This window comes from Lethenteron reissneri, chromosome 24, assembly GCF_015708825.2.
Source record: "Lethenteron reissneri isolate LAM-NWPU_2019-01 chromosome 24, ASM1570882v1, whole genome shotgun sequence".
In the NCBI taxonomy this organism is placed as follows: Eukaryota; Metazoa; Chordata; class Hyperoartia; order Petromyzontiformes; family Petromyzontidae; genus Lethenteron; species Lethenteron reissneri.
The window spans coordinates 18,784,977-18,856,047 of NC_083802.1; the positions used below are offsets into that span (position 1 = coordinate 18,784,977).

The 71,071-nt window shown below is 50.2% G+C and overlaps 2 protein-coding genes and 1 non-coding gene across 7 annotated transcripts; all 3 read left to right on the top strand.

Moving 5' to 3' along the window:
• Positions 1–896: 896 nt before the first annotated feature.
• LOC133346735 (casein kinase I-like) lies at positions 897–45,919 on the top strand. Of its 5 annotated transcripts, none has more exons than XM_061558569.1 (13): positions 897–1,030; positions 7,342–7,895; positions 11,433–11,473; positions 12,038–12,107; positions 29,019–29,167; positions 31,284–31,518; positions 34,465–34,550; positions 35,718–35,802; positions 36,794–36,942; positions 37,594–37,674; positions 38,962–39,066; positions 41,812–41,918; positions 42,970–45,919. In XM_061558569.1, the coding sequence occupies exons 2-13, from the start codon at positions 7,700–7,702 to the stop codon at positions 43,022–43,024; spliced, it is 1,359 nt and encodes a 452-aa protein (XP_061414553.1). In that variant the 5' UTR covers positions 897–1,030; positions 7,342–7,699; the 3' UTR covers positions 43,025–45,919. The 5 variants fall into 5 exon arrangements, with proteins under 5 accessions (XP_061414553.1, XP_061414552.1, XP_061414556.1 ...); XM_061558568.1 differs by having other exon boundaries at positions 909–1,105; XM_061558570.1 differs by lacking the exon at positions 897–1,030 and adding an exon at positions 1,099–1,232.
• Positions 45,920–48,977: 3,058 nt separating this feature from the next.
• On the top strand, positions 48,978–70,683 carry TRIP4 (thyroid hormone receptor interactor 4). The gene is made up of 13 exons (XM_061558557.1): positions 48,978–49,201; positions 51,218–51,393; positions 55,774–55,916; positions 58,495–58,728; positions 59,833–59,911; positions 60,698–60,800; positions 61,180–61,392; positions 64,221–64,350; positions 65,071–65,288; positions 66,146–66,267; positions 67,335–67,432; positions 68,564–68,660; positions 69,937–70,683. Exons 1-13 carry the CDS (start codon positions 49,122–49,124, stop codon positions 70,005–70,007), a joined length of 1,764 nt encoding a protein of 587 aa, XP_061414541.1. The 5' UTR covers positions 48,978–49,121; the 3' UTR covers positions 70,008–70,683.
• Positions 56,780–56,851, top strand: TRNAQ-UUG (transfer RNA glutamine (anticodon UUG)). Its single transcript has one exon. It is a non-coding gene; the product is annotated as a tRNA-Gln (tRNA).
• Positions 70,684–71,071: the final 388 nt, after the last annotated feature.

A 71,071-nucleotide genomic window follows, 5' to 3' on the forward strand; every position in this document is an offset into this window, starting at 1 on the left:
CTTCACGTGGCCTTAACCTGAAAGTGCACCGAGCCTGGCACAAGCGCCGTGGTGACGTCACCGCCACTTAGTGGCGAATGGCGCTTGCTGTTGTTGCTAGGTGGGTGGCATCTCCACGTGTTTTCGTCAATAGCAGGCAGGGTTTCTCACCGCCAACAGCAGCCTCCGACTCAACGTCTAACCCAACAATCCTTCCCCTATCAATAAACAGCATTTTTGTTTTATTATCCCCAACTATCGTGAATCCATCACGTCACTGAACAGCCTCCTCTCCACCAACACAGCCGTCCTTTCATTCAACAACAGCAGCAGCAGCACCATTTCCAGCAGCCAACAGCGTTCATTCTACCAACAGCCTTCCATTCAACTGACCTTTGCCCCCCCCCTCCTCTAACCAATAGCCCCTTTCATCTCCTCAACAACCTTGATCCTACCCACATCCTTCCTTACAATCAACAGCCTTCTTCCTTGGCTAAGAGCCACCCTCCTTGGCAACAACAACAACATCAACAGCAGCCTTCTTGCTAAATAACTACAGCCGGCCCTGCTGCCTCTCCCCCACTCTCTCTCTCCCCCTCGGCAACAGCCCCCCCATTCGCCCCGCCCCTGGGCGAGACGTCATCACGCACCACAGGGAAAAACCCTCCCGGTGTGACGTCAGCACGCATCACAGGGCCCTTCCCGGGAGCGACGTCATCACGCAGATCGCGCCACTCCCCGACAACCGCACCTCCGGCTAATACGTCATCACGCAATACAAATCGCCCCCCCCCCTTCTCTCCTTGCAAGTCCCCCCCCCCCACCGCACCTTCCACACCCCCGGACGTGACGTCAACCCGCAACGGTGGCGCGAGCGGCGGGCGGGGGGGGGGCCTCTCAAACTGGGCCACACCCCCGGATGTGATGTCAGATCTGCCCATTTGACGTCACGCCACTTCCTGGTGCCGCGCGCTGCTTCCGTTCGCAGCCGCTGAGCGGGGCGGCTCCGCGTTCGCTCGTCCGAGGCGATTATCGCGATAATTCGTGCCCCGTAATTGCGGCGGTTAAATTCCTCTCGCCGTTTCCCCGACGTCTCTTGTTGTTTCGTGTCGCCGGCCGCGCCAAGGTAAAAGCGGCGGTTGTGTTTTGGTTTCTTTTTGAGGGGGCCGCCGCCGTGTCCGCGTCTTGTGTTTTGTTGGCGACGTGAGGGGGGGGGGGGGGAGCCGTGCAATACCCGCGGGAGGCGGGTGGAGGTAGGAGCCTCGTGTACTGCTGGGAAGGAGGGAAGGCCGCGGTCCTCATCATCATCAGCAGCAGCACATCACCATCAGAATATCGTTGGCGAAACGTCAGCACTCCAGCATCAACGTCAGCACATGGTCATCGCAAGCATCTTCTTCCTATACACTTCGCTAACCCTCTCGCCAAGCGCTAAACATCAGCATCGACATCACCCAGCTCGCTTCATGCTCCCACCTCATCATCACCACATCATCTTCCCGTCGTCATACCGACCCATCCCCTCAGGTTAGTCGTCAACAGCATCGCCACCTCATGCTGTTACTCCATCGGTACGTCGCCTCATCAGCTCCTCGGTCGCATCATCAGCAACCAACATCGTCATGTTCACACTCCCTCCTTTGCTCACCTCTCACATCATCCGTGCCCATCCTCGGCCTTCCTCTTCCCCCTCTTGTTCTTGTCGTCCGCATCGCAGCCTCGTCGCTTCTTCCCCCCCCCCCCCACCCTGAGCGGTCGTTCTTGCCGTTAGACGGCGTCTCACGCCCACGCTAGAGCACTGGCATCCCCCATGGGCAACATCGCCGTCAATACCATCACCGTTATCTCAATGCCGACCATCGCCACGAACACTAATACCATTATCACCGCTTTCACCATCAACCCCATGACCACGGCAATTTCCAATCGTCAGCAATCACCACATCGCCATCGTGACAGTCATCGTCACCTTCACAATCACCGACCATCGCCACCATCACTGTCAACATTGTCGATAGTATAAAATCGTAACCATTATGATTACCATCAACGCTATCATTGTTACTGTACCATCGCCATTGTCGGCACCATCACCACCATTACCCAAAAGTAACTTTACAGTTATCACCACTACTGTGGTTAAATGAAACAATGGTAACAATAAATAACATAATTACCACCATTATTGGTATTATTATCATCATCATCATCAATGTCTTCAACAATATCACTACCACTGTTTATTACACGAACATACCCCATGTTAACCCTTAAACACTACCACTTCTACATCATCATTACAACTACCACCGTCTTCCACTACAGTACTGTACCATAGTCTTCATTATAAACGTCACCACCACCACCGCCTTCATTCCAGAGTAATCACCATCAACTAGTCCATCACAACCACCATCAACCAGCATCGTCGCCATCACCACCACCGCCACCTATAAACCACCACGGTATTTCCGCGAGAGATTCGCTGCCTGTGATGGCGATGAGATGAGGGGGAGAGATGCGGGCGGACGTGGGTTTACAAAGGGAATGGTTGTGGTGGTGGTGCTACTGTTGTTGGTGGTTTTCGTACTTGGGTTTTTTTTCTATAAGTGGTTGCTACTGGTGTGTTTGGTGGTGGTGGGTCTGACATGCGTTGTGTGTGTGTAGAGACGGGGAGTATGGTAATTGTGGCGGTGGTTGTGTTAATAAGGTTGAGTGAATGTGGAGCATGCTGGGAATGGTGGTTGCACAAATACGCGGTGGTGGTTGTGGTGTTATTGCGGTGGTTTCTCGTGTCGTGGCGGACGTGTTGAATGCATTTGTGAGTGCGATTAATTCAGGTAACGTGGCGATGGTGATTCACGCACCGTCAGTTGGAGTCGTGGGAATTCTTTGTTGGTGGTCGTGTTTTGTTTTAGTGTATCAAGGTTTTGTCGTTCTCGTATTATATCGTAATGGGTGGTTTGTGGCGGATATGCTATGCGTGTAGAAGTGGCTGCAACGGTGTTGTGTGCGTGGTGGGTCTTGATGTGTTTGTGTTGGGCGTAAGGCGATTGTAATGGTGGGTGGTTGTGTTATCGAGTTTATTGAGGTGGTGGTGGAGGAGGCTGTGTGGTGCGGTAGTTGTGTTTGTTAAGTGTGTGGTATTTGTAATTGTGGTGTTGTTTAGTGTGGTGATTGAGCCGTGTAATGTGCTTGTCGTAGTTCCGTAGTTGTGTGAGTTGTGGTGGTTGCGGTGTTCAACCGTGAATGGTTGTCTTGTTAGGGGAGTGGAGTGGTGGTTGTGTTTGTTGGGTGTCTCGAGGTGATGATTATTCCACTGCTGTTGTTGGGTGGTGGTGCAAGCTTTGTTTGGACCTAGCCTGGTGGCGGTGGGCATTGTGCGTGGTTGTTGACTGGAATTATTGGCGAGTGTGCGTTGGTGATTGTGTTGCTTGTTGTTGCCTTTAGGTTTTAGGTGTGGTCATACTGGGGCTGTAGTAGGCATAGCAGTTGTTGTGGATGTTGCAGTGGAGATTGTAGGAGGTGAAGTTGTGATTGTTGTGCGCTTGGCTGCGTTTGAGGTGGCGGGTGAGCGTGCTGCTTGTTGCTGTACTGGGTGCGGTTGTGATTCTTGAGTTAATGTTGAGGCTGTTTTGTAGACGTTGTCACAGTGGTTCTTGGTGTGTCTGAGCTCTGGCTGTTGTAGCAAGAGTACACTAGTTGCGCCGGTTATGGTAGTGATTGTGGGTGTTAGAATGTTGTTACAGCCGTTGTGCCGCGTGTGGTTGTTGCGTTATTGTGTGTTTGAGATTGTGGTTGTTGCAGTATTTGTTGTATGTATGTTGAACTTCATTCGCACCGTACGTAGACAACCGTGCTAATCGAAGGAACTTTGTGTTTTGTAGGTACACTGTATTGTCGTAGTCGTTGCGTTTGTGGTTTGTATTGAATGTTGAGACTGCTCTGGTGGTAGTAGTAGTGGTATAGTGGTCGGAGCCTGGTGAAATAATGTCGAGGCTAGTACATCTTCTTGGTTCTTTCGGTAAAGTCACGTAGAAGGGAAGTAATACAATAATAAAAATAAAACATAATAAAATTATTCTCACGACGTTTCGGCCACAACGCAAGCAGCCGTCCCCAGGTGTCCCCAGGTGAAAACCAGGTCCGTCGAGGCGACAGACTCTGTCGCCTCGACGGACCTGGTTTTCACCTGGGGATGGCTGCTTGCGTTGTGGCCGAAACGTCGTGAGAATAATTTTATTATGTTTTATTTTTATTATTTTATTACTTCCCTTCTACGTGACTTTACCGAAAGAACCAAGAAGATGAATCCCTGCAGTCACGAAAGCTTTAAATCGGAGGCTAGTGCAGTGGTAGTTGTTCTTGCTGTCATTTGATGTTGTGGCTATTCTAGTCGTGGCACTTGTACTCGGTATTTTTGTAGTTGATGCTGTTCATGGTGGTTGTGGCTTATGTTGTGTCGTGGTTACGTTTTGCGTTAACTTTGGTTTGGCTTTTGTGTTTTGGCAGGAGAGGCTCTGGCCGTGGTAGATTTAACAGTTGAGTGTTGTGGTTGTTTTAGTTGCGACTCTTAATGTATTTAGGTTTGGTTGTACCTGCTGGTGGTGTGGCAGTATGCCTTGTAGGCAGGTAACTGTGCCTCAACTCATCAATTAAAACGTATTCTTGCACACGCGACGCATGCATAGGATTTGTTCATGCAAGTATCGATTATTTACCAGTTTATGCAGATTATATACAAATGTAACGTTAAGGCTAATGGAGAGGAAAACAAAGTTCACAAATGACCTTAACCAGAAGTCATACAACCAAGATGGCAAACAGACAAACATAATATATACTTTAATCGAATCGCTGGACAGTGACTCGTTACATAACTGATCCTACCGCCTGTGGTTTTGTCTTAGGTAGTGCTAATGCTGTGGGTTGCAGTCGCCGTTTCTTATGGCCACCGGGTCGGCAAGCTTCCACCGCTGCTCATTGTTTCTGCCCAAAGAACTTTAACTTGTGACTGCCACATTCCCAAGGGGGCCGAGTTGAAAACTCTCGCCAATGGGTTGCCAGTCTGCCCCAGTAACCCCCGGCATGCCATCTAGAGATGCCATATGGCCGTTAATCACTGCAGAAGCTGCACTTTTAACGCAGCGCAATAATGACGGATTTCAGCGAATGAAATCCCGTGGTCTGCACGCTAGTTTTTGGAACAAATCGTTACAATAAGCGCCACACCAAATCCAGCATGACCATCTACCACATTTCACTTTGATAGGTTCGAGGTTGGGGGGCGGCAAGGGGCTGGCTTCACCCCCCCCCCCCCCAGTATAAATAAAGATTGCGATTCTCAACATCCGAGTTGACGTTTCCCCGAATGAAAGTTCACCTTGGGGAATTTTGTCAGGATCCGTGTAAAGAGAAGACCCTGCTTGCACCCGTGCAGCTGTCGTGAGCCCGCGCCATCGCGACTGCCAGATTTTCTCGCATCGATGCAGTCTGCGGAGGTCACCTTAGGGCATGCCCTACGTGCTCCGGGTTATATCTCGAGCCCGATGCTGTGCTGTTGCTGCTGCAGCGTACCTTGAGAGCTGATGTGTCATGGGCTCGGTGTTGGCGAGAAAGCCACGTTTTAACAACGTGACTTCATGAAAATCGTTGTATCAGCTGTCTATGTTGTCCTCGTTAGGTGGTGGGGGGGGGGGGGATTCTCACCTGGATTAGAATAAGGATGTGATTTATTGGAGCGTCGTTCCGGTGTACGGCACATCAAGTCCCGCCCCCCCCGCAGCGGTAAATGAATAAGTGCAATCATTAAAAATAATTGCCTTATCATTTTAATAAAGGGTGCTCCTTGCAAAAGAACCTTTGTACTGTAGAGCAAAGGTTCCGTTTGCAAGGTATCATACACTGTACCCCTGTGGAGTCCCGTCAGCAACCGAGAATAGATTACTGAACTCTACGTGCTTTGTTTGCACCTCATGTCTCACTTGCAAAATAATCTTTGTCTCAATGGGCTGTCACCTGGTTGCCAACGATCCCTGTGTTGTATTATGTAGATTTGTTTTGGAAAAAACAACTGCCATGTGAACGTCAGATAGCTGTGAACCACGGCCAAGAGGAAACCTTCACTGGGCCGTAGTCAAAGCCCATTATGTGTGTGACGATGCGTCAATTAAAATAGATTCTTACGCTCGCAACAATTGAGTCGAATCGTACTTTCTGACATTAATTACTTAGGCTTTATATAATTGGATAATGTGACTCCTGAAGCCAACAGAGGTTCTGTAATAAATTAATTCTCAAATCGAATCGCGAATGAAATTGTGACGGTCCGTTAAATTGTGACAGATGTTAATTAGTTCAAGGCCTGGACTCTTAGCCTGCCCGAACCTCCTTCCACCTTTGTCCACTCGGGCTCCTGATACGTATTGAACTCGGGGAAAACCCATCGGGAATCATTCCCCCAGCACAGCAGGGCCTGTTGTGCGGTCCATGATGCGCGCATTGATTTGCATTGAATGTAAGCGATAGTTTCGTTTGTGTGCCGACTGTATTTTTTACCTCATTGGCTCAAGTGGTATAGGACCTCGTCAGTAGTGTTTGGTTTTGGCCCTTTTCAATGGGCAGGCTGTTTATGCTTGAAATGTTCGCATTGCATCGCGGTGGGGTTTCAGTTGCATCGCAGGAAATGCAACCAAAACAGCTCTTAAACCGAATACCGTATCATAGTTTGAGACACGCATCAGTTCAGTGGTGTAGGTATCAACTTTTGTCTGTATTATTTACTCTCAGCTCTTATCTTGTAAATATGTACGTAAGCTTTGTGTCCCAGGCTGTCTGATGCATGTCTACATTTTGGGTGATGAATAAAGACTTTGCAGTGAATGTAAGGTGCCCTGCCACAGTGCTTTAGTGATGTCACTGCAGCCATCTGCTAGAATGTATGGCAATAGCACCGTAATGATGTCACGAGCTCACTGCAGCTGTGTGGCTGAAAGTCACTTGAAAGGCTTTTTGTCTCATTAACAAAACCTCACTTGTGTCCAACAGCCCGCGTTTGAGCGTAGGTACGTAGCTACAAGATAAGGGCTCCTTGGTTTTTAGTTGCATCTCTTCCTTTCTATTCAGCGATATTTCTGACTTTAATAACCACTCTTGAGACAATGACTGAATATTTGGGGAGACCTTCATCTAGCAGTGGATTGACAAAGCGTTGCTAATTGCATATTTTTTATTTTTGAACATTTGTTGCGATATTGCGCTGCCCGCGTCGCTCGCAAATATTCATCGCGGATGACTATGACACATGCAGTGTGATGCTGAGATTAGTGATGTTTGTTTTCTCGCTTATTTCTCTGCATGCAGAGTCCCGTCACGTCGTCACAGCCCAGCGCGCCGCACTCAAGGATGCCTCTCGAGTCTCTAGCGCTCAACGAGAGAGGCCAGCGATGACTCACGTGGCACGCCGGTGAGCGAGAGGGCTTCCGCTCACGCCACCTCCCCTTTCCCGCCGGCTCGAGGAGGAGGAGGAGGGACGAGCGAGGAGGAGGGACGAGGAGGGTCGTGACGAAAGGGGCAAGGGGGGCCTGACCCCCCCCCCCCGCCCCGGCACCGGCTACCCTCGCTCACAGAGGCCAAACGGCAGCGACGACGACGACGGAGGAAACGGTCAAACGGAGCTCCGTCGCGTTCTCCGAGGGGGAGTGCCGGGGGCGCCGCTCGGATGGATGTTAGCCGGCCGAGCGGCGAGGAGAAGAAGGTGGTGGAAGAGGGGAAGAGAATGTCGCGGACGAGCGTGAGCCGCGGCGGGCCGAGCTCACGGGGTAGCGGCGCGCCCAGCTCCGGCGTGCTCATGGTGGGGCCCAACTTCCGTGTGGGCAAGAAGATCGGATGCGGCAACTTTGGCGAGCTGCGGCTCGGTGAGTGTGGGTGGAGTTGCGCGACGGGAGGACGGGGAGGGCCGTTTTGTTTCATATGTTAATGGCTTCGTGTGATAGCGAGATGTTAACTACCTCGCCTGGTATACAGGAGGTTGTGGCTTTGGTCCCGACCCTGATGCCTGTAGGTTTGGAGTTTGCGTGTTCTCCCCGTGGTCATGTGGATTTTTCTCCGGGTTCTCGGTTTTTTCCCTCCACATTAAAAAAAAACATGTGTTGCGAGCATTTGATCACTATAAATTTAGACCTGATAAGCCACTTATTTGGGCTATCATTTGTGATAACCAGGTCGCTTCTGAAAAAGAGATTTATTAGCTCAGTGGGACTTATCTGGTAAAAAAGAAGTTAAGAAAACATTTTGGTGGTGAGCATTGGTGGATCTTACACAGATTAGTGAGAGGTGGCCAGGAGACTAAAATATGTCTAGTGAGTTTATGAACCCCTCGATTAACCTGAACTCCACCCTCATGGATGTGGGTTTTCTTAAGGTGCTCCAATATTTATCCCATGCACGGGATTGAAGTGTCACCATGGCCACAGCCGTTGATGTCACACAATACTTATTGTAACTGAATTGGTTATACTTCCCATTGCAGAAAGCCCCGTAAAAAAACCTTGAGATGCAAAGAGGATCTTATAGATAAATAATATATTGTTATCATTGACTACAATGATATTTTTTTACACAGGTAATCATCATGGAGGCTTCAGACTTTTTTTACATGCATTGGTCAAACACCAATGCATGTTTGATTATAAACTCCACTGATGAATGAGGTCAACACGCTTCTTATGCACAGAAATATTCACGGGCTTATAGTTGTAGATTGCACTTTAACAGTGACTTCCTGAGAACACTGGCAAATGTGAAGAAAGCCGAATTGTAAGCCATTATCAAAATGCACCCTCCACAATTCCCCAAATTGTCGGCACATTTCTCCATTTCAGTCGGTGCGTGAACTACATTTAGAAATGTGGTGTAAATTAATATTTAAAAAAACATCAGATATAGAAATATTTTGCTAGATTTTTCAGACACAATGAGTGGGCAGTGCACTTGGTTTGTTTTTCTTTTTCCCTGCCGCGCACGTACACGCACGGACAAACGCGTGCCGTTCTGAAGCTTCACACGGCTCAGCTGTATTTGACGCCGGGAGGAGATAAACGTGGGGCTGGTGGATAAGTAACTATCGTACGCATTACCATTAGCTCCCTGTAATTCCACAGAGCTTTCCTGGGTGCCAGCGAGATTTTGTTGCTGCTTTGGCCTGAAAATTTTTGTTAAGTTGCCTTTGAAGTCACAACCCCTGCTGGTCTCGTCTATTTGCTCTTTAATTCGTTATACAGTGGGACAGATGTTGGCCTGATACTGAATTGATTTGATGTGGCTCAAAAGGCAGTAGTACGAGTATAGTTGAGTGAGTGCAGCCACACATGGGTCACGTGGCAGGGTGGAGATCCACACATGTAAAGCTCTTTTGTCAATCCACTCCTGGACAAGGGCCTCCGCACGCCGTGCAGATCGTCGAGGTCGTCACGAGCATAGTCCACCACGCTGCTCGGTCGCGGGTTGGTGAGGGCAAGGAACAGGCGTACGAGTCGAGAAGTTCAGCACAACAATGCCCTCTTACCCAACATCTAGCCCCACGGCATGTGTTTGGTGGTTGCCCATCCAAGCACCGTCTAGACTAAAAACCTCCTTAGTTTATTATAATTGCCATAATAAGGTACATTCCGAGCAACGTGGTCATCGGCACAGACCTGTACAGGGCACTCTTAATCAGTCCCTGTGCATATGTTATATTTGTGTTTTCTAGTGTACCAATGTTTTATCACAGGCTGGGTTACCAGTTTCGGTGACTTTTGCCCACCGGTTGTTCAATTTTAGCACCAGTCAGGCATGGTGACTCACGCCTGTGATCTGGCACGTTGGAGACGATGGTTAGTGGTTCAAACTCTGATAACCGCTAGTTTGCAAGATGGCTAATAGATAGCAGTACACTAAGTTGGTATGTGCGTCCTTTTAGTGTTAGTTGTGTTTTTTTCCTTGGGGCATTTTGGTTTCCTCCATCGGACAAAGAGCCTCGGGGTTTTCCTAGAAAAATAAATTCCATAATATTAAATTCTCATAATTATTTTAATTACACCCTGAATCCAAGAAAACTCCACCAAGTCGCAAGGCTATCCCTTGGAGGGGTGCCTTGTGAAAAATGTTTAGTCAGTTCCTTATTTAGTGTGGATGTGTGGGAGAAAACTGGAGTTAGTGCCTGGAGAAATCGAGAGGCCTTAAAATCAGACGGTGGACAGAGAGAAGGATTCACAGTGACCCATTTTGATTTAACTGTGACACGAGATGCCATGGAAGCGCTTGTCTTGCGAGATAACTTAAGGTCTCCCTCCCCTGCGAGAGACACTTTCCACCTCGGCAGGCTCCAGGCTGGTTATAAATAAAGGATTTAATTGATTACGGTAATTAGAATCCGTCCCCGTCGCGGGCAGTGCCTTGAGCTTAACGTGGCCTCGAGCAGACAGGACTGAGATGGAGTTCCCCTTTGATGGGAGCTCAAACCCTCCAAGGCTCTGTCTGCCGCCGCCAGTCTTCCTCAATACTAACAATACGGTAGACTGTAATACAATTTGGTTTTATATAGCGTCTAAATGCGACCGAATCTCAAGGCACTGTGTGGAAATAGTGAGCATATTTATTTCGTAGAGAAAGGCAGTCAGTCATCGGTCTCTTTGTGTGAATCTTTGGAAGAGGGAGCGAGGCAGTCAGTCATAGGCAGAGGGAGAAGAGGAGGATATTGAGGGGAGGTATTTCCAGAATGGGGGCAGCAGAGGAGAATGAGCGACCTCCAGGTGAGCGAAGGTTGGCTGGAGGCTTCAGAAGGAATGTTCATGGTGTCCTCAAAATACCTTTTGCGAATGAGCAAAAATGTTAAAGTTATTATTGCTGTGGTAAGAGGATTCTACGTGTCTCAAAAGTCACAAGTTCACGTTTGGGTCAATTGTTGAATCGGCATCATCATCCTTCTGGGTTCAATAAAACAATTACCGCTTTGTAGAGGTTGTTGGCAGCGGTCGTCCCATGGAGAGGCCAACCTCCGTCATCGACAGATCCCACCACCATCCCAAGGCCTGCCCACAGAGATGAGCACCACCCTTTCCCTTGTTCGAGACACTTTGAGAGGTTTCATTATTGAACGAGGCAAGAAATTGTACCACAACACATTTTACGCGTGGGCGTTTCCACAAGCAGGAAAAGTATTTTGTGCCAGCGTTCGTTCTATTGATGGGGACTGTGGATTCCAACCTGTCTGTTGGTTGTCGCTTCTCAATGGGCCACGTGTTATTCAGCTCTTCTCTACTCACGTAGTCAAAAAGGGAATTCGCCCGTGTCTTGGAGCAGCCCAGCATGTTCTACTGCCCAATCTCGACCGTTGTTTCCCTTAGCCAGTGATCTTGACTGTTCTTTTCTGACTGGAATGTCGCGTGTGTTTTTTTGTCCGTTTCCTGCAGGAAAAAATCTGTATACAAATGAATACGTGGCAATTAAGTTGGTAAGTGTGTTTTTATCATCATTTTCAGTAAAATTGTTGTTTATGCACGTCATAATGTCATGGTAATAAATTCTGGCATACAGTGTGAGTAAAGCATTTGCGGAGAGGTGCACATTCTGACGGATTATGCTATAGATGATTCTCAGTCATTTATTAGTAATTGCAGCAACATTTGGATGTATCATCTTCAGCCATGCTTTATCCTGTGCTGGATGAAGACCTTCTCAATTTGTTGCCATGCTTCATCGGATCGTCAACCTATGGGTCTCTCCGGACCATTCTCCCTGCAGCATTTTTTTAAGCTGCTAACACTTGGCTGCAGTCTGCTGATGCCTCGGAAAGTTAAGATGAGTCGAGAGGTTGGCTGTTTAAACAAACGATGCATGTTGTCGAGGTGTGATGTCACAGAGGCTGCATCTGAACAATGCTCAAAACTTCGCACTTGCGTCTCTCCCTTGTAGCTAGGCATTCAGGCCGAGAGTGCGCCTCAACTCAGCCATAGCGTCCGTAACGCGAGTGGCCATTTCATCGTTGTGATTCATTTCCATGCGTTTCTATCAACAGGAACCCATGAAGTCCAGAGCGCCTCAGCTGCACTTGGAGTATAGATTTTACAAGCAACTCGGCAATGCAGGTATCACTTTATTGATTCCCCCCCTACACCTGTTCTGCTGTTTTCAGGAGAAAAAAAGAATCCGTTAAGTAAATAACGCACGTCGAACGCATCAACGTGTGCGCCTGTCTGAAGAGTATTTGAGTGGAGTGAGAATTCTGCGCCGCCATCGGTGAAGGTGTCTTTGTTTTATTTTGCTGTAGCGTACGGCGTTTATCTCCCCGTGAAATCCGCCAGCGCCCCGTTGAGGAAGCCGGTTGTTATTTTAACGTCTTCGTACTGCCGCCACGGTAGGACATCTCGATCTGCAGCGGTTGCGTAAAAAGTAAGCAACGGGGAGTTATCGACAATTGATTTAAAAAAATATAATTCCTGCTCGTTCAATGAAGCGTTGTTCTTGGTCTGATTTAAGCTTCCTCGAAATGTGCGTGCGGGCGCATACGCGTTGTTAAAAAGTTTGTCTGAAAAGCAGCAAGCGAAATAATATATATCGGAGCGAGCAAAGACGAAGAGTAACGTCTTGGGCGTGGTGTGAACAACTGCGAATAGGGGGTGAGCAGTGCACGTGGACGGTGGAAGCGAGTCCCAGTCAAAAGGGAAGTATATGAGAAGAGCACGACCTCCCATTGCCATTGAAGTGAGCGGTGTTGGGATAAGCCTCTGTGTACGGGTGCTTGAATCGTCGTCCTGATGGGGTGTCCACTGCGCCAACGCGTAGAGTTAATGATTTGAGCTTTTATCGTTTTACTCTGCGCATTGTGGGGCATCTTCAGCCCCCTCACCGTGTGTGCATTTCCCATTTTACAGGCACGCAAATGTGCCGAGGCAGGGGGGGGTGGTGGAGCGACATACGCGAGTTTGAGACTTTGCACTTCCTGTTTGAGCACTGTACGACGTGAACTGGCCTGGACTGCAGCTCACAGGGTGTTTTGAATCCCCTTGTTTTTTCACCGACTGGGCATTAGTTTTGTCGTGGCCATGCCATGTACACCTACCCAGCTCTCTGTAGCGTTGTTCGTTTTATACATATTCGGGAGGGGGTGTCATTGCTAATTACGATACAGTCTGGAATTATAGAGCATTTACATGCAACTGCATTTCAAGAGTCTGTACAGAGCGGTGAGAATATTTTATTTTGTAGAGAAGAGATGCTCCGCCATCGGCAAAGGTAAATAAGGTCTTGAGGCTGGAGTTGAATAGGGCAGGGAGTCAACAGCGCACACATGTCAGGGGGGGGGAAAGACCGTTCCAGACTAAGGGCAGCATAGGATGTTAAAGGCCTTGTTGGTGGAACAGAGACTGCATGGAGGGGAATAGTTAGGTGCGCTCACGATTCAGGGTCACTTGAAAGCAAGCTTTGATTATATTTTTACAATGTGGTGACTGCAGCAGCTACTTGTGCATACAAATCTAAAAACAGCCATTCTTACAGTGGCAATTCATTGCCTTTATCGCGAGTTTATTTATTGCGATTAACCGATGCATCAAAGCTTCGTTTCACGTACGCGTCTGCAATATGACCATTGGTAGTGTCCTCCTGCAAATGCTGTACCTTGCACTTCTCCAAGGGGTCTGCCTTTAAATAGACAATTTCCGTCTGCACGGTTCCCCTCGTTATAAATCAAGACTGCGAGCGAGTACGTCAATGGTTGATAAAAAAACAATGCAAGTCCCCCTGGGTTTTTTTTGGTTCGTGAATATTCACACGCAACTTAAAACATCTTTGATAACAGAAGTCACAGGTAGCCACTGGCTGACCGCTCAGCGGAGAGCGCTGGGGAGTGCGGCTGAGCACCCGAGTGTCTTCCAACGCTAACATCGACATCTGTGGCTTCCATTGAGTGTTTAGCTACAAACCAATAAGTTATGAACACTGAATGCTAATATTTGGATGCGGATATTCACAGCACATTGCGATTTGGTAGTGACTGTGGAGAATTAGGATAGCGTGTGTTGAGATTTGGATAATGCATTTTATTCCACGTTAAGACAGGTAAGGATAGAAACAGTTGCCCACAAGAACTTCAACAAATGATAAACTCGGTTCGTAGTAGCAGTAACGAAAACTCGACTTGTGATATCGGAACTCGTTGGTTGGTTCAAACAATTCCTCATTGGGGGGCAGTCATTGCAACTGGAGTGGTTTTGGTGAATGTGTACGGCTGATTTCCTTCAGGTCGCACATTTTACTGGAACAGCTCCGCGGACCTCACTCCGCCGTTCGCACACTCCCACGCCCCACGTTCCTAAAATTAAATGAGCAGCGGTCATGCAGTGTTGACCCGGGTGACGTTCATGCTCGTGGTTTTTGCGTGGAGCAAGTGTTTTTTTGGTTTAATTTCGTGAGAGCTCTGTATTTTTGACATCCAAGCTTTACCTCCGACACGGAGGGGATTTTTTTTTTATCGTTCGGGGAAATGTAAGGGTAGGAAACGTTACACCAGGTTCCCTTTTTTGGCCTTAAATTAATTGTCAAATCAGTTTTCTTAGAGTTCTTTTCGTAATGGAAAGACTGAAAATGCATGTTTTCTGGGCTACAGGAGTATGTCATTGTTCTGCTTTAGTCTCTTTAAATTCCCTTGGAAAGTGTAGATGTTTTTGTTGACGCCTACAAGTACGTCTGTTCGTATAACAAATTATTCTGACCGAACTTCTCGCAAGCCCATTATTGCCAGCCGGTAGGTGCACGCATGGTGTTGTCCTCCCCCCTCCCGCACGGTGTTGGCTACGTATGGTAGGGAAGGAAGTTCTACATACATACATACATAGGTAGTGGCGTGATTTGCATCCGAGTGGATGACAAGAAAGATATTCACGGAGAGTTCTGCGCCACTGGGAGTCGTCCGGACTGGAATTTGGGAATCACTTATCCAGGCTTCACGTCCCCTTTCTAAAATGTCTCCCAACTTCGTTTCTTTCAAAGTAATTAAGCTTAATGTTGAAGATAAACTGTATTTTTTGCTCGCACATTGAGCTCCCTTAATCTTGGTGTAGTAATTCACCCACTGACCCCCCCCCCCCCACACACAATTTGGGTAATTGTCACAATTTCATTCACACGTTGATTGTGATGTTGCATTGGCAGTGGGCACATAGGAAGAAATAACAATATACTTAATACATTCATCAATTACACTGCTTTAAATAGACAGATACACACACATTATTGGCCTATATTTCTGTACATATTTGTATATTTTTAGGGCGATTATTAACTCGTATATTCGTATATTACGCTTTTGGCTTTTTTGTGCACGTGCATTTAGACTTTATTTGGCATGAATTAAGTTATTGTATCGTATATTAAGTTGAATATACCATATAAATCGCTTGATTCTTAGTCATAGGCGCTTGTATTTTGAGCATACCAATCTTTGTTTTTTTAAATCTATGAATCTTTACTACTCTTAATTGTCATCACCGGGACGCTCTTCTAAATGAGGCTATACCAGCCTCTTGGGTTCTCACCTCGTTAAGTCAAATAAATTTGGATTACTTATGATCGTGTCAAATCCCTGATGTAGGGGTTTTTCTGAGCCCCTGATCTGGCAACTTTATCTCCCGTGCCAGCCGACGTGTGCGAGATGCCAGACGGTCCTCTTCTCGCCGCTGCCGTTGCCCCAGAGTTCTTGAATGAGGGGTTTTGCTACCTCCTCGCGGTTGAGGTCATGGAATTTTAGCGTCCAGAAGTTCACGTTGAAGGGAGGCGGGAGGGCTGGTGGGGGGTGCTTTTTGGTGTTGAACTTCAGTTTTAGATGTTTTTAAATTAATGTTTACCAACTCAGCCGGTGGTGAATGCTGCAACAATGCCTTGTTTGTCGGTGAATTTGATTATAAGGAAGCATTGTTTATGATTTCTAAAGAATTTTATTAAATTAGAAGTGTCTTTTCCACAACATTTAGATATTTTGTATAACTTTGTCGGTTATTTTTTCCTCTGATTTTCTAGACACTTACATTCTCCAAATTTGGTTGCATTGCGAGCTGCAGGTCATAATTTCAATAATTATGTAGTTTGTTTGTCTGAAGAATTCTCAGGAAGCCTTTTGAAAATAGCCGTGGGTGAACATGATGGTCCAGTTGCTTTTTATTGAGTGGTGTTCACGTGGGAGGAAGCCGGATCACCTGGGAAAGATCCCACGTGCATAGGGGGGTTAAACACCCAGAGGGTTCGTACAGACAGGTTCACGAAGCCCACTCGCTGCGCTGCCATCCCGTGGCCACCTCCCAATCCAGCAAAGGTTTTCAGAGCCTCACAAACGTATGCGATCCACGACAAACACCCCCTCCCCCCCCCTTGTCTCGCCAGGCAATTTCTAGACTGCAAGGCGTGCACCGGCGGCGATGCTCAGTAATTTTTGTTTTATCTGTTGCCTGGGCTTTGGGAATGGATGTTCTCGCAAAAGAGCGAGTGCCTGAGTCGTGTCCGCGTGATGACGTCGGCTTAACGAGCGCCTGCCCGGCGACGTCCGGCGTCTGAATGTCGACTCTAGCGCCACGCGGTCCGGGCGAATGATGGAGCAATTTGTGCTCGAGACCCTGCTGAATGCGAGGCTTCGTGCCGCTGTTAAATAATGCATGGAGGCTCTGCTGGAAATACATATAGTGATGTATTTGTTCCCAGAAGAGAGAGTGACGTGTTCCTTATAAAGACCACCCATGGTGACAACGGCGAACGGAGATCCACAGCTCGCTCTATTGGAATAGATGCCGTTACAATCTCGCGTAGGTTTTGTAGCTCGTGCGTGCGTGCGTACGTACGTTCAGAGCCGCTTGATAAAAAAAAGTTTCAAGAGTTATTTTTTGTTGTTGTTGCAAAACGTCAAACGGTCAGCGGCAAATCCTAAATTTATCCCTATAGTCTTCATTTTGAAACTCCCCCCTTTTTGTAATTGAAGGTGTCATGGTGCAGTTCCCGCGCAGCGCTTGTCTCTGGGGAGATGCCATTGAGGACGAGAAGGAGGAGTTGTTAGTGCCGCAACTGCCCTCATCCTGGGAAGGGGAAGGAGGGGGGACGGAAGTGGAAGAGGGGGAGTTGGGGGGGATTGAGCGGTGGTTGAAGGCAGTAAAACACACGGGGAGTCGCCCTTATAGTCCCGGGCAACCAGTCACTGCTTAAATCATTCATGCGACCTCGATCTTAAAGGAGGGCTAAGGTGAAACCGCATGGTGTCTTTGCTTAGATCTGATGCCGCACAGAGAATCAAGGCACGTCCTCACATTTTAACGCCGGTTAAATCCTCCGATTGAAGTAGTACATTAAAATTTAGTGTCACCTTCCCAGAAGGCCACTTGGTGTTTCAGTGGGTGTCACCTGATTGTCACGTCCGTGGGAACACAGAGGCTCTGCTTAGTGCTGTTCCTGCAAGGGCCTTCCTCTGTAAAGTTCAATTTATACACAAGGCCTACTTATAACCTGTACGCAAGACCTTCCTATGTAACCTCTACCAAAGACACTCCTACGTAGTAACATCGAGTCTTCCACGCCATGTCACGTGTACCCAAGACGTCCCGAAAACGTGCGCACAAAACCGTCCTTTGTGTAACGTGTGCGCGGGTACTTCCAATCTAACGTGTATACTCAGCCCTTTTTATGATGTGTAACACAAGATACGGATACGACACCTCCCCAGTAACGCGTACACAAAACCCTGCTACGTAACATGCACGCAATACCTTCCTACATGCTCGATAACATTTATTTGCAAACGTGGACCCCTGGACCTTTCCGTCAAGGACCTCCCCTCCTCGTATCATGTACACCACACAAGGCCTTTGCGTGTAGGGCGTACCCAGTCTCCCCTCCGGCTCGTGTACACCGTTCCGTCACCGCAGCGTGCACACGCTCGGTATCCCCCGTCGCGCATTCCCACGGCGGCCCCACCGCACTGGAAAAATCGATGCACGTGTGTGCGCGCTCGCCTGCCGAGGGAGGAGATGGGGGGGGGCAGCGTCCGTCGTGGTCGTGAATGGTGGCGTTGTTTGGGCAGCGTAATTTGGGAGTGCAACACGGCAGTGTAAACACAGAAGAGGCGTGCGGGGTCCCGGTCAGGCCGAGATTGTATCTGTATGCGCCTTTTGTCTTGCACTACCGCCGCCGTGCCGGAGGAGGGAAGGAGAAGGCGTTTCTTGTTGCGCATGGCGATTTTTGTTTTTGTTTCTCTTTCAAAGTGGAATTTTGTTTGAACAAAACTTGCCACACTCTTTGCCCGCCACCGCAGTTGATTCGGCGAGTGGACTTTTTTTTTTTTTACAAAGACAAATGCTTGGATGTTATTTTTGACGAGCGTTTTCGCCCTTGGGAAGTAACTGGAGTACGCGAATGAAACCGTGCATATGACAGGTAGTGCTCAAGGCACTGGGCAAATGTAGTCAAGAATCTGTTTGCTGTACTGATATCGGCTGGCCACCATGCTGCAGCCCAGCAAGTTTGGGAGTCTTACAAATCATCATTTATCGTTCCTTGGGGATCAATAAAATTACGACAACTTTGTGGGGAGATCCACGGCATCTGTCATGAAGCTAGACTGGCCCTCGACCATGGTAATGTGGAAATTATAGCGTCCTCCTCAACACTAGAGCAGCGCAGCCCCTGTCCTTGTTTGAGCACGAAGATTCATTCGCTTGTTCGTTTGAGCAGAGATGAGCCGAGTGACCTGTAGGTCATCGTGAACGGCAAACAAAACCTCCGCGCGGCACGACACGCATGCATGAGCACAGCAGTAGGTTTCTGTTCTTCCGGCGTCGCCCTCTTGCCGCCGTCGTCGTTGGGTGCGGGTTTACAAAAAAAATCATGTCTAGGTCAAGATCGCCTCTCGAGTTGGGCGCACGGCCGTTGTCTCGTCTCCAGCCGCGCTTTATTCCAATTCTGTCTCTCTGGAGACTCGAGAGGAGCATTCTCCCCCCCCACCCAGCTGCTAGCCCGGGGAAGAGCGTCTCCGGGGCGTAGGCGTGAGAATGCAGGAGTTCGTTGCCGAGCGCTTTGTGAGGGCAGGAATGAGATGCCGCTAGCCCGAGAACCCCCCCCTCTCCACTCCCGTAGGCCGCCCCTCACCCTGCTACTCCCCGCCTGGGTGCGTTACTGTCATTGGGATATCGTTACGGCTTAATTTTACCCAAGGTCTCCCTTGTGAAATAGACTTGTTGTATCAGTGGGCACTTACCTGATTGTATATTTTCGAATGACTGTCCCGGACATTGCGTGTGGTTGAATGCTTGAATGGGAGAGCGGTGGTGTAGCGGTTAGCGCGCTGGGCTACGAACCCAGGGGCACGGGGTCTATTCCCGCTCACGGCCAACACCACTGACGATTATCTGAACCGGTCCTGGGCCCCCCTCCCCTAGGTCGTTTCGGCCTCTGAGTACTCGGTGCGGTGTGTTAACATCGCCACTAGGGAGACAAAGGTGGCCGGTAGTAGTACTGGCCACCCACCCCCTCGTATGCCATGCCGGCCTTCATAGGTACTCTTTAACAGCACTTGCTCCTACAGTCTGTTAAGGCGAAACGGCGGGGGGGGGGGGGTCTTTGTCTTTGAATGGGGTCAGAACCCCAAGTCTGCCGTCGCTGAGATCCTGGATGTGAATCCGGGTTTCGGCTGCCCCGGCATTAAGCCGGATTCTCAACTCCAGTGAGTTCATGGTTTCAACCCTATTCACCGGTGACCGCACAGAACAAAAAAAGCACGTTCACTTGTTTTTAATTAAACTGGCTACATTCCATCTCCCGATGCTTAAAAATTTAATTTTTGGCTCCCGTGTTACAAACCCCCATTTCTGTAGCGGGGGCACCTGGGAAAGTGCAGCAACCACTTGGCATGTGGATATAGGGGTTGCCCGCCATATGCCGGGCCTTTTACCTGACACGATGTCAAGCTGCCCGCCGTTAGAGCGCCCGATGTAAATGTATTCCTCTCACGACGTGATGCCGAGAGTGGAACATTTAAATATACAGTAGTCGGGGAGAAGGGTTAGAGTGAATCATTGATCAAAGGCGATTGCGCTTGCAACACGTGCACCAAATTGTGTGCCTAAGAATCAGATATTTTGCGAGCTACCCTAGCTTGCCTTTTGTTTATATTTTATATTCTTAATCTACGATAAAATACATAGCACAAAATAGTCTACTGGGAGTGCATAATGTCAACAGAATTGGTTGAACACAAGCAAACTCTGGACCAGTTTTGACGTACATTGTCTCGTCAACAGTCAGGCTTGCTTGAACCATTGCGGATGAACTGCCGGATGTTTTTAAGCAAGGACTTTCTCGGTTAGATATTGGACAATATAATATAACCTGTCGTTAAACCACGATCTCTGTTCCCTTATAAATTCATGCTAAGCATGCAATTATTTATCACCACACCCCCACTTCCTTGGCGATTTGATGAGATATCTTTATATTTCTTCTTGTTTGTACTGTCCGTCCCAGTAAGTTCCATCGTATTTGCTCGATTAGCCTAAACACACATTAGCATGCGGTTCACATGGATGATATTGGTCGCGAAAGCCTACGTGTTAAACTGGTTCGCATATTATTTGCATCATAAAGAATCGCCGCTTACATCCACACAATTATGTGCATGTGTAGTGAGCATAGGTCTCTGGGTAACCTTTACACGCCTAGATCGTACTGACACATGACAAAACCACCCAGAATGCACCTTATCTCGTCAGGTCTTGTGAGCCAAGTCGGGTGACCACTATGCATAACAGGTTGTTATTGGCAGCTGCAAGGAGACGTGGTGGGCAACAGAAGAAAAATCAGCAAAAGCCATTGTGCTTTGTGCTTCAACAACCCGCACTGACCAACGTGGGGAGGCCTACATCCATCGGTGGATTAACACAGATTAACACAGAACTACACCTGTACACGTGTACAAAATATTGTATTGATTTCAGAATCAAACTGTGACCCTCTAATCGTGGCAAGTCATTGAATCATGGCGGTGTGCTGGTGGCGGATGTAAATCGTTACATTGCGAATCGCAGATTAAAGACTAAAAGATATATTTATAATCCGGCGGTTGACGCCATGGGGGGAGAGCCAGCAGGGTAACCCGACTGGCGCAGCGCTGCCTTTACCGCAACCGCCCTTGTCCCGAAACGGCACGCCGCAGGAAGTGCAAAGCAAACGCTTCTCCCGGTTTTACGCTGCCAGCTGACGGCGCGAAACGCGAGAAGCACCTCTCTCTCAGCCACCCGGCTTCTCATTGTGACACCGAACCCGGTTCGCAAAAGTTATCTGCGGACACCGAGACTATTACGATGACTCCTCCTCTTCCTCACGGCAGCCTACTGCTCCCTAGCCAGCTAGTCTGTCGGAGCAGGAATGGGGGCGGTTTTGGCGTTTTCATGTTTCCCCCCCTCCCCTCTTGTTGTTGCTCTGCAGTTTGCGCAGCAGTGTGATGTTAAGACGGTCAGAAAGTATAAAAACACGCCGAGCTCGTAAGATGCACACCTGGGATTTGTGTCCTGACGTTGGGTTTTTGAGGCTCCAATAATGACTTGGAAGTGACTTTCAGGAGTACCTCTACATCTACAACGCTTTGGACCTCGATGGGGTGACTGCTGATTAAAAAGTATGGTAGTGACACTGCAATTACGTCACGGGAATGCTTCCGACTGAATTACATTTATTTTATTTTAACGAAGGCTCAAACGCGCTTTTCGTGGCCAGGACAAATGTCCAGGATGGTTACTTTTCCGCAAAGCTAGTGCCGTTTCTTTGAGGTTGCCACTGCCTTTTTTTAAGTTGGTGACTTTGAGAGCAGCGCCGGCAGCGGCATTGGTGGCGGCGGCGGCGTGCGCTGTCGTTAGTCGCATGAAACATTGAGGCAGTGTTGACAGCCTCGCCTTGTCTCCCTGTGCAAGGTTTAATTTTCAAGTCAAAGCTGCAGAGAGAAGCAGGAAGGGAGAGGAGAGTGAAAAAAAGGCAATTCTCCCCCCCCGCCCCCTGGATCTGGTGCTCCAGTAATTACTTGGGGCGGTACCACGGCCCGGCGGATGGTTGCAGAGGTTTGCGGTTGGAATAAGACAGGACACCCTGGTTATCGCTGCAGGTGTGCTAGCCATACGAGTACGTATGGTTAACCTATCCGCAGTGGGTCTTAAATGTCTCCTGACGTCATTCGCAAATGAGCAAGCTGTTGTGTGCGTTGGTGTCTCGGTCAAAATTTGCCCCCCCAAAAAATACAAAGCATCGCAGCTCCCAACTTACAGACTCTATTCCATTAGCGAAACATAAGCGTCTCCGTGGCAGCCCTGAGCTTTGACAATGGTGTGAACACCAAATGTCCTTGATGATTATTTATGATTATGTTAAAGACCCACTGAAGATGGTGGATGCTTATTTTTACTCTGACAGAGATGGACGGAAGCAGGCGATGGGAGAGGGGTCTCTGAGGAAGTGGGGAGGTGAATGCGGCCAGGTTGCTCTCCGCAAGAGCGTGTCCGCGCACCCTTTATCGAGTGCGCGTGGGTGTGAGAGCTCGCGTGTGTGTGCGCGCGCGCGCACGTGCGTGTGTCTGTGTGTACGACGGTGGGTGGGCGGGTGCGAGAGAAGAACATGCGTGGGCGGGTGCGAGATCGTGTGTGTGTGAGAGCGCGCGTGCGTTGAAGATCGCGCGTGTGCGTGCGCGATTGAGAATTTGCATGCTTGATTGTGAGCCTATGTCAGTGTACTTGTGTGTGTGCGCATAACCTTGGAGCGACTGTGTGCATTTGCATGTTGGTGCAAGAGCGCGTGCGCAGCCGTGTGAGCATGCTCGCGTGGATGTGGTGCATGCGTGTGAGTTTGCATGCGCCCCAAGAGCATTTACGTTTCTGCAAATATTGGTGTGTGTGCATCGACATTGTGACGTACTTTACTTGTGAGGCTGCATGGGTGTGTGGACGCGTGTTTTTTTAACAAACTGCACTTTCCACCATTAACTCCACTACCGCCACCACCACCACCAAAAACCAACACTCAGAACTGCTACCACCAATGCCGCCACGAATACCGCCACCACTGGTGTCACCGCCCCCACCGCCATCAAGTACCAACACCAACAACCACCTGCCCTCTGCCACAACCAACCACCACTACCTCCCAACAGCCAGCATGTGTTGCGATCAGTGGCGGTATTAACGTGGCCCGAGTGGTGGGCGTGGTGACCTTGTGGTGCTGAACGGTGCGTTATTGATGCTCCGGGCCCCATCTGCTTCGTGCTCGCTCGCTCACTCGCGCGCATGCGTCAGCGTCTACGTGCGTACAGTGTGTACTGGGGAGTCTCGGTCAGTCACCGGGGAGAGCGTGTGGCACAGCGGTGACGTCTCCGTTAAATAACGAAGCGCGGGGGCAGTGCTCATCCTCGTTTAATCGCGCTACTCGTCTGCACGGTCCCCCTGATGATATTTGTGGAGCTTGGCAGAATATGTTCGGTGAACGGTGCTGGTGTGATGGAGAGAGACTGGCCCGTGTCTTGAGGATGTGCAATTTCCATCAGCGACATGGAGAGCCTTCAGCCAACCGCATTACTTGATTGAACAGGGATAACACTTTGGCTTCCTGTGACCAAGTCGACCGGAATGCACCCGATCTCGGATAATAAACAGGATTGAGTCTTATGGTCCTTGGATAGGCGACCACCCTGAACAACAGGTTGTTATAAGCTATGGGACTTGGTGGGCAGCAGAGGGTAGGACAGCAATATCCATCACCATCCCCGCACATCCCAGCAGTGGAATAACAAGTGGCGTGCAGTACAGTGTAATCTTGGACTTGGCACGACTCGAAAGACAAATGACCAGCCGTACGATTTAGATGAGGATTTATTTTGGGGTTTGATAAATAATTCTTAACGCATTTTTGGTGTTTTATTTTAGAGCCAGAAGCACAGTTATGCAGTGGAATGTTGTCCTTAAACCGGTTGATAAGTGGTGGGAGAAAATTTGATGAAGGTATTCTCATGGGAAGTTAATCAGCGTACCGAATGCACGCAAGTGTGTTATCAAAGTGCCTCTGACGGTCCAGCGTTGGTGTGTGGCTGGCACGACCGCGACTATTCCGGGCCAGGCTGCAGGTTTTCCAGGATCTGCGGTGTTGTTTTTCACGCGCAGTGCCCACACGGGCAGCGGTGGCAGTGGCCTGCGTGACGTTTACAGCGTCGTCGCGACTCCAGGCGAAAAAAAAAACATGTTGCGGTTGTATAAAAATAATAACAACGATGAATAAGTAAAGAGACGCGTCTCTTTTTTTTCATCCTCTACTGACAATAAAACAATGACACTTTCGTTGTGGTGATACACCGACCCCGTTGCATGTTTCCTTACTTAACCAATTGACCTTTTCCCGTTCCTAAATTTCTGCAATTTGCGGGGTGGGGGTCCCATCCACCGCCGAATCTCGGGGCGCGCGAGCGGTTTAGTTGCGTTAACTCTATTCACGGATGCATAGCGCGCCGCACGCCCTCACGCATGGCCTTTTTTCTTGCGTGGACGTCATCGGAACGGAATCGGAAGAAAAACTGATGCGCATGTGCGTGGCACAGTAGTGATGTGTGTACGCCATAGGAATGGGAAAGGGTTAATAAAAAACAATTTGCTATTGCCCATCATCTGCAGTGACAGCGGATGATACATTTTGTGCAGTACGAATGATTTTCCAAGTAAGGGCAACGTTCCCGAGCGCACGTGCACTGTGGAGATCGAGCGATGAAATGAGCACGCGCGCAGTTGCTAAATTCTTCTATTGTTGCATCACAGATTTGTCGGACATGGAGACTGATTGTTGAGGCCTTCATCCAGCAGTGGCTTGATAATGGTTAATGATAAACGATCGTCATGGCTTATGATGATGATGTGATGATGATAAATGAGAGTCCTTTGTCAAAGAAAGCATGGAGTGAGTCTCAAGTTGTTTGTTTCAGAAGGTGTGTTTGCTGGGGATGTTTACAATTCTTTACAGTGTATTTTCGGTTGGTATGGGGGGAAAACTGGTTTGCCCATGCTCATAACAACATCTGTACAAGTAGGCCAGTAGCCTCAGTAATTTAGCACATCTAAAATTTTACTCCCCATCAATCTGAACGAACTCACTCATTCCGGTCTGAAAATGCATCTTCATATCGGTTACTTTACATCTTTATATTGGTTACATTTATCCATGAGCATCGTAGGTAGAATCTGATATCTTTATTACCCGGAAAGAGCTTTTGGGTATACACAAGGATAACCGGATGACACGTAAGTACATTATAAATGGAAGGGAAAAAGAGCGTAATAAAAAAATAGATGAAAAGAAAACACTGCAGTGATGTTGGGAGGAGGTGGCAGAGCTTATTCAGGTGCCCCAGTGTGAGTGGAGAGGGCGCTTTCATGTCTATGTGCCATGCGGAGTCTATCTGTGTGTCTGTCTGTGTGTCTGTCTGTGTGTGTATGTCTGTGTGCCCCTGTGGGGAGTGGTAGTGTAGTGGTTAGCGCGCTGCGCTATGAACCCGGCGATCTGGTTTCAATTCCCGCTCACGGCCAACACCGGTGACGATTATCTGAGCCGGTCCTGGGCCTCTCCTAGGTCGACTCAGCCTCAAATGAGTACCTGGTGCGGTGTGCAAACATCACCACTGGGGAGACAAAGGCGGTCGGGCATGGTGCTGGCCACCCACCCCCTCGTGTACCGTTCCGGCCTTCATAGGTGCTCGCTAACAGCACTTGCCCCTACAGTCTGTCAAGGCTATACGGGGGATCTTTGTCTTTGTGTGCCCCTGTGGGGAGCGGTAGTGTATCAGTTAGCGCGCTGCACTATGAACCCGGCAACCCGAGTTAGAATCCCGCTCACGGCCACTAGTCACCAGTGACGATTATCTGAACCGGTCCTGGGCCTCCCCTAGGTCGACTCGGCCTCAAATAGGTACCTAGCGCAGTTTGTAAATATCGCCACTAGAGAGAAAAGGTCGGGCGTGGTGCTGGCCACCCACCCCCTCGCGCGCCGTGCCAGCCTTCATAGGTGCTCGCTAACAGCACTTGCACCAACAGTCTTTTGAGGCTATATGAGGGGTCTTTGTATGTGCCTCTGCTTGCCTCTCAATTTATAGATGGAAAATGATTCACCCTGCCTGCACCTTCACTCCCCCCCCCCCCCCAGTGATTTGATAAATGTTGTCACGATTCTGGGTTACAGTTCAATTCCTTTTGCATCTCATGTTTATCATCTCGTTTGTGTTTTCCCCCCAATTCATTTTCTACCACGTACTATATTGTTTGGGCCATTCCCCTAAAATGTAACACTTGTACGTAATTTCTCCTTTACAAGTCATCATCATCATCAGACATGATCCATTCCGCTGCTGGATTGATCATGACCTTCCAAAGCCGTTGTCATCTCTCACGGTCCGGCTAATATAACAATTTGTGCAGATGAGTAAATAACGGATTCCCGCCCGCGCAATTCAATGTGCGAGTCGTGAGCACAATAATCGATCGTAGTCGATGGATCAAAGCGTTGTCGCACGGTTATCAAATGTCGTCCTGGGAAGTCTTTTGTGGGCATCGGAGAGCGCGACAGCCTCGCCAGGTGAAAGGTTTTCCCTCCGTACCGAGCGTTTTGTGTTTCAGAGAAATTTAGCGTTGGCAAGTTCGTGGTCTTTCATCTTCTTCAACGATTGCAAGTGTACAAACTGTACACTTCAGCGAAGGTTGCCGAAGCGTAATGTAAACTTTTTATTTTTCGAAACACTAAAGCATTGGGCATATAAACGCCCCGATGGACTTAATAATTTGTAGCAGTGGTGAAAAATAGCACACTTTGTTTTTAATATAAAAATACATTGCCAAGATCTTTGTGAGCAGTGAACTTTCGATTTAAATGGGCTTTTCTATCTCATGGTTTTTACCCAGCTGGAAATATAGATATCAACAATACTGCTTGGTTTGCCGGGCTGGCTGATTAGGAGATCATTGTCTTTGAATTGTGTGTGTGTGGAAATCTATGAGTTTATTGTGATAAAGCTAGATATTTGTGGCCATTCGAGGGTATGTTATTACACTCCAGGTGTTACTGTGTCAGAGTGGTCCACTCGCGATCAGAAGGTTAATTCCCCAGTCGGAGGTCGACTTAGCTAATTTGTGAAACTCAAACCAACTTGACTGCAAGTAGATGACGGTACAAGCAATGGATTATCGAGTCCATCTGTGCTGAGCTCTGAGTGGTTATCCCTCTTATGTGTCTGTTTTCTCCCCGTACGCTGATTTCATGGCACGTCAACCCCTAGTTAATGGAATTAGTCGAATCTTCCAACGGTGAAAAATATGCGAGGCTCATACACACTGCATGTGTGTGTGTGTATATATAAAGGGCACTGTTATTTTCATTATCCCTCTGGGGTGGATATAATCGGCTGTTGGGGAGCAGCAGTCGTTGGAGGGCCAGGGTCGTCATCAACAGAGGTTGAATGCTGCACCATTATTCACTTGAGCAGGGGAACAGTGACTGGGTTTCCATCTTACTACTGGACATCTGTGAAAAAGAGCTTCATAGCTCACCGGATTCCTCCAGTATGAATCAATATTCTGATCCTGATCTTGCTTTTCTCGTAAAAAAAGTTGTCGACACTGACTTGCCAACACCGAACCATTTTTCGCCTACTCCGTCCAGATTGAACCCTCCTCTCGCTAGGCCCTCCCAACAAAACCCGATTTCAGCATAATTTCTTTTTTGTGTGTTGGTCCCGTCTGTTGACCCGGTGCTCTGTTTTTGTTTGTTTGCACGCCGGCCCATTGCTTGGGAGGACTCTCGAAGGGCAACCCAGCCACTTTGGGACAACCCCCAGTGCTGCGCGTGTGTGCCTGTCCATCTGTGTGAACCCCGGCTGTGTTTGCGTGCCTTGTCTGCCTCCTTGTTTTGACCTCCCAAGCGCCGCTTCCTCCTGACCGCAAGCGAAAGTGAAGTCTTGACGAGCAAACAAACAGAAATCCCAGGCAGCTGCTGTGGCCATTCCAAAGAGGCTGACCTCTGTTGGGAGGCCCCCGACCCCTTGCTTCCATGCACGCCTGCTTGTGGTCCCGCTGACCCCAGGGTGTGTGGTGTGTGGACTGAGTGCGTTGCTGTTTGCGGGGAGTGGGTGGTGTAATGGTTTAGCGCGCTGTGCTGCGAACCTGGCCAATTCCTGATCACAGCTAATATCGAATGGTAATGGTATGTATACTGGCCTTGGCCTTTCCCCGAGGCTGACTTGCCTTTTATATGTATATGTATGTCTGATGCAGTGTGTGAACAACTGCACTGTGCTGCCTTAATAGCTCCCCACTCGCAGCACTTGCCTCAACAGCCTGTTAAAGGCTTCACGGGGGATCTTTGCATTTGTTGCTTTTTGTGGAGAGATTTTTGCACTGCTACGGTAAGGTTTGGCAACCAGCGTTTAATTCCAGGCCACGGACATGGCCAGCGACAGGTGGTGTCTGAATAGTCTTACATTTCCCTTAGGGTAACTTGTCATCAAATGACTGCCTGGTGGTGTTATGCACCTCAGCACTGTCGAGATATGGGCCAGCCACTCCATCGTCGTTGTCATCATTATCGTCAGCCATTTTCCACTGTGGGGATGAAGGCCTCCACACTCCATCGCCATCCCTCATGGACCATCCCCGCACCCATCAATCTCCACCCCTGGACATGAAGTGATTTTGTCGCTCCATCTCCACGCTGGGTCGTCCTCTCGGGAATGCGTTCTCTTCGTTGGCTGTCGTTTGTCACCAGTCCCATCCAGCCGCCATTGTTTCGTCGAGCGACTTGCCCCACCCGAGCCCACTGTTTGCTTGTCTCTGTCAGTACGACGTCTCTGATTCGCGTTCGTTCAGTCACCATTTGCTGGCCCTAAAACGAGCACTCTCTAACAGCGCTTCATCCCCGATCGATACGAGGCTTAACTTGGATGGTGTCTGTGTCGTTCTCTGCAGAGGGTGTCCCCCAAGTGTACTACTTTGGGCCGTGCGGCAAATACAACGCCATGGTGCTGGAGCTGCTGGGGCCCAGCCTGGAGGACCTGTTTGATCTTTGCGACCGCACCTTCTCCCTCAAGACGGTGCTCATGATCGCCATGCAGTTGGTGAGTGTGCTGGACTGTGGTGATGTGATGGCAGTACCTCTCGCGTGCCCCTCACCCCACTCCCATATGGCCACAAGTCGGGGCATCAAGCTGGTGTTGCTGAGATGCTGGGTTTGATTCCAGGTTTCCAACCAAGGATCTCAGCAATGCCGAGATCCTGACATCCTGGGTTCAAAGCTGGTGTTTCAACCACCCTTCATTCAACTGCATTGTCAAGTGTAATGTGTTGATTTATGCAGCCTGGTCACCGTTGACTTGATAAAAAAAATACCCTATCGTATAAAATTTGGTTTTTAACTTAATTTGGCAAAGTTACAGCTCTGAGAATGATACGTTTTGCTATTACTGCCATGTTACAGACAGCTCTACAGGTGAGGTGCGTGGAAAGTGCAGAATGCCTCACCTGCATCAGAGATCACTTGAAGGGAGTTCAGATGTAGTTCTGTGATAACCCCTTCTGCGGGCTGTTTTCTAACACGGGGCGATGCCCTGCTTTAGCGGAGTTCTGAGTGGAAATGCCTTTGTCCAATGACACAGTGCTGACGGTACGATTGAGAATAATATTGCGAAAAAGACAAACTTCTTTATAAGTACAAGAATGGCCCATAACATTCGTGTTACCACACCTTGCCACCGCAGCCGTTAGGCAATTGTCACCTGACCCCCAAAGTCTTCTCTTGTAGTTTACCACTGAGAGATTTTGACTCTCGTTGCCTTCACCTGCTGCTCCACCCACCCCTGCTCTTTTGTCGTATTCATCCTATCTTTCTTATCTTACTCATCTATTAAACTTTGGACCAAACTCACAGATTATGTTTTGACTCTTGTTAGCCAATAAAGCCCCTATCATATGCCCCTACTGTACCCCTTGCTCTGTTTGCCCTGACTCTGCTCCTTCGAGGCTTGAGTTTTAAAGGCCATGTGAAAGAAAATTAAAACTCCCCACACTTGACGTGTTTTGAAATACAAAAGCATGCCATTGGCTTTTTATGGTGTTTGTTATTCTAACTGCGCAGCCTCTGGGCCACGAAATTATATATTGTTTTCAAGGCGCTATTCGTTTTCCCTGCGCGTCACGGACGCCAGCGCTCACGTCTGGTTTTTTTTGTGTGCCACGCCTCCTCGGCCGGCATTGCGTCACGCTGGGCGATCGCCTCTGCTGCGAAGGAGGAGGTGCAGTGCTGCGGTTGCGCATCGTTGCATCAACAGGCCTGCGGCGCACATCCCCGAGTAGTGCGACTGTGGCCGCGCAAACAAAATTACCGATCACGCCGTAAATCATTCTTGTCTGTGCTGCTTTGACGGAGGAGCAGCAAAACGACATGAACTCCCTCCTGAAGCCCTCTCATCGTGGCCAGCAGACTTGAACGTTTGCACTTAGCTCCTGAACCATCTTGCCATAAGCAAGGATAGGAAATCGTTGTACATGGACAATCGTAAGAACTTCTCACTAAACTGTTATCCACTTCTTCACCCCAGTGGTTATCCAGTGGAAGAACTGGCCCTGCCATGTGCATGTGGAATTTCCACCACTGCAATGAATATGAAGTTTACTCCCCCCCCCCCCACCCCCATTGCTTGTTTGAGTAGAAATGTTTCACCATGTGACTTTGAATTAGGAAAGACAACATTTAAAGGTCATGAATGTGGTTGTGCGTGTTTGCCAAGTCTTTTTTTTGTATTGACTTGGTGGCCGGTGTGTTAACTTTGCTCGGGTGATGTTACTACGGACAGATGGGCCTGTTGTCGGAAATACAAACTATGTCTTCTGCAATAATGTCTTCATCGGCAGCAGACGAAGTCCAAGCTTGTTAATTACACATTCTGATGAATCCTTTGAACATTGTAAGTTTGAGTCAACTACAGGTGCGTCGAGTGACGTGTATCGCTGAAACATTATGGGACAAAAAGAGAGCGCACATTTCAAGTATTCATGAAGCGCCTTGTGGCATTGGATTAGCTAATACCTACAGCATAATGCACGTAACCTTTTTGAGAACAGGTTCAAACTCGGCCCCTGGTATTTTCGCCGTGAGACGTGATGGATGAAAAAAAAGTAGACAGCCTTGCCGTTTAAATGTCTGCCGCGGTTTCCCTGTGGCACCAACGCCCTCAGATCAGCCGCATGGAGTACGTGCACTCGCGCAGCCTCATCTACCGCGACGTGAAGCCAGAGAACTTCCTGGTGGGACGGCAGGGCACGAGCAAGCACCACAACATCCACATCATCGACTTCGGCCTCGCCAAGGAGTACATCGACCCCGAGACCAAAAAGCACATCCCCTACCGCGAGCACAAGAGCCTCACGGGCACCGCGCGATACATGAGCATCAACACGCACCTGGGCAAAGGTGAGGGTCCGCGTGCGCGCGTGCGTGCCCGTACCTGCTCGGGTGTGAGCGGGCGAGCGACTGACTTATTGACCGACCGTTTATTGCCACGTGGTTGGGTTGTGTCGCCACTTGGCTGGATTGCGCGAAATGTACATCTTACAGGTGCTCGCTAATGGCATCTTAATGAAAAAAATTGGCGCAAAAAACTTGCTAGGTGCACTAAGAAGCACGGAGAGGTGCGTTCTTGCATTCATATTGAGAGGCAAAGTGAGAAACACGTGGATTAGAGAACATACAAAAGTTAAAGGTTTCCTGTTGACTGTTGAGAAAAGTAAGTGGGCTTGAGCAGGACATGTGGCAAGAAGGGATTTATGGCAGGTGGTCAAGACTAAAGTTGGACTGGCAGTCGAAGGAGGGAATGTGCGCAAGGGGACATCACCGTGGACACGGCACCAATAAAATCAGGCAAATGTCAGTGATGAGTGAAATGGGAACATCCCTTGGGCTGACTCATTCAGAGTGTATCTGGTGTGGTGTATAAACGTCAGCACTTGGGAAACAAAGGCAGATGAGTGTAGTGCTGACAACACCACCCCACCCCCTCTTGTGTGTGTCGGTTTATTGGGTGCTTGGTAACAGTCTGTGATGTGTAAGGAGAAACACGATGAACAGTTGATCTTTGTGTGTGTGACTAAAATGTTTACTATAGCGCTGAAGGCTGGGAAATATACAGCACTGTTTCTCATTGCTGTATATTTTGTGTTTAAAAACAGCTGACACCAGCGCTGGGTTATTATGTAAACGGTTTAACGCTTCAAATCTATTCTAGATTTGAAGCTTTCGTGACTGCAATGATTCATATTCTTAGGTTTTTTCGGTAAAGTCACGTAGGTAAAAACATTAAAAAGTAAAATAAAATAAAAATCACGACGTTTCGGAGGCAACACAAGCTTCCGTCTTCAGGTGGTACCGTCACAGCCACGACACCACCGGGTTTTGAAGACGGAAGCTTGTGTTGCCTCCGAAACGTCGTGATTTTTATTTTATTTTACTTTTTAATGTTCTTCAAATCCACATTATCCAATTCATCCTAACTTATCACCTTCAACATTTCACCGCCCAGTTTTCCCCGCTTGAGTCCAAAGTAAAAATTGAGTAGAATCAGTCGATCGATGCAGAGGCTCGGTGGGGCCCGACCCAGCGTTAGGCAGCCCGGCACCGCGCCGGCGCAATGCATTGCTGTCCACGAGCACATTTACAAAAAAACTCGTGGAGACGGCGCCAGCGCAGTTATGAAATTCTAAAATAAGGCCACTCGCGGACTCGAGATGTAACTCGCCAACTCTACACAATGGATGCACGTCGACAGGCGCAGGTCGGTCGCGGGTTTATTTTTAGAACCTTTTTCGCATTGTTGTACGGACCCTTGAGTGGCTGGCAGAGCGAGCGTGGCCGTGAATAAACACGGGCAGCAGGAACGGACGGCTGCGCACCCACCACCGGGCTTTGATGAAATGCAACAGGAATTGTTTGATAATAGATTCTCCTCCTCCTCCTCAAGTTTGGCTGCAGTAAGGGGGGAGGAGTGGCTTTTATGTCACCACCGGTGGTGTGAGTTTATCGACGAGGGCGGTGGCCAGGGGTTGTGCAATAGGTAGGATTCCGTGGCAAGCGTGAAGCCTGGTGCGGAAGAAGCGGGCCACTTTTGGCTAATATCATACATCGTTCGTGTCGGTGACGTTGGCAGTTAACACACGTAATGATGCCAAGATTCGTGGATTAAAATTGATTATTTTGCTCTTGATACGTCCATCGATTATATTCGTTTTGGGGGTGGATCGGGGGGGGTGGAAGGGGGAGGTTTTTCATCCAGCAGTGGATTGATCATGGCTGATGCTGCTGTTGATGATATGTTGTTTTTAATTGGTACATGCATGGTACCTTAAAAAAACTTGATAACCCACAGATGTATTTGAGAATTAGCAATGTGAGCCTCAAGGGAACACACTTTACACTCCACCTTGAATAGTTTTTTCTGATATCATCTCTTCCCAGATGGTCGCACAATTAACTTAATAATTAGATTTTTTTTCATCGAGTAAATCCACCCACTCTCAATAGAAGAATTATCTCTGGACATTAACATTTTTTGGGTTATTAAGATTTTTCGAGGACACCTCTCAACTTGTAACCTTGCAGCTCCTACAATACAAAAACCATCAACGCTCAAATCAGATCGTGTTGCTGTGGTCAGCCTTTATAATCTCCCACTGCTAGGCTAAGGCCTCCCTCCCCCACCCCAATCCCATTTGCTACCCCATTATTTACGTGGCTTTAGTTGCTCCGGCCCAGTTGCGGCCTCCTCCCATTCTCTCTGATTTTCTCGCTGCTGCCGTCTCTTCCGCTGTACAATTTCTCCGCTTCTCTGGCCCCTTCGCATCCTCCCAGTCTCCACTCTATAGATAGTTCCGTCTGTCTGTCCCGCGTTAGTTGTTCTAGTGCTGTGTCACGGTGTGATTCTTGATCAAGGATTGAATCGTGATATTTTAGCGGACTATTTGTGTGGGTGGGCTGGTGATGGGGGGTTGGTGGTGGGAGTGAAGTGGGAGCAATGTTCATGTGCTCGTTAGCGATGTAGCGTACGCGAATTGACCGAGTGTGTTCGGTTGGACTGCACCGCCGCGATATAAAATCTCGCCGAGCGAGTTGTTACGGTTGAAAAACACTGTGTGCCATTGCCAGTGGGGACGATGCGGTGTGAGCAAAAGACGTAACACGTTGCGTAGATTCGATTTACGAAGAAAAAAAAACGCATCGTTGCGCTCTGTACGTTTCGCCCAGCGCGGTGTTGCTTGCCGGGTACGTGAATGCCTCGCCATGGGGGGGCGGGGTGGGCGTGTGAAGATGAAACGCGGCCGATGCAGGCAAACCATGCGCTCACCTCCACCACTCTTCTTTCCTCAGAGCAAAGCAGGCGAGATGACCTGGAAGCACTTGGTCACATGTTCATGTACTTCCTGCGAGGCAGCTTGCCTTGGCAGGGTCTCAAGGTGAGTGGTGGTGAGTGACGTTGTGTGCACGTGCTGGCTTTGAGCAGCGTGACGACAGATTTTGCCGCCCAGTCAAATTTCCGCCAACTCCCCCCCCCCCCCCCACCACCCTACCCATGCATTTTGGCTGTGATAGAACCTTGCTACAATTGTGACAAATAGAATTAATGATGGTCATTGATTCGAACTGGTAGCCATAAAAACTCGCGTATCTTTGCATTTATGACCGTGCTAGTTTGCGCAAAGTCGAAGGTTCTATTTCCATTGTAATTTGTGAGTTACCGTGTGACTGCAGTCTGCCAACAACGATGCCGTGACATCATCATCGCCATTCTCAAAAATAGACCATTTTGTGCCGTGACGTGGTCACAATTCTTCAAATTACCCATCGCCAAATTCTTTTGGTAACTTTTTGCTGCTGCTGCATGTCTCGACTGCACAGACGGAGTCCTCTTAAAGTGTCCATTGTGAGAAGTGTTATTTTAAAATAAGCGGTGGAGATATACAGTCTTTGAGCAATGGTCTTCATGGCTTTTGTAGGAATGCAACCAACCTTGAGACTCGCTGAGTTTATCTTGGGCATATAAAGTATTATATCTCTCTCAGCTGGGTGGTGCTGTAGCAAAATATATTAACAGCGATTGTCCTTGGGAGGGTCTGGGTCGAGCCGTAGGAATGTGGAATTTCCACCATTTTCTTAGAACCGCCAATGCGAATGAGCACCTCCCTATGTCAGTTTGAGCACAGAAGAGACAATTTTCCTTTGGTGTTTGTGAAATTTTGCTGTTCGGTCCCTCGCAAACCCTCCGCAATCCACGTGGTTGTGTGCATTGCTCCCCAGCGGTAGTGCAGCGGTTAGCGCGCTGCGTACGAACCTGGTGTGACTCGAGTTCGATTCCCGCTCACGGCCAACATGCGTGACGAATATCTGAACCGGTCCTGGGCCTGCCCTACGTCGACTCGGCCATATACGAGTACCTGGTGCGGTGTGTAAATGACATCGCCACTGCGGAGATCAAGGTGGCCGGGGCGTGGTGCTAGCCGCGCCATCCCCCTCGTGCGCTGTGCCGGTCTTCATAGGTGCGACTTGCAAACGGCACTTGCCCCAACAGTCTGTTAAATGCTCTACGGGGCGGGGGGGTCTTTATCTTTGTTGCTGCCCCACAGGCTGACACCCTGAAGGAGCGGTACCAGAAGATTGGCGACACCAAGAGAGCCACTCCCATCGAGGTCCTCTGCGAAAGCTTCCCCGGTGAGTCCCACAAGTGAGAAGTCTCCGAATGTGGGCGGCTGCCTCGAAGTAGAGAAAAAAAAACAACGTTGCCCACTGAGTTTGGTGGCAGGGTGGCGCCAGCGGTAACACTTCTGACTTACAGCAAGAATGTCCTGGGTTCAATTCCCGACTCTCGCGCCTTTACTCTGGAATTCATATGTTCTTCCCCCTGTTCTGCATGGGCTTCCACCAGCGTCTCCGGTTTCATAGATAAATTATAAATATATATATAATGTTGCTGGTATTGCACAAACATCCCAACACTGAATTGGTACCTGCAAATTACTCGATTTGGATTACACGTCGCAACATCGCCCCCTACTGGGAACAGCTTGCAGGATCTTGAGACGACTCGGTGAGGCCTTCCCAGGTAAACAAACTTAATAATAATAACCGTAAAAAAATATTAATTTGCAGTTGCATTTAGACGCCGCATAAATACATTTGCATTGTACTCTCACATTACGCAATTCACGTGTACAAAGTGATGACTGCACAGCGAGGCACGTACACAATGCCAGTGTGGCGTGACGCATGCCAACGGCCTCGATGTCCTTTGACGGGCACTTGTGTTAGTCATTGGTAACGTGCAGTGACAGTAGTACCACGTTGTACGCGTCGACATTGCCAATTCCTTTCGATGCTTACAGAATTGTCATTGCTTTGAGACGCACAGGTGTACACAGTGTTCATGACGCTGCACACATGTATACAAACTAAATAATATCAACCGGTACATTTGATATTCGCGCCGTTTTTACAGCGCAAAGGCTCCCACGAAGACATGGTGGTTATGCTTACAGTCTCAAGACTCTCTTTCGTTACTTAACGTTTCCACCTCGAGTCGAACGCCGCACAAACAGTTGAGAGTTGGAGACAAATCGCGAATATCGGGAATAATGAGTTCCCCCAATGCACGTCGCCGCGTAATTCTCACGCACTCTACTTGTGTTGTGCGTGCGTGCCACAGAGGAGATGGCCACGTACCTGCGGTACGTAAGGAGGCTCGACTTTTTCGAGAAGCCCGATTACGAGTATCTGCGCAAGCTGTTCATGGACCTGTTTGAGCGCAAGGGCTACACGTTTGACTACAACTACGACTGGACCGGCAAAACGCTCGTAAGAACTGCGGACGCGTCGGGTCGTGCATTTGCTCGGGGTGTAGCCGTGAGTGAGCGAGCGAGCGGTCGAGCGAATGGGTGATTGTTATAGCTTGCACGTGTACAGTCGTTAATCCACTGCTGGATGAGTATTTCCCCTTGCCGGGCGGGCCCGCAGGAGTTTTGTCTGCACTCCGAAGCTGGCAACCTGAGTTTGATTCCCAGTTACGGCCAACATCGGTGGCTGTTGTCTGAACCGGTCCTGAGCCTCCACTAGATTGACTCGGCCGTAAATGTGCACTTAATGCGCTGTGAAAAGAACAGCACTGGGGAGACTGATGCAGTCAGGTGTGGTGCTGGCTACACTACTCCCTCGTGGGCCGTGTTCGGCTTTATCGGTGCATTCATGAAAAGTATTAAGCCACCAGTGACAAGGAGATGCATTATTGGTCATAATTTGATCATTAGATTGGCACTTATCAATATCTTTGTGAACGTGATAATCTTGTTGGGTGGTGGAGGGTTAACGACAAGACTTTTGGCATTAAACTTCCAACGCAAATACAAATATGGATTATCCTGTATTGGCTACGAAAATCGATATTTCAGGGTCGTAGGTGCTCGCGAACAGCGATGAACGTGAAACTGCATGCGTGTCTGTCCCGCACAGCCCACGCCCATCGCCTCCATCCACGCGGACCCATCGGCAGTGCCCCCGTCGAGCCGCCCGCAGCCCGTGCCCAAGACACAGGTACCGTGTGCCGCACCACCTCCACCGCCGTCTCCCCCCCCGCCACACCTCCACCGCCCGCCACCCCCCCCTCCCACAGATTTCACCACCGCCTCACGCCGTTGCCCGCCAATTGCTGCGTTGTCGTGGAAACGGTTCATCGTCGTAGTGTCGTCGCTTCCGTGAATGTCGTTCGTAGACCGGAGATATCAGGGGCTGGCTTGGGGAATGCATAGACGTAGGAATGTAGCACAGTACAACAGTGGATCTTTCCGCACTGCCCTCGGCCGTACACGTGTACGTGTTTGAAGTGCAGATGCACGCCACTGTCGTGCCAACGCTCCCCGTCATCTTACGGGAGCTGTTATCGCCTTCCCGCTTGTTACCCAGGCCGGAGAGACTCGAGTGTCAGCAGTGGGCTTGCCGCCGTGCTCTCTAAATAAAGCTTATTGATTTATCGATGACATGAAACATTGATTATTCCGGTGTCAATTTGCTAAGAAACGTGTGGGGCGTACTGGCTGCGAACAGCGTTTTTTCAAAAAGGATTATAAATAGCGTTTACTAATTGTCCCGCGGGGATTATGGTTGCGTCACAAATTGGATGAAGCGATGAGTTTGTACCAGACCACCAGAGGGTTTTACGATCTGACGTTTGGCGAATTTCAGATTATTTTTTGTTTGGGGCCATGACAGGGAATTTGTGACTTAATGCTACGAAATGTACATCGTAGACGGTCATAATTCTGTGCGGTAATCAACAGTTGTGTTTTTTAAAGCAAAAAACATTACGGAAAATAAATACGGCGAACAGGAATGGACATTATAGTACAGGGTATGAATCTACATGTACTTTTTGTTGGTTGTTTTTGCTGTCAGTATGGGTATTAGCGTGAATATTTGTTTTAAATTGTATATTTGTTGTGAAGGTAATATTGCCTGTAGGTCGACCTATAAATAGGAACCCTTGATATAATGCGCAGGCTGCAAAAACAAGTTTGGCAGCTTGCTCACGTTTCCTTTGCGATTGAGTTTTGCATGCGAGCTTCGCTAGAGCTCACCACTGGTCAGAGACGATTGCTCTGCCAACTTTACGTTCCAGGCCCGCGTGTGCTCTCGCGCCGATTTACGATCACTAACAACGCCACTAATCGACTTGCTGCTTCGCATGAAAGTGACATTCACAGCTCATCGGATGCACCTCGCCTGTTTTATTTTTTATTTCTTTCTCGTATCTTCTTTTTTTTGTTCGTTGTTTTTTGTTTTGTCCCTTCCTCCTCTTCTCGCACGCTTGCAAAAAAACGCCAGCCCCCCGAGCACAAGGGATCGCGAGAATCCCAGCCTAGCCGACAGTCAAACACTTTGCACTTGGCTGCGCAGCTGGCAGCTGACAGGCACGGGGGTTCCACGCAGGTACCAGCCTACCCCCACCCCCCACCGCTTCTACCCTCGCCTCTCTTCCCCTTGACTCCCCACCCCCCCGTCTCCATTATTGCCATCGTGCTCAAACCTCGGGGGATCCTCTCATCTCTCTCGCTCCGCTATCGCTTACTGCCACTGCTGCTGCATGCCATCGCTTTGCGCTGCGCCGCCGGAGGAGGAGGGGAGCGTTTAGGGTTGTGGAACACTGGGGACGCACGCCGGCGTTTGCCGTTCCGGAAAGCGCAGCAGTAGCAGCGGGGGGTTGGGGGGGGGGACGTACGTGCAGCGGGGTAAGGTGCAAAAACGCACGGCTGCAGGTGGACCGGACAGAGGGCTGCTGTAAATGTGGCCACGTAACCCAAGTTGGTTTGACCCGGACGTGCTCTGTCCAGGAATTCTAAGAGTCTATAACATTTTATTATGAACAGCTGATAATGAAGCCTCTGAGACCTTGCCTGCAAATGAAACCGCCCTGCATCCCAGTGTTCTGAGACCCTGAGCGTCAGCCACCACTGAATGCGCCGCTCGTTACCGACCCCTGTGCTGACCGAGTGAAAGCCATGACCACAGTGTCTCATAATATATTTTTGGCTTAGAATTACTCGGCATGAAGTATTCCGTGCGGCAAAAGTAAATATAACTTAGGGTAGCACTTGAAAATGAATATCATCCGAGCAACTGAAAACGTAACACAATTACGCCGATAAACATTTCAAATCTTAAATTCTGTGGGGCTCTTTTGATTTCAATTGGCCGATAAGAGTCTCCAGCCGGTGACTTCCTCTTAGGCAGGGCCGCAGCGAAACGGCAAGGGGTCGAGATGTCGCAGCCCGACAATGCAGCTCCTCTCACACCCAGGCTAGATCCAATCTGGTGCTGCGGTTTTAGGCGCCGGGCGGCCGATGGCAGCTGGCACGGGCGGCACACTGGGGGTGTTGGTGGTGGGGGGGGGGGGCACACGTGCGGCGGTGGCTCGGAGCTCACGCTGTTGCCCCTTGAGGGTCCGTGCGCCTCCACCCCCCCCCCCCCATCTCTCCACGCCAGCCGCACTTTTTTTTTGAGCTGGCGTTTATTTTATTCTATTATTTGCTCCTCCCTTTCCCCTCAATTTCTATCCCACCCCAACCAAACTCCTCCTCCCCCCACTCTTCTCGCGGCCCTCCAGTGGGAAATCCCTCGGTGCGCGGTGGCTAATCCTGTAACCTGCTTACGCGGTGCTCACTGCGCCGCGAGCGTGGCGGGGCACACGTGTCGGCGCGTGCGTCCTGGCTCCGCTCTCGCATCCTCTCCGCGCTATAATGGGAGGGCGGCCGCGAATAAATGCCACGCTAGTGGGGCGCAGCCCGCCACCGCCGGGCCGTAGACACGAGTCCCCCCACCGCCGCCACCACCTCCTCCTCCTCGTGTTATTTTTAAGCGCGGAGTTAAGGTTACGAGCACCCACAGAAAGTTTAATCTCGCCCCACGCTTGCTTTTAAAAACCGCGATGCTAAATGATTACGCTATCATCGGCATGGTTGATGGAAGAGTGACCGTGGTGACAGCTGATAGGAATTGGAGGGGGTGGCAGTGGAGGGGGGGGGGGTATTAAGTTTAATGCCGCTGGGAGAAAGTCAGGGCGATTGATGTTTCAGCTGCCTGGCCTGCACAGGTGGGAGTCTCATGACGGGTCCACGCCCGCAGAAGGATTTCTCGTAATTGTATTCAGCTTGCGCCGGCAAAACCAGTAAAATAATGAAATATGGATTCGGTCAGTTGTCACGAATTTGCCTCTTCGGCACGACGAAGTTGAACCTGCAACTCGGCATGAATAAAAAAAGTAATCTGGGTGGCAAGGCGCTCGAGGCGTCGTCCTTCCCGGGCGTAGGGCAGCCGCGCCGCCCATTGCATCGCGACGTCACGTCGACGACGAGTTGTTCGTCCAGGGCGTGAACGCGATCGATCCTTGCTCACATCACTTTACAGAAGTGAGCGGGAGAAATTTCCGACTATTCCAGCTAGCCGTCAAAACAAAGCGGGGTGGTTCCCCCCCCTTCCCCTTCTCCTAACCAGCTGCCCGCGAGGTCAAGTTTAGCGACAGCAGCAACACGCCCAGGGTCGCGTGGCGCCCTGCGTCAGAACTTGCCCTGCCATCGGGCTTGGGGGGGGGGGCTGTGTAAGTGGGGAGGTCTCCGGGAAAACCGGTTTGTCTCGGGCGCGCGCGTCGCTGCCGCGTCGCAGACACAGGTAGCTAAAAATAGTGGTCCACGAGGAAGTTCACGCCGATTCTGTGGTACAGTGTGTGGCAAATGTGCTCGCGGCTCGAGTCGGGCCCCCGACTGGTCGTCGTACAGCCGTCGACCACCGCGTTTCCTTTTGGCAACAAGACATGTAAAGTTTCCTCGTTGGAAAAAAGCCCTCCAGACCGGTTGAGCAGCTGTTCGTCACCCCTCCCCCCCCAGGGCAATGTTCTCTTTTTGTTGGGCGAGCGGTTGTTTTATGTTGTTCCTCAAAGGTGTGCCTCGATCCTCTCTCACCATCACTGCTCACGCACCCACCCACCCACCGACATAAACACACGCAAACATCCACTCGCACATGCGGGCACGCATACAACCACGCAAACTCTACACTCGCACAAAAACACACACACGAACGCACTCAAACGCGCGCACGCACGTGCATACCCACGCACGCACCATCCACTTCCCACCACCCCTTCCTGCCCGATTCCCATCGGGTTGGACCCTGGTGCAGGTGGTGAGCTCCACGAACGGGGAGCTGAATACAGACGACCCGACGGCGGGACATTCCAACGCGCCCATCACCGCACAGCCCGAGCCCGAGATGGTGGACGAGACCAAGTGGGCCCCCCCTCCATCTCCACCTCCTCATCCTCCCCTTTACTCTTTCCTCCCCCCCTTTACTATTTCCTTCCCCTCCCCTCCCTCCAGCTCTCCATCCACCACCTGCCCCTCATTTAGCCTTTTCCACCTGGGCTGTACCACTCATGCCAGGGTTTTTATTTTGTGGAATATGTTTATGACCAGGGCTTCAATTTATTCCGCTTTGGCAACCCAGCAAATATTTCCACACCACAGCTTACTGTGTTATATCTTGCTTGTATAATGAAGTTAATTTTGTGTTTATCTACCGTGAAGGAAGCACACGGAGGCGTACGTTGTTGTGGTTATGACACCCACGGTAATACACGGGGCTGCCGCTGGATTCCCAACCGTGAACCTCTGCAAAGAAGGAGCGAAGCCCGCTACCGCTAAGCCACGCCAATGCCCTATATGGCTGCGCTTGTGGTCACATCCCGCCTCTGAGCCTGCTCCAGTCTGCCAGCTACCCGGAAAATATCCAGCGATAAATTAAGACCACAGTTATGACGAATGACTTATTACAAGATGCAGCCCTGCACAGTCGTAAATGTGCACAAGTGCAGTCTGAAACGCACGATCTGGAGGACTCCCCTCCGAGCAGGCTGCGTGGAGAGAGCACTCGGCACTGCTGACAATGATGCGGTGGCCTGGCTCTGCCAACTACGTACGCCTGCCGAGCGATTAAATAAATTGTACCCCCGCCCCGCTAGACGTGAAGTCACGATTCTAAATTAAATGTTCGACCATTATGGTGCGTGAAGCACCTCTAGTGGCTGCAGGGGTGAAATGCTGTCGTCATAAACAAGGCAAAAAATAAATCGTGACGAGCCGCAGAATAATTGGGGGAGTTTAATCGTTGTATCTGCTGGACACGTGTCTGCAAAAATCCAGGTCGCTCTTGCAAATTAGTACTATCCTTGTCTCTCGAGTTCTCACTCGATTAACAAAGTAAAGGTACGAGACATTAGTGGTTTGCGTAACGTCTTCCTCACAAAGAACCGCACTGTTGCGTCTTGTTCTCCTTCCCCAGGTGCTGTTGCTTCTTCAAGAGGCGAAAGAAGAAATCGATCCAGCGAGTCAAGTGATTGCGGACATCGGCCCCGCACCGTGGGACGTGCGTTTCACTTTCACCGCCGTCCGCCAGCCCAGGCCATCTCATCCCCCCCCCCCCCAAGTCCCGCTCGTGGGGGCCTACGGGGCCGTCTTCAAGAACCGGACTGGACTTTCCCGTTCTGGAACTTCCTCGCTCGTCGTTTTTGGAAGGAGGGGGGGGGGGGGTGGTGTTGTGTACGCGATGCTCGGACGCACGAGTTTTCTCGCGACGCGGGAAAAAGAAATTTAAGGCGTTGACCGACCCAGGGCATAGGAATAAACCTGCGGACCGCGCTCTTAGACGCCTTAGAAAATCCTTCAAGACCAACCTGCCGAACGGGAGAAGGCGGCAAAGTGAAAAGGGGAAAATGAAAAACTCCAAGTTGACTCGTTTATTTTTCCCCCCGTGCGGAAAAATTAAAATGTGTGGGTTGATGTTAACTTGTGCTGAAGAGCGATCGTCGCTGCTCCTCCTCCTCGGAAGACGGACGCGGAGAGACTGAAATAATTTTAAGATGGCGAAAAAAAAAGGCGTTGTTTGGTCCCACGTTCAGGGTTCGGCCAAACCCTGCCGACTTGGGACCGCAGCTTGTGACCTCCTTCCATAGGACCTTAGACCATCGCTATCGTGTGAGCAACCCGAAACTTGACGCGAGATCCACGGTTGCGTCGTTTGAGCTCATTTCTAGCGTTCTGCATTACTTTTGTTTGTGATCTTTGCTTTGCCGTACCATCCACCACTCCTCACCCCCACTGACCCAGCCCCTACCCCCCCCCCCCCATCTCCCATCACCCCTTTGTTAATTTTAATATTTTTCAAATGTGTTATAGTTGTTGGCTGTGCCGTTCTGTTGTCCTGAAATTGTTTCTGAACCGAAGACGAAAAGTACAGGCTGCAGAAAGCACCAGAGTAAATTACGATGTTGGCGGAGGACACCACGAACTTGTCGCAGTTTTATTTAAACCTTTTGTTGTGTAAAGAAGGGTATAACGTGCCCCCTCCTCCCTCCGGCTCGGGTTATAGTGGAACACGCAATCACACCCGGCGATGTTTGTAAGCAACTGTTTTTTTTTTCTTTCGATGTGCCTGGCAGCACTGTGTCGTCCTGGCATGCATGTGAAGCGGTGCAGAAAACCCAGCGTCATCTTCACGCCGCCTGTTTTTCTTGAGACTTTTTTTTATTTCACGCCGCGTAAAATATTCAAAGAGTCGGGCAGACCTTGCTCCAACCACCAGCTTCAGACTCGGGTGGTGGGGAGTCCCTCCCGGTACCCCCCCCCCCGGTCCCCCCCCCCCGGTTCCCCCCCCCCCCCCAGAGATACGCACAGTCGTCGCCGTGCAACCTCGGGCTCGGTTTACGGCCGGTTCTAGAGCCAACTTCTTGTTGCCCCCCTCCCAGTCTACTGCTGGTCTTAAATTGCTGATTCTTTATACGTTGGGGTCACCAGCACACTCAGGCTTGGTGGTACAAACGAACTCGATCCCGTGCCGAGCACTCGGGCAACTTTATTAGTTGAACTCTTGGTGCCGGCCTCGGGCTCCGGCTTTCCCACGTGACCCCTCAACCACTGTTTCCTTGAGGGGGAAGGGGGGCAGAGCCCCCCCCCCCCCACAGAATTGTAAAAGTTTCCGAGTGCCCGGCGCAGGTTGGAACGAGTTCATTTGCACCAAGTTGGAGTGGTGTTGGTGACCGCCGTATGAGAACCGGGTTTTAACGCGAGTACTAAAACCCAGTTGTTGCACTATGTTAGCAGTAGAGGCGTTGCAGGAGGATACTTTACTGTGGGCTGTCATTCACATTGCATTAATAAAGTTGAATTTTTTTAAAAAGAGAAATGCAAAAATGTCTAAGTTGAACACTTTAGAATGGTTGTATTCAGTAATTGCAGTACATCTGGCACGTCCGTTACATGTGTTAAAGGGGCGTGGCATTTAGAAGTTGCTTAACCAGTTAATTTTAACAACCCTAGTTTCTGGATAGTGAAGTTTTGTGCTGTGCATTTTGTGTCCGTAATATTTTTTTTAGTTTGTAATTTTAATAACATTTTGACCAAATACGTCGTGTAGATAAAAATGGGCAAATTGTCCCCGGCTGAAATGTCTTTGCTCACGGTGTAAAAAAAAGGCTAAATTGACATGAGAATTATGATGTTCGGGTCGCATGAACGAGAAGTAACATTTTGAAAAAGCAGGAATAAAATAACAATTTAAACTGGCTGAACAAAAGGTACGTTACCAAGTTTATCTTTGATAAGTCCACGATACAAGAAACACGTTGAATTTATTTAAACATAACATTCTTCACACATCTTCCTTTACAAAAAGTGGCTGGCAACTTCAAGACAATGGGGGAAAGAAAACAATGGGATGGAAACGTCTCTGTGGGTCTCCACGCAGGGCAGCTTGGCGGCTGTTTGTGTTTGGTGGTGTGGGAGAGACTCATTGACATGGGAAGGGAGTTGGGGGGGGGGTGTAAGTGACTGCTGTTGAATCCCTGTATACAACGAACATCGTATGGAACTTGACTGCATGTTTAAGTTACATATGCTTATTGGCGGATCATTGTGTGTGTCGGTTGTGACGTACAAAGACAAAACCAAGGCTTTTCAACATCACTGTAGTTTTAAAAATGTAAATGATTTATTTTGGGTTTTCTTTCTTTCTCCTATTTTGGTTGGTAAATAGTCAGAGCACTCGGCCATCAAGCAAATCAGGGGGTGCGACATATTTCTGATTGTAGCCAAGAGACGGTAAGTTTGTTTTCTTGGTTTTATAATCGTTTGGAAACGTGTGTATATTGCGCTGCTATACTAAGATGTTGCATTATACTGTAGAACTGTTCCATTACATTAAAATCAATTAAAAAAAGATGTTTACAATAAAACTACCCGTTCGTCCACATTGTACTTTAATCCGTACACCGTGTCATGTTCACACTTTATGCAGCGTGTCAACAGAATTCAGTTTTTGGTGTTAATTTACAACTTAAGTCAACTTGTACAAAACCAAGGGCTGTATGCAGTAACCATGATATTCAGTTCATTGTCAATCTGCTGCTTGATCAAGGTCTCATTCCATGTCGGTCGTTTGACAATGCCCGCGCCATACTGATTGGTGCTGCTTTGCTTGGGGGGGGGGGCAGGGCGGGAACGCGTTCAGATGTCGTTTCCCACTGACGTGAAGCCGAGGCTCGGGATCCAACCCAAGGCGTGCTGGGTTCATTGCGCGGTGCTCCCAACAGCTGTTCGACCACCCCCCCTGGGTTTTACTTGTAGTGTGTTCATGTTGAAACTTCTTTAGCATCGTACGTAGCCAACCGTGCTTATCGGAGGTGCTATGAAGAGCAACAGGGTTTTAGTCCCTGTCAATGAGAGGGCAGACCTTGACAGTTTTGGCCGACTGTCTTCAAGGATCCTGTATATGTGTACAGGGAGAACCTTAACTGCCTGAACATCTGGATGTGGACAGTTGGATGGTGATGGTGTGTTAAAAACGACTCAATCCTGCCAGTCCCTTGAGCACCTTGGAAACGCATTCGAAGGTAACGTGCATTTTTTCAATAAACTTAAAAAGAAAATTCAATCGTACCAGAATAGCCTTTCATCCATAAACCTGCACATTTTCTTTATTAATCCAAACTAAATGTTGCTCTATATTACCACTGGTGAATATTGGTTATCGCACTGCCCTATGAATCCAGGGACCTGAGTGTGTCAACTAACATCAATGGCGAGTGAGACCTGAACTGGCGTCCCATCGCCAACCCAGCATTGACCGGCGAAGGGAAGTATGGTCAAGCAACCCCTATAGCTGACGTGGCTTGGGGAGGCTTTCATCCACCTCGGTGACTTGACAAAGGACGGGATTAATACATTTAGTACCAGCAGTTAAGTCGTATGACGTTCAAGCTATTTAAATCTGAAATCCAACATTTTCAGACAGAGGCCATGTCCCTAAATTAAATTGTCGAAACAACTGTCAAAGAACACGCTTCACTTTAATTGAAATTGCAGAATCTAGAAACTGCAACTGAAGGCACTTTTTTTTTTATTAGAAGTGTCCTATTTCAACAAATAAAATTGTAAAAATGTTTGTCGGATGGATCGTTCTCTTCCCTCGTCAACCTACTGTGCAAGTTATGTTTAAAAAAGTAACAAGATCGTGGGGGTAATACGTTTTCAGAAAAAAGGCGTGAGAACATAAACCCAGGACTGATTGTTGCCTCCACCACAACCACCACCCAGGGCAGTAACACATTCCTGCGGAGGGAGCTGGTAGTAACGTTGGGTTGCTCTGTCAATGGCCAGGGTCAACGGCGGCGTGGTGTATTCCGCAAATATGCCCGACTGTGAGGGCGGGCACAAGCCGGCGTGAGTAGACGTTGAGTTTTATAAGGGTACCACGGGGTGACCAGCCCCTCCCCACCCAGCCCCACCCCACCCAGCCCCTCCCCACCCAGCCCCTCCCTGCACGACGGACGGACGGACACAATCACCTGTGAGCTGGTGTAACCAGTAGGTTTCTACCAGTATTAAAGTTATCTTAGACCCCAGGGCTTCAATGACAACTGCTCCCCCATGTTACTACTACCGCCGCTGTCACTCGCTCGTGTCACGCGTATGACAATGACCGTCTTGCACTGCTCTCTGTTTAGAATGAGATTGTGCGGAAAAGCACCATTTGAAGATGTCATTGCAAATTTTGCAATGAAAAAAATCTCAAAATGTTCATCTCCGGTGTTATTTTCTCTCACGTTATGGGAAATATTAAAATTGACATGACTGATTAGCACGTCGGCTTTCGCGACCAATATTCTGTTATGTTTACGTGACAACCATTACTAGTTGACTGTCGGGTGGTGGCGGGTTTTAACGACACATTTATATATTTTCGCGATCTAACCCAAATACCTCTATTATGGTTGACATGACTACTTCTTTGTATATACAATGTGCATATTCTTGTTATATAAATATATTTATTCAAGAATATGTTGGCGAAACATTTTTTTCGTAGGCCCCTTGGCACAGTGTCAACTGTGGACTGTTGGATAATACGGCCCTGGTGGGTGAGTGGTTGGATGAGTTGGTCTTGGACACAGTACCCTATTGGATAACACAGCCCTGCCGCCACCACCACCATCGCACCGCGCCCACGCGTTCTGCGCTCCGCCAGATCCCGCAGCTGCTCACAGCAGACGCTGAAGCGACCTCCGACAAACTCCCAATGATTTGGATACGTGACAAGATCATATTACAGGGACATGGTGGTAGGGAGAGGGCGACCCAAGATCAACTGGATGACAAATGAGATCACCTGGGACTGATGACCCAGTAAAGCACGTGACGAAAGGCTGGGAAGGACGGGCAAGAAGTGGTGGAGCGAGGAGGTAACCGAGACACCCAATGGTGCCCCTATGATCAATGGTGTTGACATTATTTAGCAGTGGTGCAACAAGCACATGAAGCCTTACATTTTTAAAATAAAGGCAACGGGCAATGGTCCTTAACGGCATATACTCTACTGGTATATTTAATTTTAAGGCAGTGTTATTGACGAATGTGTTGCGTTTGTTGCGGCTTCGGGAAAGACAAGTACACAATAATTTCCATCGGAGTAACATGGCTCACGAAAGCAACGCAACGATTGGTGCAATGGCTGTTTTTTGGGGTCATTTGTTTACGCGGTACCGGTGGCACGCTTTTGTCTGCACGCGAGGTGCAGTAAATGCAATTGTCAACATTGAACCAAGCTGAATTCCCGAAAGCCCCCGAGTACCGTAATGTACCCGAAGCTGCCGTGTAACAAATATGCTCCAGCGCGTTACCACGTGCGCGAGCCGGCCGGCGTGCGTGCCCACGTGTTCCGGTCTGGAGGCCCCTCCCCCCCACCACCACCACGGGGTGTGGGGTCAAAAGTCACCACTCAACCACTTCCGGGGTCGCAGCTGAGGCCTCCTAAAGGCGTCGCTTGACTCGAGCGGCCGTTTCGCATTGGTTGTTTGTGTTGTTGTTTTTGTTGTTGTTTGTGTTGTTGTTTTTGTTGTTGTTTGTTCCGTCACAGTTGTAAACTCGCGCGCATTGGTCGCGATGGACGCCGCGTTGATGCAGTTCTGCCAGGAGCAGCTGCTGAATGAGTTCGGCATTGAGACCGGCACGGAAGACCTGAGGTGAATGGCCCCTTTAAACCACCAGCAGCAGCAGCCGCGATGTATCCACTGCTGGATGAGGGCCTCCGAAAGCCGGGCCGTGCCACCGTCTCGCGGCCTTGCCACGGACCATTCCGTCCCGAACTGCTGCACGCACGAGCCGATTTCACCGCTCCGTCTCTCGGGCGTGATCCCTCGGGGTGCACCTAGCCTGGCACAAGCACCCACTATGACATCAACGTCTGCCTCGAGCACCCGTTATCGTCATTTCTAGGGACGTGTCATCGGGACCCCTTCAATGGAGACTCGTGCAATTGTAATCCCATTAACGGAACCCTTGTAACTGTGGCCTTTGTGACACTTTTAAGCAATTTAATACTGGTAGGAATCACCTGGTGACACCAGCCCACATGGGATTATTGTGTCCGTCCGTCGTGAATCCTAAAAATGGGAGGGGTGGGGCTGGGTGGAGAGGGGAGGGGCGGGGTGGGGAGGGTGGGGAGTGTGAGGAGGGGCTGGGTGGGGAGGGTGGGGCTGGGTGGGGGGTGGGTGGGGCTGGGTGGGGGGGGTGGGTGGGGCTGGGTGGGGGGGGTGGGTGGGGCTGGGTGGGGGGGGTGGGGCTGGGTGGGGGGGGTGGGGCTGGGTGGGGGGGGTGGGGCTGGATGGGGGGGGTGGGCTGGGTGGGGGGGGTGGGGCTGGGTGGGGGGGGGTGGAGCGGAGCTGCGTGGGGGGGGGGTGAGGCTGGGTGGGGAGGGGCTGGTCACCCCGTGGTGCCCTTATAAAACTCAAAGTTTAACCTACTCACGCCGGCTACTCACGCCGGCTTGTGCCCTCCCTCACAGTCGGGCATATTTGCGGAATACACCACGCCTCCGTTGACCCTGGCCATTGACCGAGCAACGCAACGTTCCTACCAGCTCCCTCCGCAGGAATGTGTTATTTGAACATCCCCCCCCCCATGAACACAAACACACATCTCTATAGTCATCATCAGCCACGATCTATCCACTGCTAGATGAAGGCCTCCTCAAGCCTCTTACGGTGCCGCGACGTGAACGATCCAGTTTGGCGCACGACGCTTGATTTCATCGCTCCATCTCCATGCGACGGCGACAGGGGGAGATGTTAACAACCTCGCCCGGTATATAGGAGGTCGTGGGTTCAATCCCGACCCTGACGCCTGCTGCTGTATATTTTGAGTCTGCGTCTCTGATTATCATCAAGGTGGCAAGGAGATGTTGACTACCTCGCCTGTTATACAGGACGTCGTGGGTTCGATCCCGACCGTGACGTCTGCTGCTGTATATTTTGAGTCTGCGTCTCTCTCATCGTCACCACGGTGGCTATGAGATGTTAACTTCCTCGTCTGGTATGCAGGAGGTCGTGGGTCCGATCCTGACGCCTGCTGTATATTTGGAGTTGCATGTCTCTCTCCCCGTTGTCGCGTGGATTTTTCTCCGGGGCCTCTGGTTTTTCCCTTCAACTTTAGAAACTGCTTTACATTTCCACATGATAAGCCACTTCATTGACCTATCATTTGTGGCCAGGTCGCTTCTGAAAACGAGCTATATAGCTCAATGGGCCTTACCTGGTAATATTAAGTGAGTAAATTATACAATAAACTGGTGTGCAACGCGAGAGTTGGGAAATACCCCTGTTAACTCTCAATCCGAATATCCCACACCCAGTTAGCAACTGTAATTACAACGGGCCTGATGGCACAGCGCTAGAGGGAACGGCTCGCAATTCGAAAGTTCGCAAGTTCAAATATTAGCTGGGGGTTGACTCAACCCATCATCCTGTTCGGGTCGATAAAATTAGCACCGCTTTGTGCCAGTGTCCTATGGAGAGACCCCCGCCACAGGAATGTGTAATTTCTACTACTGGCTCAGGACTGCACGAAGGAGATTGAGCACCGCGTCAATGCTCATCTGAGGAGGAAAAATCGCTTTGATTCTTGAAGCTGCGATTACATTTGGAGGAGCCGTTTACCGCAGTCCACGCCGTGAGCCTCCGCTGCGGGTTGGTGGCGTCCAGGTACATTCTCTCCATCGAGAGGGACGAGGAGCTGGAGGAGTATCTGCAGGACCTCCTGTGTGGCGACGCCGAGAAGAAGCGGCGCTTCATCCGCGCCGTGCTTGCCCGCAGGCGCCCAAGCAGGCCCGACCCCAGCGGCGTCGCCACCGTCGCCACCGTCTACCGTAAGAGTGACGGTACGTGCGGCGCTGTTCAACTGAACTAAAACTCTCTTTTATTTTACCAGGATAAGACCCACTGAGCTGTGTAGCTCTTTTTCAGAAGCGACCTGGCTGTCACATGATAGCTCAACGAAGTGGCTTATCGTCACGTGGACGGTATTGCAGCCAAATACCCTAAACGCGTGGTCTGCCCACACGGCAAAGGCACGCTGAATGCTTTTCTAAATCATCTCAACTTGCTAAACCTATCCATTCACTTCTCCATGGAAGTGGAAGCTGACAGAACTCTTACCATTTCTGAATATTCTACTCGGATGGGGTCAAAATGGAAAAATAACACACAGTGTTTACCCAAAGAAAACTTATACTGATGCCTATCTGAATGCAGAGTCACACCATCACCCCGCACAGAAATCCTCTCTCATCAAGACATTCATCGAGCTAAGAAAGTGTCAGATGGTGACAGAGAAGTGAAATTCATCACGTTAAAGAAGCGCTGCAAATGAACGGTTACAATGATGCACAAATCAACAGGGCATTGAATGCCAAAAACAAATCAAATAACAAGAGCATTGAAACTGCCCAAGTAATTGCAACGATCAAATAACTGTACATTGCGGGAGTAACTGATAAACTAGCCAGATGTTTGGAAAAACAAAACATCCGAGTTAGATTTGGCACGGTACGTAAAATCAGAAATTAATATCTGGTACAAAAGATGTATTAGCGAAGCTATCAACAGAAGGGTGTACAGGATCAACTGCACTTGTGGTAAATGTTATGTTGGGCAAACAGGACAAATGATCAGCACAAGACTAAAAGAACATCAGAGAAATATTAAATTATCTCAAATACATCTGTCAGCAGTAGCAGAACACGCGTGCCAACAAGGACACTCAGTTGATTTTGATAATGTTGAAGTTCTGTGCAACACGAGCTACTATTAGCAAGACTAATTAGAGAATATCTAAATTGAAAGAAATACAATTTATTTTAACCGTTCGGATAGCTACCGTCTTAGTGCTGCGTGGAAGCGAATCATCAAATAAAACATTCAAATGCATGCCTATATAGAGCAGCATACTTCAATGAGGATTACCGTTGGTACAGCTATTTTAATACACAATAGACAGGAAGGACAAGTTCAAGAGGCTCCATAATGCACATGCATCATGTACGTTGTTGACTCAGTAATCCCCCCCCCCCCACTTGGCGTAAGAGCACAGAAGCGTGGTCACCACATCTATGCCTCTATATAAGGAATGAACATTAAGACTTCTCCACAAATCTGGGTAGTTATTCATTACTGGTGAAACGTCGTACTCAGATTGTAAATGTGGCTTGGCTCTCCAACACACCGGTTAGTGCTGTACTAGTGACGAATTGGCTACGTTCTGTTTACGTGACAACCCTTACTAGTTGGCTGTGTCGGGTGGTGGTGGGTTTTCACGACACTTATATATTTACGCGATCTAACCCAAAAAAACCTCTTATGGATTAACACGTGATGTTGATTCTAAATGTGGAGGGGAAAACCGGAGGACCCGGAGGAAAATCCACACGACCACAGGGAGAACACGCAAACTCCAAATATACAGCAGGCGTCTGGGTTGGGATCGAACCTACAACCTTTTTACCGGGTGAGGGAGTTAAAATCTCGCCACCATGGCGCCCCAAGTCTCAAGTTAATTTTGTTGAACCAGGTGAGGAGTTTTCAAGAGACCACAATATGCAAGAGTGGATGACCTCCGGTCTGCTGTTAGGGGGCAATAATTACAGAATATAGCCCCAATTGAGTAATTTATGGGTCATTTTTGAAAGTGGCAAATGTGGACCTTGCAAATGACACCAGGGGATGTTTAACATCCACTGTGAAGGGGACTGCATGTATCATTATTAATATAACACCTGCAATAATCGGTGTCCTGGGACAGATGCTGAGGGAGTACTGCTGAGATCCTTTGTTCATGTCTGAGCTTCAAACCTCAAACCAGGTTCTTAAGTGTAGTGAGTTGATGGACTCGTTTGCAGTACACAAAAAAAGATCACATTGAATTCAGGTATTCACTTAATTTGACTAAATTCCAGTTCTGAGACTTAAAACAATTATTTGATTGATGACATTCGCAGTCGGGCATGTAAAAGGTTAACTTGTATGGATTAAGCCGGCCAATTAAAGGTACATCAGAAATATTTTGATTTAAAGCTTTCGTGACTGCAGGGATTCATATTCTTGGTTTTTTCGGTAAAGTCACGTAGAAGGGAAACAATAAAATAATAAAACTATTGTGTTATATTTTTATTATTTTATTAGTTTATATTTTTATTCTTTTATTATTTTATATTTTTATTCTTTTATTGTTTCCCTTCTACGTGACTTTACCGAAAGAACCAAAAATATACATCAGAAATAGTTATTTGATGTCACCTTCCAGGGGCATCCTCTGACACAGGGTGATGTACCGCTAGCTACAGATTTACGAATAGAAATGTCTTTTGTCACGTAACAACAAAAGCGAAGAACGTGAACGTGTTGTTTGTAGGCAGCCGTTAACTCGATGTGGGGGGGGGGGGGGAGACACGGCCACAAGTTGTCGGAGGTGACATGTCGGAGGTGACATTTCGGCGTGGCGGGCGCTCCGTCCACGCGTTTCTGCGTTCCACGCGTTTTTGCGTTCCACGTGTGTGACGGTGGAGCGCTGAGCCCAGCTTGAATGGCACTCCGCCAGCTTTGCGAAGAGGTTGCGCCATGTGTCCTTGTTGGTGGTCTTCGTTGTGCCGCGTGCCTCTTGAGTTAAACCAGGCTTTCTCAAACTCGATTCCTTGCGACCGGCTGCAGCCCAGCTATCCATGTTCCAGGTTTTTTTTTTCTCGATTGAAATGCAAATGAAGTTGTTACGTGCGCACATGGCGCCACGCCAGACGATTGGCGAACACGTCCTCGTGTGATGGAGAGAGTGCCGATTCTAGGTAAGGTACAATACGGGATACATTCGGCAATGACACTGCTTTAAATGGAAAAATTTAACATAAGTGACATTTTTGGCAATGGCACTTCTTCATAGCACACATTAAATGTCTTAATTGGTCTGGGTTTGGCTTTTTAACACTGTTATTTTAATGTGGTACGTTCCTCCTTTTAATCTCATGCATTCTAGATAACAGTTGTAGTTGTTTTTTTATATTGTTAAGCACTTTGGGATGACTCACAATGTGTGCCATGTAAGAGTGCTTGGTTTATTAATTCAGGCAGCAGATACCCGGCCTAATAGTACACTATCAGCGACCCTTGTCGTGAGCAGTGTGGGTGGAGCAAACACGTACAATCATGCCCCAAAGCCATGCCTAATAGATATCCCGTATTTAACCACGCCATAACTCATTGAGATGCTTGAGGCCCGGGCAAAGGAGACTTGTTTTGGTTTTTTTATAATTATGTTCGAGTTGAGTTATGTGAGTTATGAAATGCCAGTTGGCTGGCAGTTTAAGAGTATGGAAATGTGGACATGATTCAGAACACGATGTCCTGCCCTTGAAAATGACGATGCAATAAGGTCTTCAATGTCCATTATACAAGCCAGCGACGAGCTGCATAATTGAATTAGGAGAACAGTGAAAGTGAATGAAATGAAGATGAAAAATTCCGGGTGGATGCCTGCTCAAATGAGCATGGGGTGGTGAGCATCTCCGTTGGCAGCTTTGAGCCAGTGGTGGAAATTCCACATTCCATTGGTGGGTACCTGTATCTCCACGGGAAACTACTGTTGACGAAGTGGCACTGAAAAGTAGGAAATAGTGGTAATAGGCGTGGTGGAGATGTTTGTTTCGATGCAGTGATTCAATTGGAGATTATTTAGAAACGGGATACAAATTAAAAAAACAGCTCTTGTAAATGCATACCTAACGCTGTGTGTTGTTACAGCCTTTCCAACACGGGTTTGAAGCTTCATAGATGAGGGAGAGAGATAAAAAAGGTCACAGGAACACACTGTCTGCCACACATTAAAATAATAATATTCCACGGACATGGCAGCACGCGGTGCACGGTGGGAGCTCACACTGCAGCTCTCGCAGTGGGTTCTGGGGTAGAGCTGTTATTTGTGTTTACGGGAAATGTAACCCCGTCGCAGTGTCGTAGATAGACGTAGGTTTAATAAGCAAACCAAACTCTGACGAATCCGCGTTTGGGGTTGCGTCTTCCTTCGACGACTTGTCTACAAGGGTGATGATGCACGCGAGGGGTGCAATTGCATATGGCAAGAGGCGCGGCTGTGATCGTTTGAGTGATTCATTATTATTTCCCTTAATAAGTTTCCAGAGTGCCATCGTGCTAATCGTACAGGAGAGTTGAATTTGACCAAAGTCTCGCATGTCACTGATGTCGGCACGGTGCAGAGGTGCAGGAGCAGCCGCCAGGCAGGGAGCAGCAGCAGAAGAAGGGGAAGAAGAAGGGGAGGAACAAGGTGGAGCTGCATAGCCTGGTTCCCGAAGCGGTGACCCCAGAGAGCCAGGTCAAGACGCCCGCCGACTTGGCCAAGGTGAGCAGCATCCGGAGAGCACCGGTGGCTCGTGAGATTTTTACAAACGAATAGCGCGCCCGTGTGCCGGCCACTGTTGCACGAAGGCCTCCTCACCGCATTTAGAACAGGGCAGTGTAGCAGAATAATTGTCTATGCTCCCCCCACCTTCAACCCGTACGGACCAGTGCAGTGAAGTATATTCAATTAACCCCCTGGCTGTCATCCAGCAGTGGATTGACAAAAAAAGGGCTGTTCATGGGGGGATATCTGGGGGTGCAAACATTACAGCACTTTGTTCAGTACCCAAAACAAATACATTTCAAAGTGATTTCGTTTTTAACACGTGTAATGACTGTTGGATAAACACATATGCATCTTTTGATAACGTGTTTTGTTTTGTGTTTTTGTAAATATTTAACTCATAAAGTAATTAAATCCAGAAGCATTTCGGATGCCAAAGCAAGCAGGGTTTAACAAGGTGTGAGGATTTGCTAACTCAGTGGCATCTATCCGTGTGAATATCACACAAAAAAACTCAATACGTTCGTCAATTACACTGTGGCCTCAAACAGAAAAAATATATATAATGGCCGACGTTTCGGGCCATGGCCCTTCTGCGCAGCACGCGGAGAGGCCAAAGAGGTCGAGTTTGTACCAAATGCTGAAAAGAAGGGTCATTGCATATAACGTTGCCTTACATATACGGTTTCTTTTTAAAGCCACAGTGTTGACAAATGTGTTGAGTTTGTGGTGTAGTTGTCTGTGGAAGTGTACGACCACGGCCGGTGCTGCAGCATCACTAATTAAATAATAAAACGTCGCCAGTCGCGTGAGCGGCCTCGAGGTATTTTAGCCACGTAGCTCCCTGGCGCTTCCTGGGCGGTCCCATGGTGTAATGGTTAGCACTCTGGACTTTGAATCCAGCGATCCGAGTTCAAATCTCGGTGGGACCTCACTTTGACGCCGGTCATTTTGAAATCCACGTTTGAGATTTAATCCGGGGACGCGGAGTGTATCGCGTGATAAAAAATTAGAAGTGGATTTTTTTTCTCCCCCAAACCCAGGCTGCCGTTCGCGGATCCGGCGCGTTCGATTGCCGTGCGTGGTCCGACGGGCGTCTCGCGAGTGCCCTCTGGTGGCCACGCGCGGGATATTATTGCACGTGGCCTCATAACTTTGACACCGTGGGGCATCTTCTTGGTTCTTTCGGTAAAGTCACGTAGAATGGAAATAATAAAATAATTAAAATAAAACATTATAGAATAATAATTATTAATAAAATAATAAAAATAAAACATAATAAAATTATTATTATTTCCATTCTACGTGACTTTACCGAAAGAACCAAGAAGATGAATCCCTGCAGTCACGAAAGCTTTAAATCGAAATTTAACCGTGGGGCATGCCACGCGGCCTTAAATATTCGTTTTTAACCTTGTTCCAAGTCGTTTTTTTTTTCTACGAAAGGAAGGCATTGGTTGCGTACATTGGATAAGGAACGCGAAGGCATCCTCACGCCTTAGTTTCAGTAGAGGGATGTAAACACCTGCCGAGAGCCGGTGCAACACGTGGGCTTTTTTCGCGACCAATATTATTCAACATGCCGGTGGGCTGAACTGGTAACTAATTGGCACGGTTTGTTCACGTGACAACCCTTACTGGTTGGCTGTGTCGAGTGGTGGCGGGTTACGACGCATTTATAATTGCGCGATCTAACCCAGAAACCTTTGTTATGAATCTGCCGATAGTAACAAAAAAAACTACAGCTTCTTTGTTGTATAATGTAAAAGGCGCAGTCTTGCAAGTGCCTGCCCACGCCACTGCTGGCAGAAGGGGTCTCCACTAGAGGGAGCTTCTAGACAGCCACTCCAGAGAGCGGGTGCTTGGCCTACTCTTCCACGCTAGCTACGCGGACCTTGCATACCTCCAGTGTTTGTTTAGACAAATATCAGGAGGGTCTGTAGGCGTACTGACTTGGCACACGAGTTAAAGGTTAAGCTGACCGAAGTTGCCGGTGCGTTCTAAAGGCAGTCGCATTTGACCGTTCATAAGTTGTCGATCCGCGACGGGACATTGGATCGCTGGTCGTGACGATTGATTGGCTTCGGCTTCCGCTTCTTCAGATAATCGATGGGATCTTTGCGATTGTGACCCCGTTGCTTGAGTTACATTTTGCTTTTGCATTTTTCTCTTTTTTTGTTCGGCCATTATTTATTGTTGATACATTCTCCAGAGTTCTTTCCTTCCCAAAAGTGCATCGAGACGTTGGTTCTCATCTGCTTTCTACAGCCTGAAGGTGGTGGTGGAAATAGTACATTTCCATGGTGGGGGCGAGTCTATCCAAAGTACGACCACTGTCAACTTTCAAAGCAGTACTCATTTCAACGAGCCCAGCCGCACGTTGGGCTGAGTCAGTCCCCGCCACCACGAGTTGAACTCCGACCGCGAGTCGCTCGCGCTGCCGCCTACAGCCACCCGGACGGATATTGTTGAATAAGTTAAATAAATAAATAAAACGCCGTCATCGCCGATTGTGCGTGCAAATCCGTGAGTCGTCTTGTCGCCGAATTCAATTTTCATCGTTTGACGTGCGCAGCTGCAGCAGCAGCAACAGGAGGAGGCTGCGGCCACCGCCGGCAAGAAGAAATCGGCAAAGTTCGTGTCCCTGTACACGAAGGCGGGCGAGGACCGCCTGGCCGTGCGCCTGCCCGGCCGCCACCCCTGCGACTGCCTGGCCCAGAAGCACGGCCTCGTCAACAACTGCCTGTCGTGCGGCCGCATCGTGTGCGAGCAGGAGGCCTCGGGGCCCTGCCTCTTCTGCGGGAAGCTGGTGAGTGTGAGCCATGGCGTGTGAGCCATGGCGTGTGAGGGTGAGCCATGGCGTGTGAGGGTGCGAGTGAGGGAGCGAGCGAGTGGGTCAACGACGGGGATTCGTGGGAGAGAGTTCCCGTCGATGTTGTTGGGGAAGGGGTAGAGGTTGGGATTAGTGTTTGGTTATAGTTGCGGTTAGGATTAGGGTTGAGGGTTAGAATTAATGGTGTTATGGTGTAAATCATGGCTAAGGTTCGAGCTACGGTTAGGATAACCGTGAGGGTTTATGTTACAATTGGGATTAGGGGTAAGTGATCTAGTTATGGTTGTTGGCGGTATCGTAAAATTACAATTAGAGTTCGTGTAATGGTTAAAATTTTGGTTAAGGTGAGAGTTATGGTAAGGCTCAACGTGCGGGTGATGGTGAGTGCTGGAATTAGGATGAGAGCTACTATTCGGGTTCTTCTTGGGTTTTGGTGGTCGGGGTTCTGAATAAGGCTTCGGTTTGCCTTACAGTTAGCAATGTGGTTATGGTTTAGTCTTAAAATACGATTGCTATGGTTGTTAAGGTGAGCACACATATGTTTAACAGCAGCTATTGCTGCTGACACTTATGTTTGACTGTGTAGAGCATGTGAAGTGATGTGTGGACTGTTCTGTGGGATTGCCAGTTAGTAGCAGAAGGAATCCATCACAACCACAAAGATGATAACCGGGCCACCAGAGCCAATTGATTTCATGTGCAGTGTAAACATCATCCACCGTGAGCTTATTTCCCGGAGTAATGCTTCAGAGTTGCACTTGTACAGACAGCCCTTTATGCCAATCCATTGCCGGACGAGGGCTTCCCCACGCTGTGCAGGTGGTAGGGGGTTATTTTACCATACTTCGCCACTCCGGTCATTCCGAGTGGGGGTAGGTGGAAAGCGCCGTGTACGTCGGAGAAAAGTACAGCGCAACAACGGATTTGGCCGTACGGAGGTGCCCTGCCGCTGCCGCCGCCTGCGTCATCGGCGCCGCTTTGAAGTTGCTGCTTTACCAACCATCCTGAAGGCGCGCGCGACATTCAGAAGGCTCCGCTAAGCTGTCCCTCTGTTCGTCCGTTCTGTGCGGCCGCCGCCAGGTGTGCACGAAAGAGGAGCAAGAGGTGCTGTCGCGGAACTCCAACAAGAGCGACAAGCTCCTCAAGAAGCTGATGACCGGTACCGCTTGCTTACTGAACGCAACGCTTTTACAAAACGCGCCGTTTCTCTACCCCCGTCGACGAAAGCGAAATGCGAGATAGGCTGTCGCTGCTGCCACCGCCGCTGCTGCCGCTGCTGCTGCCGCTGCTGCTGCCGCTGCTGCTGCTGCCACCGCCGCTGCTATTACTGCTACCAATGCTGCTACTGCCACTGCCTCCACTGCTGCTGCTGCCACCGCTGCTGCTACTACTGCTGCCACTGCTGTCACTAACACTGCTGCTGCCACTGCTGCTGCCACTGCTGCTGCCACTGCCGCCCCCGCTGCTGCTGCCACCAGCCGGTTTATCACGTAGACCGGAGTGTCTCGAAACGGCAAAAGAACGTGAGGAATTGTGGCACAGGCGAAGTTAGCGGGGTGGTCACGTGGCTCGGAAGGGGTGCCTGCCTCTTGTCAGAACGCTTTTAGGCAGCACCCACTGCTGAGACGTACGGTTTTTGGGCCTGTGTGTGGGGTTGGGAAAGGGGGGTAGGTCTCGTTGGCAACCCAAATGGTCGGGAGAACACCGATCGAATAATAGCTTAGCTTCCCGAGGCAAGGCATTGGTTATCGTAATAATATCAACCTTACAAAGTGCTCGACGACCTTACAGAGCTTTAGAGCTACAACTAACGTGCTTTAGAAAAACAAAGGATTTGAAAAAAACATTATTGTTAACCTGTAATTATTGCAAACTGGTAAGAACCCAAACCCCTCCCTGACCAATTGGCCTTGCGCGACCTCTCCGCGACCGGGCGTCCCGGCAGACCACGGGCGAGAGCTGCTACCACGCCAGGAGGCGCGCTGCCGGGAAGGCCTGGAGCAGGCGCAGCAGCACCGCGACAAGCTGCTGGAGTACGACAAGAACAGGTAGGCAGCACTCGCACCACCACCACCCGCCCCACCACCATAACCCGCCCCACCACCACCACCCGCCCCACCACCTCCCGCCCCACCACCATAACCCGCCCCACCACCACCCGCCCCACCACCATAACCCGCCCCACCACCACCACCCGCCCCACCACCTCCCGCCCCACCACCATAACCCGCCCCACCACCACCCGCCCCACCACCATAACCCGCCCCACCACCACCACCCGCCCCACCACAACACGCACCACCACCGCCCGCACCACCCGCACCACCACCACCCGCACTACCACCACCCGTACCACCACCACCCGCCCCACCTTCCGCCTCGCCACCTGATATCGGGCGTCGTTGTCGTTTGTCCCGCGCGTGGCAGCGTGCGACGCACGCAGGTGATCGACGACGAGTCTGACTACTTCGCCACGGACTCGAACCAGTGGCTGAGCACGGAGGAGCGCGAGAAGCTGCGGCGGCGCGAAGAGGAGCTGCGAGAGGCGCGCCACGCGTCGCGCACGCAGCTCAAGGTGACGTTCGACTTTGCGGGGCGACGCATCACGGAGGACGACTCGCCCGTCAACGTCTACGACCGGTGCGGCCGCACGCACGCACGAGCACGCACCCTACGTACGCACGCACGCACCTACGCACGAGCACGTACGCACCTACGTATGCACGCACGCACCTACGTACGCATGCACGTACCTACGTACGCATGCACGTACCTACGTACGCACGCACGCACGCACAATCACGTACACGCTCTCGGCCACAGTGGCGGATCCAAGGGGGGTGGCGATGGGCGGCCCATAGCCCCCTCACCTTGCGACCCTCAAACTTGTTGTGTTGTTGATGCTTAGTCGATGTATCTTTCATTGATTCTGTATTCACAAGGAGCCCTATATTTTTTATCTTGATGTTTCAGGACTTGCAAACTCATGCAGGTTGGCCAACTTCCACAATTTCCCCAGCTCTGTGATACCCTATATATTGTTCAGCCAATTAATGAGAGTTTATACAACCCGTGGGTGTGTTTGCACACTCGTGCTCATTGTTCAGCCCGTGCACACACACAGACTAACGTGCACACACACAGACTAACGTGCACACACACAGACTAACGTGCACACACACAGACTAACGTGCACACACACAGACTAACGTGCACACACACAGACTAACGTGCACACACACAGACTAACGTGCACACACACAGACTAACGTGCACACACACAGACTAACGTGCACACACACAGACTAACGTGCACACACACAGACTAACGTGCACACACACAGACTAACGTGCACACACACAGACTAACGTGCACACACACAGACTAACGTGCACACACACAGACTAACGTGCACACACACAGACTAACGTGCACACACACAGACTAACGTGCACACACACAGACTAACGTGCACACACACAGACTAACGTGCACACACACAGACTAACGTGCACACACACAGACTAACGTGCACACACACAGACTAACGTGCACACACACAGACTAACGTGCACACACACAGACTAACGTGCACACACACAGACTAACGTGCACACACACAGACTAACGTGCACACACACAGACTAACGTGCACACACACAGACTAACGTGCACACACACAGACTAACGTGCACACACACAGACTAACGTGCACACACACAGACTAACGTGCACACACACAGACTAACGTGCACACACACAGACTAACGTGCACACACAAAGACTAACGTGCACACACAAAGACTAACGTGCACACACACAGACTAACGTGCACACACAAAGACTAACGTGCACACACAAAGACTAACGTGCACACACAAAGACTAACGTGCACACACAAAGACTAACGTGCACACACAAAGACTAACGTGCACACACAAAGACTAACGTGCACACACAAAGACTAACGTGCACACACAAAGACTAACGTGCACACACAAAGACTAACGTGCACACGCACGATTTGTAGCCATTCCTATTGCTGCATGTTGAGCCAAATGCCACTAGGTGTCACTCCAACAACATCTATTTTTAAAACACTCAAAACTATGAAGCCTGGCAACCTCCCTCTGCGTATATTGAAGAAAACGCAACACGTTCGTCAATAACACTGTGGCCTTCAAAGGGGGATTAGATGTTCGGCAACGTTTCGGGAAATGACCCTTCTTCATACCACCTCGAGAGGCCAAAGAGACGAGGTGGATGAGAGTCGCGGAGTGCAGTTTACGCCACGGGGCCCTGGGGAGAATGAAACCATTAAAAACATTTCTGATAACCAATGTTTTAATCAGCTTTTGAATAGTTGACCAATAGTAGCCACTGAGTAACAGACAACCCCTTACAATACGTAATATTGCTGGCACGTTGCATTGTGGGAAGATTTGTTTTTTGTGAGCGCCCGGCATGATCCACTTAGCGGCGCATTCCTGTGTGCAAACGATCCGATGGTTAAGTGAGCAGTGGGGCTTTGACACGATGAGGGGACGATAGTCGGTGGTCTGGACTCGCCATTCAGTAATGGCCAAAGTAGGAAACACCAGAAGATGGGGCAATAAAATCAACTCGCATGGACAGAGGGTGATGAATGATGAGTGAATATTAAAGATCACTAATTTGTGTTTCTTACTCCTCTTGTAAGGTCGCTTGCAAGTTCTGTTCCCTTGTATGGCTTTGCACAGACAAACGCCATCAACCAGTGACCATTACTGCTTTATGGGTTGGTTTTGATTTCGTTATTGGCAAATTAGGGCGAGGTTCAACAAAGTTTAAATTCTAACGAAAACAAAGTCTTGAACGCTCACGGTAGGACTTGGATGAAGTAACTCCAAGTGTAGCTTTTGGCCTTCGAATAGAGATTCATGTGCAGGATGCTCGGGGTGTAATGGCAGGATAGCACAGGCAGCTTGCACATTTGGCATAGAGCATGCCAGGAAGGTATATTAGGCATGACTGAAAAGCAGGTTGCGGTGGGTGGGGCATGTGTGAAGAATGGAGAAGGGCAGGGTTACCGAGACGGGTACAGGCGTTGCACTTCACGATCATCGGCCACGATCCATCACTGCCAAACAGAAATTGCCGAGGAGTGGCACCCAGGAGTGGGTAACCGAGCGGAAGAGCTCAAGCCAGATGGCGGCGGTGACGAGTCCTCGGGTAGGACGGCGTCGACTCCGCAACAACGGAGGGCCCCGGAGGCAGGCGGCGGCGGTGACCGTTACTCGTGGGCCTTGGAGGGGAAGGATGGGCGTCGGCCGTGAAGCGGCCGCGGGATGTGGCAGACGGAAGGAAGCATCGGCGAGGTGCAGGCGACGTTAACTGCGTTTTCCCCGATGACCTTGAGACGTTTGCCTTCACCCCCCTGCCCCCCTCCCCGGCCGCCACCGTGGGCGTCGCGCCACCTCCCCCACAGGGAGGACGCGGTGGTGCAGGAAGTCAGCCAGGGGCGAGCGGGGCGCGCCAAGGGGCAGGCGGACGCCCCGCGCGACGACCCCCCGCTCGGAGAACTCGTCAACCCCAACATCTGCCAGCCGGCGCCCGTGGTGAGGCTGCTCGGACTGCTGCTGCTCCTGCTGCTTCGTGGACCTCCATCCGCAACCGGCGTGGACGCTCCCCCTCGCTCCCCTACTTTTGCGTGCCTGTCGGAGTTGTCCATACTTCGCCACTTTGGACAATGCTGCACCAACCTCTGCTGACCCCACCCCGCAGCGCAGTCCCGCAGCTGCCTTTGGCGACCCGGCGTGTGTGGTGGTCACTCGGCCGTATCCAGGCCTTAATACCTGCTTGGCTTACGAGTTATGGCGACGTTGGGTGTGCTTTGGGCGATTTGGAATAGAGCGCGTGGTCTCGCTAGGGGGGGGGGGGGGGCGGCCGTCGCGTTGACCGCTGGGACTGAGACGAGCGAGCGAGTGGCCATGAACGAAGGTAGCGCCACCGAGAGGACGTCCGGCGCAGAGGCGGAGTGATGAGATCCGCTCGTACGGCTGTCAAATAGTCGAACGGCACACGAAGCTGACGCCTTCCTTTCTTCAATATTACGTATCGTGTAATCTGAGATTAATCACAATGGAAAGTATCTCTCGTGATGCAGCGAACTCTCCTTGAACACGGATGACTTTGCCCCCCCTCCCCCCTTCCCCGTCTGACGAAGGACATCACCGTCGACTGAGTGCTGAGCCAGCTTGGCTGTCGTGTCCACGTTACATCCCCGAGATCCTCCTGTAACGCGAGCGCTCCCCTCCCCCCCCGCCCCCATTGCCCAGTGGGTGCAGGAGGATGAGAGGGGGGGAAGGGACGGCGGCAAAGCCCCCCGGAAGGGCCCGGTGGCGGCGGCAGGCAGGCGTGCGCCTGGGACGCAGGCGGACCCGGAGCGGAGCCGGATCCGGATCCAGGATCGGGAGCTGATGGAAATGTCGGACTCGGGGATGTGCCTGAGCATGCACCAGCCCTGGGCCTCTCTGCTCGTCAAGGGCATCAAGAAGTGAGGGGCAGCTGAGAGCTGGGGGTCGGAGGTCGGGGGTCAGGGTGGAGGGGGGTGGGGGCAGGGAACGGCAGGGCACCCCGTTCCCCCCCCCCTCCATCTCTGTGCGTGCACACGAATGCGGACGATGCTCTTTGATTTTTACGAGAAGTCGTAAAACGCTCCATCACGAACACTTACGGAGCACCGTCAAGTGCCGATGGCGTCTCGTGTCGTGAGCCCACGGCTCGCAGCCTCCGTGGTAATTCACAGCCCCTTTGTGATGCCAGTGCTGGGTGGTGAAGGCCCCCCTTGCCCTATCAGCGATGAGGGTTGGCGAAGGGTTGGGTGGCCCTGGCCGTAAACAGTTCACGTATCCCACTGCTCCGATGTTATCGCGGCCGGAAATTACGCTCCGGTTACATCGTTTGTTAGCGTGGTGCACTAACCACAACCTTGTGCGGTGTGTAAATATCAGCACTGGGGAGAGACTAAGATGGCCAGGCTTGGTGTTGGGCCACACCAACCCCCCGGCCTACATAAAGTACCCGCTGATGGCACGTGCACCAACAGCCTGTGTCTTGTGTGAGCGTTTAGGAATGGTAGTGTATCGGTTAGGGCACTGCGCTACAAACCCGCCGACCCGAGTTAGATTTCTGCTCGCGGCCAACACTCGTGACAATTATCTGAACCGGTCGTCCTGGTCGTCCTGGGCCTCCCCTAGGTCGACTTCAAATGAGTACCTGGTGCGACGTGTAATCACGCCACTGGCCACCCAACCCCTCATGCGCCGTGCCAGCCTTCATAGGTGCGACTCTCTAATGGCGCTTGGCCCATCAGTTCGTTACAGGCTACACGGGGGACCTTTGTCTTTGCAGGAGCGAGGGCCGCACGTGGTACACGTCGCACCGTGGCCGGCTCTGGATTGCCGCCGGCTCAAAGCAGCCGACGTCGCAGGAGGTCGCCGAGGTGGAGGAGACGCACCGCGCCCTCAAGCACGGTGCGAACACCGGCGCCGCCAACACCGCCAACACCGCCAACACCGCCCATCGATCGTCACGACACACAAACCTCGCCCTGTACAGTGGGCTCCCGCTTGCCGCTCGCTGGACTCAAGTGTGGCGGATGTCTGGATAGACTGGCCCCTGTCAAGGCACTATGGAATATCCACTGTCGGTTCAGGGTCCCTAACAGCGGGGATGAATCGATGAGTCCGCACCCCATTTGCTCGTTTGAGTCGGGAGACGGGTCGCAAGTCAAGAGGTCGCCCCGGCACGCGTTGTTGATGTCGTTGCTTTGTACTTTATTTTACCGTAAAGCAATTCACGACATAAGCCGCGTGCATTCTGCTCGATTAAGGGTCACGAATTAAATTGACCATTTGGTTTTCTTCGTTGTTTTTAAAGACGATAGGTTTTAGACATTTAATTCAATCATCTTGTGAGCAATCGCTGAAATGGCAATAGTTCCTCCTGAAGACGGAAGCTTGTGTTGCCTCCGAAACGTCGAGCTTTATTTATTTATTATCATATATTTATTTATTTAACTTTTATTAATTTTAATTTTTTACCTACGCGACTTTACCGAAAAAACCTAAGAATATGGCAATAGTTTGTTGCCAAGAAGCAGCTTTGAAGTGTCAATCATCTAAACAATTTACTGCCCCTTTCAGCTCCGGTCGTCCTTCCGATTGCATAGCTCACAAGCACAGTGCACACGCTCACACTCTCGTCGCAATGTCACCGCTCACGCCTTCTCACGCACCCTGCCTCCCGTCCACACCTCGCGTCTGTCTCTCCCCGTTCCCTCTTCCACCCTCTGCTCACCCACCCACCCACCCACGCGTTATCCCGCCCACCCACCCACGCACGCGCCATCCTGTCAATCCACCCACCCACCCGTCCGCGCGCCATCCCGCCCACCCACCCACACGCCGTCCCGTCAAACCACCCACCCACGCGTCACCCCGCCCACCAGTCAACCCACTCGCGCGCCATCCTGCCCACCCCTGTTTGTCACCCCCCCGCCCCTCCCCAACCCACCCCCGTCTCCTGTCGCCTGCCCCAGGCGAGCGAGTGGAGTTCCCCGCCGATTACCCCACGGCCTGCCTCCTGGGCTGCGTGGACGTCATCGACTGCCTCCCGCAGGAGCAGTACCGAGAGCAGGTGGCGCTCGCTCGCTCGCTATGGGGGGGGTGGGGAGAGGGACTGTTGCGTTGCCCGAGGCCGCGTTCCAGGAGATCGGGTTTCAAGTCTCGGCTCGAGCGCTTGTGGGGACGTGGGCGGGCAGACGGGCAGACGGGCCGGCGGTGCCTTCCCACGCGATAGGAAACGAGTCATTTAGCGCTTTAATCGACGTCCCTGTGGGTCGCGACCGGCGAGGCGTAGCGACGGCTCGCGGCCGTTTTAAAGTGTCCGCGTGCAACGGTCTGTTGTGTTTTCAGCTCGACGGCAGAATGTTTTCGCGGTCTCGTGAGGATCGCCGCCAGGCTGTGGCACGCATAATGTCGTGAACGGCGGAGATTTTTTTTTTCCCCTCCTTTTTCCGCCAGTGCCGGAGAGGTTAGAAGTGAGCACCGTTGGTCTGGATTGCATTTGAGCTGAACGAGTGGCCTCGAGGCGACGCTTAAAAGCAACTCGCGCGGAACTGCCAGAGTGGCGTACAACCCGGTATTCCGGTCTCCACTGGAACGGAGCTCTTGTTGGTCCAGAGACAAGGCTGCACACTCCCACGTCCCACACCGTTGGGTAGCTTCCCCCAATCAAATGTACGCAAAAATAAACCACGTGGTGCAATTTTTTAACAATGCGATTCGGATTGAACGCGGCACGAATGCAAACAAAAATACGCGCCTCGTTTGCTTACGAGTGACATTTAGAACGTCGGTGCTCGGCCCTTTACGTTGATTCCCATTATAGCCAGGCACGAGTCTGCGCGAGGCAGAGGAGTTTCTTGCACGAGGTTCGACTGCTCAGCGCCCTCGCGTGCTTTCGGGTCGCATTGTCGCGCGTTGATCGGCACGGCGTCCGACGTTTCGCCCCGCGTGCCGGGGGGAGCTTCTTCGGGAACCCGATTCAAGTTCATTTTGAGAAAAGGCTCCCGGGCGCGCGCGGGGCGAAACGTCGCCGAGCGTGCCGAACGTCGATCGCCACAACCGGAGATGACACAACGGAGAGCCGTGCAGCATCACCGCCAACACCACCGCAGCAGCGAGGTTCCACATTTACATTTCCTTACTGCGCCCCCCCCCCACCACCCCCAACCCCCCCCCCCTCCCCTACGATCGTAACTCCCAGTTTCCCGAGGGGGAGTCGGGGTCTCCGTTCGTCTTCGTGTGCGAGCGGCCGCAGGAGCTGCTCGTCAAGTTCCCCATCAAGGGGCGCCACAAAATCTGTGAGTCCGCCCCCCCCCGACGACTCCTCTAGGATGACGATGGCAGTCGCACCTCGGCGGTCCTCACAACTCCGTTAGCGTGCTGTGAATTAGCCTGTCGTTGATGTCACAGTTATCCCCCTCAACGTTACATTTACCGTTAAAGACCGCACGTTTGCACATCTAACTGTATGTATTTATCTGCGTGAGTGTGTCTCCGTGACTGTTGTGCGTTTATGTCACCGAGTCCCAGTGGGAGTGACCCCTCAGCCCTTGTGTGTTGACTGCATCTCGTCCCTGTGTCTATCTGTGTGTCTGCGTGGCGGTTATGCCTCAGAGTCTGATTGTCTCACTCTCACTCTCTCAGCCCTTGTGTGTTGACTGCATCTCGTCCCTGTGTCTATCTGTGTGTCTGCGTGGTGGTTATGCCTCAGAGTCTGATTGTCTCACTCTCACTCTCTCAGCCCTTGTGTGTTGACTGCGTGCTCTCTGTACGAGACGTTTCGCTGCCTCACCACAGTCGGTGCGTTTTTCGAGCACTGTTGGCTTTGGGATCGCAGCCTCTTTAACTTTTCACAACCCAAGCTGTAGGTGTCGCAATGTTTAAAAATAAATGCGTTAATTTGTTTCCGGGGGTGGATATCGGGAACCATAGCAACAGTCAATCGGGACATCGGACTTTGTCAGTCAGAGCAGTCATGTTTTCATTGACTGCCACGTTTTCTTTAACTTCCTAAAACATTTGATTTACTTGTAATCATATGTTGTGCAATGTGTTCCGCCACCTCTACTTTCCCCAATGTTTTAATCCAACTTTTATTACTCTTTGGTTCTTTCGGTAAAGTCACGTAGGTATAAAACAAAATAAATCACGACGTTTCGGGCGCAACACAAGCGTCCATCATCGTGATTTCTTTTCTTTTCTTTTCTACCTACGTGACTTTACCGAAAGAACCAAAGAGTATGGATTCCTGCAGTCACGAAAGCTTCAAATCAAGATCAATTTTTATTGATTTATAATTTTAAATAACACTTTTACGTTTTTACTCGCCTTTAATGGCATTGCGACCGTATTAATTCACCGTTCAATTTGGTCGACGCTTATTCAATTTGAAATTAAAAAACCCGTGTGTTCGTTCTTACGTCGTTGGTTAATGTCACGCCCCACCCCCCATGAAGACGGGCCGAAGTGAACACGCGTGCAGATCCCGGCGGGACCGGCAACGTTTCGTCCCCCTGCCGCCGTGGTTTTTTCTCGCCGTGCGGTGCTCACAGGCGTTTGAAATCTGTGTCGCAGGGAAACTGGAGACCCACATCCACCAGGGAGCCCAGAAGGGCCTCATGAGGCAAATGCAGAGGGACTACTGATGGGAGTCGGTGACCGCTCCGCTCCGCTCTGCTCGCCCGCCCGCCCGCCCGCAGGGGACCACGCTTGTCCGATTTACCGCACGGCTGCGGAAATCTCAGATGCTGTAGAGGGTAAAAAGGTAAAGGTGCAGCCCTGCAATTGGTTTGCTCGTGCTCCGTTAGAGGGAGCTCTTGGGAGAGCTCCACCAATCAGGTGTTTAGCATACCCTGCCAAGCTGGGCAGCCGTCTTGGAAGAACCACAGCTATATATATATAATAATATAAAATAAACCTGTAATTCAATGAAGTTATTGGTTAAAGCTGACGCAATAAAATGCATTCACTTTCATTAGTTTTTATAGCGGAGAAAGATTATCGCAAAATCTGTCCAGCCCTACCAGCCACAAGCAGCTAGGTCGTCAGAGGCAGAAGCGTCGTGTGGGCGGGTCACAACGGTGTGTTGTGGCTCGCAAAAGTATCTGCAAATTCTGCTGCAGGATTAAATCTGCAAATGGAAGTGGCAATTGCCACTCGGAAAATCAAATATCGCGCCCTTTCACATTCTATGATTATGCAATAAAAAATATTCTGGTCACGCCATTAAAAACGGTTGGATCTGTAAAAAATGAAATGACATGGTTACAGACACCATCACACAGACGCCCGCTATTAAAATAAAATTGACTTGAGAATGCCGCTGGAAGCCGGTTTGTGTTGTGCTGGAAGTGTGGAAAATTGTTGGCGCCAGAAAGAAATTGTGTTTTTTGGTCTGGCTTGGAGGATCGCAAACAAAAACAAAATCTAATACAGCGCCCAAGCATCCACGGGGCAGGCTTCTCGTGAGCGCCGAGAAGCGGCTGCTCGCCGGAGTATGTCCCAGGCAAAGCGGGCGGCGTCTCACCGCTGGACGGCGGGGACGCCGGACAAGCGCCGGCGTGAAACCCGCTTCGCAGAGGTCGCAATTGGGTACCCAATACCCTTACCCTACCCGATACCCGTACCCTACTCGATACCCGGCTACCTGTACCCGGCCCGTGTGCGGCCGGGTACGGGTACGGGTAGGCCGTGAGTCACTGGTGAGTAA

What these genes read in the sequence shown, in the direction of transcription:
- TRIP4 (XM_061558557.1), top strand. Translation starts at nt 49,122, where the DNA reads ATGGACGCCGCGTTGATGCAGTTCTGCCAGGAGCAGCTGCTGAATGAG. An exon ending in ACCGGCACGGAAGACCTGAG is followed by an intron (nt 49,202 to 51,217) that starts GTGAATGGCCCC and finishes GGTGGCGTCCAG; the next exon opens with GTACATTCTCTCCATCGAGA. An exon ending in TCTGCCAGCCGGCGCCCGTG is followed by an intron (nt 64,351 to 65,070) that starts GTGAGGCTGCTC and finishes CCCATTGCCCAG; the next exon opens with TGGGTGCAGGAGGATGAGAG.
- LOC133346735 (XM_061558569.1), top strand. Translation starts at nt 7,700, where the DNA reads ATGGATGTTAGCCGGCCGAGCGGCGAGGAGAAGAAGGTGGTGGAAGAG. An exon ending in TGCCTTGGCAGGGTCTCAAG is followed by an intron (nt 34,551 to 35,717) that starts GTGAGTGGTGGT and finishes GCTGCCCCACAG; the next exon opens with GCTGACACCCTGAAGGAGCG. An exon ending in ACTGGACCGGCAAAACGCTC is followed by an intron (nt 36,943 to 37,593) that starts GTAAGAACTGCG and finishes TGTCCCGCACAG; the next exon opens with CCCACGCCCATCGCCTCCAT.